Below are 72,089 nucleotides of genomic sequence, written 5' to 3' on the forward strand. Positions count from 1 at the left end.
CATATTTCTCTTGCGCCCTGCATCGTTCGTTCAGCACATCCATCTGACTCATCAGCGCAGTCCTCTGTTTCCTCATCTTTTCCACTTCCTCAGTCAACACCTTGTTCACTTCACGCGCCTGCCCCAATGACTTCTCCCGTTCCGCCAGAGCATCCTTCATGCCGGCCATTGCAAGCATGGCCGCATCAAGTTCACCAGCGAACTGATTCCTCTCCGCCTTGAGAGTCTCATAGGCTGATCCCATTTCACAGGTTTTCTGCCACCAAACACCAAGAGACAATCAGAAAGTTCAACAGTTAAAAGTCTAAGTTCTTCAGACCCCTGCCGACGCAAGCAGTCGACAGCGGTCTCGGGGACTACACCCAGTGGGTTCACTGAGAGTGACCCCACTGGCATGCAGCTCAAGCAGGCCTGCCCTATTGAGATGCATGTTATCACCTACGCCTACGAGGCAAATGTTACCCGACCTGAGTACAACTTACTCTCGGAGACTCTTACAGTAAGTGCACTCCGAGTGCCACAACTGCTAGCAGTCGGTCATATTATTTACAGACACGACCAAAGCAAAGACAATATGTATAAAGACAACTGTCGGTGCAAGCACTCGACAGAAGTCTCGGGGACTACACCCACTGGGTTCACTAAGAGTGAACCCATTGCAAACAACAACTGCTATTCAAGAACACCCAGTGGGTTACAGGAGAAAAGTAAATACTTACTAGACCACTTACTCGGATATCATCGCGCAGCTCCAAGCTCCGCTGGTACAAGGCCGCAACGGAGTCGTAGGCCCTCTTGGCTTCTCCAGCCATCAACTCTGCCTGCACCATAGCCCCCTTGGCCGCTCCCACCTGCTCCTCCGGAAGACGCTGGATGCTGAATTCAGTATTCGACGAACCTGGAATCGTCGGAGGTTCCTGAGGCATCCCAAGGTCCGCCCCAGTCGGCTCCTCACCCACCAGCACTGGTTCAGTCTGTGGCAGCGCCTCAGTCGGCAGCACGTCGGCGGCGAGAGCGGCAGCAGGAGGAGCAGCCTCGAGAACAGGCTCCACAGCTGGGTCAGCTCTCCCCTGGTCGCCCTCACCCAGACAAATCGCCCCTGACAGACCGAATGACACGAGGTCTCAGAAAAAGAAAGAAGCACCTGACTGGGACACGATAGTATAAAACATTCGACGTCCCTACAACGCACCTGGCTGGGATGAGACGACGTTGTCCGTGTCCATGGAGTCGTCTTCCTGACGCGCCGGAGAGGTGGCAGAAGTAGCGACCCTGTCGAGTGAGACCCATTCGGCCAGTAAACAGAAGTTCACTCGGATATCAGAAAGAATTGAAAACTGTGTACACTTACGTAGAGGTGACGGGGACAGCAACCGTCATTCGCGGCAGAGCCTTCCGAGGCTTAGGCCCACTCGGCTTGGCCACCTTAGAAGACTGACCCGCAGGCTCAGCGGCGGCATCCCTGGTCCTCTTAGTGCTTCGAACACTCGGGACCGCCGGAGCAGCAGGCGGAGCACTCGAAGACGCGGGAGGAGCCGAGGGGACGGCGGGCTCGTGTCGGCGCTTGGTCCGATGCTCTGGGTTCGGAGGTGGCGAGTCTTGCTCTTCGTCTTCTTCCTCCTCCTCGCTGGTTTCCTCCTCTGATTCCCCGCTGTCGGAGACGTATTCGGCGCTCTCCATGCTGCCCTCTTGGCTGCCTTCCTCCTCTTCCTCCGCCGGATTCCCGTCCGAGACGGGGGAGAACCAATTGGTCCACTCCTGCATAAATTTCAGTCGGCAATATCAGACATCACACAGAGATATAGACAAACGACAAGAATTGGGACAGTTCAGTGCACTCGGCAATGTCACTCACCTGATTCGGTGGAGGATGATCTGCGCTGTAAGGCCTCACTCGCCGAGATCCTTTGGGATTCTTGCAGGGGCCCGTGCTTTGGAGCACCCACGGGGTTACCCTCTCCTCAGTCACGGCCACCACGTTGGTCCGAGTGGAGTCCTCGGGGCCTGTGTAATGCCACATGGCATGGTCGCGAGCCTGTAGAGGCTGGATCCGTCGACCAAGAAAGACCTCCAGCAAGTCTATGCCGGTGACCCCCCTCCTGACGACGTCCACGAGTGCCTCAACCAAGGGCTAGACGTCGTTCTTCTCCGCCCTTGTGAGCGTGAGTTGCTTAGGTGGGGCAGGCCGATCCAGACTGAAGGGAGGCAGCCCTGTCGAAGCATTCGGACAGGCGATATCCTGGCAGTAGAACCACGTCGACTGCCAGTTCCTGACCGACTCACATAACTGGAGAGCAGGATAACTGCTCCAACTCTTTTTCTGGAAACCTAAACCCCCGCAGAGCTGGAGAAGATGTGTTTTATCATCCGACTGGCTAAGTCGTTTGATGGTCTAGGATCTAGCAGAAAATATGTGCTTGAACAGCCCCCAATGGGGGGGGACAGCCAATGAAACACTCACACAAGACTATAAAGGCAGAAAGGTGGGCGATGGCATTCGGAGGGAAATGGTGAAGTTGGGCACCGAAGTGATTCATGATACCCTTGAAGAAAGGATGCGGGGGTAAAGAAAAACCTCGATGGACGTGGCTGAGAAGCAAGACGCGCTCCCCCTCCCGGGGAGCCGGCTCGACCTCATTCTCCGCCGGCAGCCTCCAGGACTTATGCACGATCATTCCGTGCTCCACCAGCTGCAACAGATCCCCCTCCGTCACCGTGGAGGGGAGGAAATCACCTTGAATCCACCCCACCGGCAGCGGCCGCTGCCGCCGCTGAGCAGGCGCCGCCGCCTTGCCCTTCTTCTTCCTCGCCTCCATCTTGCTGGTCTGACCCTTGGTCATGGAGGCGACGGTGAACCCTCGGGAGGAAGGAGAAGGAAGGAGTGTAGGAGCGCTGGAGGTGGCGAGGAAGACGGAGCAGGCGAGAGCGAAAGATTCGGCGAGCATAACGAAGAAGCCTCGCCGCCCAGATTTAAATAGGGTTCCGACTGGGTCACTGGCAGGTGGCCCCGAAACCTTATCCGCCCGACCGGCCGCGGCGATATCAGTGGAGGAGTTGAAGGCGCGAGAATCGAGGCGTCAGGCGCTACTCGAGTGCGCTGGCGTCATCCCCGCTGAGCGCGCGGAACCCGAAATTTGAGATCCCGGAAAATCCGCCGCTGTCAGTTGACCAGTCGCATCAAAAGATGCCGCGGAAGCACTCGGCTTCCGACAGTCTGTTTCGCGGGCGCTTCCACTCATATCATTGGTCAAAAAAGATAAAATGGATCGAGGCAAGCAACGCCCAAGCCAAATCTAATCCAGTCGGATCCAAACTTCAAGCATCGCTTCGTCGTTCCAACCCCAATCCATTCGGGGACTAATGATGGGGTCATAGTCCTAGGGTAGGGTCATAGGCCTGCCATGCAGGTCCTACCCAAGTACTACCCCTCACAGAGGACAGGGCCCTTAGTCAGTCCTGACTGACTTAAGGAGTCCCCATCATCCAGTCGGTAATAGGTCCTCAATCATCCAGTCGGAGACTAGCATTCGGAGAATACCAAGCTAACCGACTGGATACACTCGGTACATCGTAACCTCTGTGGAGGGAAACGGCTGTACGTTTTCGGGTGCATTTATTAGTATTTAGAGCATACGTTACCTGTAACATACGCATTCAATCCCCACTACTCCACCCCTGTACCGGAACCGTTGTGGAGGGCAGCGCACTCTATATAAGCCGCCCTCCCCCACTGGTAGAGGGGTTGGAAAATCATTGTATTCCATATTCCACTCGACAACAAGCTCTGAGAGCACTGAGACGTAGGGCTGTTACCTCCACCGTAGAGGGGCCTGAACTCATACAACCTTGCCGTAGCTAGGACTCTGCCCATCTCATCCGTACCCTACACATCTACTGTCAGGCTTATACCCACGACAGTACCCAATTGTCTCTTTTGGGTAACCTATGAAATTGCACTTTTCCGCTTTGGGTTCCAGCTTTTTAGGCTGAAGCTTTTTGACATAAGCATCACATCCCCAAACTTTAAGAAACGACAACTTTGGCCTTTTTCCATACCACAGTTTGTATGGTGTCGTCTCAACGGATTTTGATGGTGCCCTATTTAAAGTGAATGCAGCTGTGTCTAATGCATAACCCCAAAACGATAACGGCAAATCGGTAAGAGACATCATAGATCGCACCATCTCTAGTAAAGTAAGATTATGACGTTCGGACACACCATTATGCTGTGGTGTTCCAGGCGGTGTCAACTGCGAAACAATTCCACATTGTCTTAAGTGAGCACCAAACTCGAAACTCAGATATTCACCCCCACGATCAGACCGTAGGAACTTGATCTTCTTGTTACGATGATTTTCAACTTCACTCTAAAATTGCTTGAACTTTTCAAATGTTTCAAACTTGTGCTTCATTAAGTAGACATAACCATATCTACTCAAATCGTCAGTGAAGGTGAGAAAATAACGATATCCGCCGCGTGCCTCTACGCTCATCGGACCGCACACATCGGTATGTATGATTTCCAACAAGTCACTGGCACGCTCCATTGTTCCGAAGAACGGAGTTTTAGTCATCTTGCCCATGAGGCATGGTTCGCACGTGTCAAGTGACTCCAAAAGTCCCGATATGGAGTTTCTTCATGCGCTTTACACCAATATGACCTAAGCGGCAGTGCCACAAAAATATGGCGCTATCATTGTTAACTCTAACTCTTTTGGTCTCAATGTTATGTATATGTGTATCACTATCAAGATTCAATATGAACAATCCTCTCAAATCTGGTGCATGACCATAAAAGATGTTACTCCTAGAAATAGAACAACCATTATTCTCTGACTTAAAAGAGTAACCGTCTCACAATAAACAAGATCCAGATATAATGTTCATGCTCAACGCAGGTACTAAATAACAATTATTCAAGTTCATAACTAATCCCGATGGTAACTGAAGTGAAACTGTGCCGACGGCGATTGCATCAACCTTGGAACCATTTCCTACGTGCATCGTCACTTCATCTTTCGCCAGCCTTCGCCTATTCCGCAGTTCCTGTTTCGAGTTGCAAATATGAGCAACAGAACCGGTATCGAATACCCAGGCACTACTACGAGAGCCGGTTAAGTACACATCAATAACATGTATATCAAATATACCTGATTTTTCTTTGGCCGCCTTCTTATCAGCCAGATACTTGGGGCAATTGCTCTTCCAGTGACCCATACCCTTGCAATAGTAGCACTCTGTTTCAGGCTTAGGTCCATCTTTGGGTTTCTTCGTCGGATTGGCAACAGGCTTGCCGCTCTTCTTTGAATTACCCTTCTTGCCTTTGCCGTTTCTCTTGAAACTAGTGGTCTTATTCACCATCAACACTTGATGCTCTTTACGGAGTTCAGACTCTGCGACTTTCAGCATCGCAAACAACTCGCTGGGTGACTTGTTCATCCCTTGCATGTTGTAGTTCAAAACAAAGCCCTTATAGCTTGGCGGCAGTGATTGAAGGATTCTGTCAGTGATAGCCTCTTGCGGGAGTTCAATCCCCAGCTCAGCTAGACGGTTTGAGTACCCAGACATTTTGAGCACATGTTCACTGACAGACGAATTCTCCTCCATCTTGCAAGCATAGAATTTATCGGCGGTCTCATACCTCTCGATCCGGGCGTTCTTCTGAAAGATGAACTTCAACTCCTGGAACATCTCATATGCTTCATGACGCTCAAAGCGATGTTGAAGTCCCGGTTCTAAGCCATACAAGACTGCACATTGAACTACTGAGTAGTCCTCCTTACGTGTTAACCAAGCGTTCTTAACATCCTGGTCAGCCGTAGCGGGTGGTTCATATCCTAGCGCAGCATTAAGGACATAATCCCTCTTCCCAGCTTGTAAGATTAACTTAAGATTACGAGCCCAGTCTACAAAGTTGCTTCCATCATCTTTCAACTTAGCTTTCTCTAGGAACGTATTAAAATTCAGGGTGACTATCACGTGATCCATGATCTACAACACAAATATATTCAAACTGGACTTAGACTATGTTCAAGATAATTAGAGTTTAACTTAATCAAATTACTTGCTAAACTCCCACTCAAAAAGTACATCTCTCTAGTCATTTGAGTGGTTCATGACCCACTTACACTAGCTCAAGTCCGATCATCACGTGAGTTGACTATAGTTTCAGTGGTAAGCATCCCTATGCTAATCATATCATCTATATGATTCATGATCGACCTTTCGGTCTCATGTGTTCTGAGGCCATGTCTGCACATGCTAGGCTCGTCAAGCTTAACCCGAGTGTTCCGCGTGTGCAACTGTTTTGCACCCGTTGTATGTGAACGTTGAGTCTATCACACCCGATCATGACGTGGTGTCTCGAAACGACAAACTGTAGCAACAGTGCACAGTCGGGGAGAACACAATTTTGTCTTGAAATTTTAGTGAGAGATCACCTCATAATGCTACCGTCATTCTAAGCAAAATAAGGTGCATAAAAGGATTAACATCACATGCAATTCATAAGTGACATGATATGGCCATCATCACGTGCTCCTTGATCTCCATCACCAAAGCACCGGCTCGATCTTCTTGTCACCGGTGCCACACCATGATCTCCATCAACGTGTCGCCATCGGGGTTGTCGTGCTACTCATGCTATTACTACTAAAGCTACATCCTAGCAAAATAGTAAACGCATCTGCAAGCACAAACGTTAGTTTAAAGACAACCCTATGGCTCCTGCCGGTTGCCGTACCATCGACGTGCAAGTTGATATTATCTATTACAACATGATCATCTCATACATCCAATATATCACATCACATCGTTGGCCATATCACATCACAAGCATACCCTGCAAAAACAAGTTAGACGTCCTCTAATTTTGTTGTTGCATGTTTTACGTGGTGACCATGGGTATCTAGTAGGATCGCATCTTACTTATGCAAACACCACAACGAAGATATATGAATTGCTATTTAACCTTATACAAGGACCTCCTCGGTCAAATCCGATTCAACTAAAGTTGGAGAAACCGACACTTGCCAGTCATCTTTGAGCAACGGGGTTACTCGTAGCGATGAAACCAGTCTCTCGTAAGCGTACGAGTAATGTCGGTCCAAGCCGCTTCAATCCAACAATACCGTGGATTCAAGAAAAGACTAAGGAGGGCAGCAAAACGGACATCACCGCCCATAAAAACTTTTGTGTTCTACTCGAGAAGACATCTACGCATGAACCTAGCTCATGATGCCACTGTTGGGGAATGTCGCATGGGAAACAAAAAATTTCCTACGCGCACGAAGACCTATCATGGTGATGTCCATCTACGACAGGGGATTTCCGATCTACGTACCCTTGTAGATCGCACAGCAGAAGCGTTAGTGAACGCGGTTGATGTAGTGGAACGTCCTCACGTCCCTCGATCCGCCCCGCGAACCGTCCCGCGATCCGTCCCACGATCTAGTGCCGAACGGACGACACCTCCGCGTTCAGCACACGTACAGCTCGACGATGATCTCGACCTTCTTGATCCAGCAAGAGAGACGGAGAGGTAGATGAGTTCTCCGGCAGCGTGACGGCGCTCCGGAGGTTGGTGGTGATTTGATCTCGGCAGGGCTCCGCCCAAGCTCCGCAGAAACGCGATCTAGAGGAAAAACCGTGGAGGTATGTGGTCGGGCGGCCGTGGAAAAGTCGTCTCAAATCAGCCCTAAAACCTCCGTATATATAGGTGGGAGAGGGGGGCCTTGCCTTGAGGCTCAAGGATCCCCAAGGGGGTCGGCCGAGCCAAGGGGGGAAGTCCTCCCCTTCCAAACCGAATCCAACTAAGTTTGGAAGGTGGAGTCCTTCTCTCCTTTCCCACCTCCTATTTTTTTTCTCTCTTTTATTTCTTATCCTTTGGCGCATAGGGCCTTCTTGGGCTGTCCCACCAGCCCACTAAGGGCTGGTGCGCCACCCCCAAGGCCTATGGGCTTTCCCGGGGTGGGTTGCCCCCCCCCCCCGGTGAACACCCGGAACCCATTCGTCATTCCCGGTACATTCCCGGTAACTCCGAAAACCTTCCGGTAATCAAATGAGGTCATCCTATATATCAATCTTCGTTTCCGGACCATTCCGGAAACCCTCGTGACGTCCGTGATCTCATCTGGGACTCCGAACAACATTCGGTAACCAACCACATAATTCAAATACGCATAAAACAACGTTGAACCTTAAGTGTGCAGACCCTGCGGGTTCGAGAACTATGCACACATGACCCGAGTGACTCCTCGGTCAATATCCAATAGCGGGACCTGGATGCCCATATTGGATCCCACATATTCTACGAAGATCTTATCATTTGAACCTCAGTGCCAAGGATTCATATAATCCCGTATGTCATTCCCTTTGTCCTTCGGTATGTTACTTGCCCGAGATTCGATCGTCAGTATCCGCATACCTATTTCAATCTCTTTTACCGGCAAGTCTCTTTACTCGTTCCGTAATACAAGATCCCGCAACTTACACTAAGTCACTTTGCTTGCAAGGCTTGTGTGTGATGTTGTATTACCGAGTGGGCCCCGAGATACCTCTCCGTCACACGGAGTGACAAATCCCAGTCTCGGTCCATACTAACTCAACGAACACTTTCGGATATACCTATAGAGCATATTTATAGTCACCCAGTTACGTTGTGACGTTTGATACACACAAAGCATTCCTCCGGTGTCAGTGAGTTATATGATCTCATGGTCATAGGAACAAATACTTGACACGCAGAAAACAGTAGCAACAAAATGACACGATCAACATGCTACGTCTATTAGTTTGGGTCTAGTCCATCACGTGATTCTCTTAATGACGTGATCCAGTTATCAAGCAACAACACCTTGTACATAATCAGAAGACCCTGACTATCTTTGATCAACTGGCTAGCCAACTAGAGGCTTGCTAGGGACATTGTTTTGTCTATGTATCCACACATGTATATAAGTCTTCATTCAATACAATTATAGCATGGATAATAAACGATTATCTTGATACAGGAATTAGAATAATAACTATATTTATTATTGCCTCTAGGGCATAATTCCAACACTATCTCCTCGTCGTACTGCCACGCCAGCTGGGTGCCGTCGGGATCATCTGTCTCTAGGGTACTTGTACCTGTTGGGAGTTTCGAAGGAATCCGTGAGCCACGGGGACTCAGCAATCTAAGACCTTGGTGCCAGAACTAGTCATGTTATTAGGTGGGGTAAGGGTGAAGTGTATAAGGGTGCAACATCCTAAGCTTGATTTAGTGGCTAACTTACGTAAAGCAATTGTGGAGGTGGTCTACACTAGCGGTCGGGATTACTTGATCACTAAGTGATCCTGAACACCTACCTACGGCATTCATAACCCCACCGTGTTCCCGATCGAAGAGAGATCTTCGAGGGGCAGTTACGCACACAGTTGGCAATTTTATTAGCTTATGTTTAAGTTCTCCAATACCGGATGTTAACAAAATATTCCAAGTTGCCAAATAATCGCGGGCACGGCTTTCCGAAAGATTAAACCCTGCAGGGGTGCTCCAACTAGTCCATCACAAATGTACACAGGCCGCAAAGGCATCCTCTATCACGAATCTCGTTATCTCGTCGGATTCCTTAGAGGAAAACCTCAACTCTGGGGGAAACCAAAGCTTCACTGGGATTCCTATACGCAAGATATACCGCTAAAGTAAGACAAGGCTAGCAGGACCTCCCGACGTGTCGACGATCCTGATAAGAGCCGCGTATCTCAGTCTCAGGACATACCAGATAAGCGAAGCGTACGGTGGCCAGAGAAATCTCCCGAGTTGCCCCGGGATGGCCCCACACGGTGCTCTAGTTTGTACCAACACTCATGAGGAGCACTGGCCCGGGTTGTTGATTAAAATCCTCAGGGTAGCTATTCCCTATGCAGTTAATTATTAAGTGATTAGCAAATTAACACCAATGTTGGGTCCTGCCGGAGAAGCCTTAGCACTACGCGATTTATCGAGGGGGTCCCCATAACAACCCCGAACGTGTTAGGAGCGATCATTATGGAATCAAACACCGGTAACCGGTAACTAAGGCGGCAATAACGGAACAAAGCACCCGGCAAAAGGCTAGGCCTCCCGTCATTTACCAAGTATATAGGTGCATTAATTAAATAACAGAATTTAAGATAATGATATCAAGCTCATGTTATCACATGAGTCAAAGCACCTGCAACTAGCAATGCTAACATTAGTAGCTGAGCAAAGCCTACTTAGCCAGTCAAGTTTTGCTAGGAAGGGGAACGATGTTTGGGCTCATGGCATGTGAAGAGGCAATTTAATTTCAGTGGTAGGCAGCGAGCAATATGACATGGAAATGAAACTAGCATAACAAGTCTAGAGATGGAATCAAAGTCATATCATCTTGCCTGTGAAATCCTCAGCTTGGAATGGTTCTGGTTCGTCCTGCACATACTCTCCTGACTCCACGTATTCGTTCTCCGATCCCGGTGCTACCCAACATAATAATAACAACCAATGAACAGCAGCACCACAAGATGCAACAATCACATGATGCATGAGATGATAAATGAGCATGCACCGCTATTTCTGTCACTAGCACAAGCAAAAGAAACTACTACAAGTTTCTGGACAGAACTGTACACTAAGATATTTTGACATGCATGAGGATGGCATGAACAGATGCGGCTCATGAAAATGATGCAAAACCATATAAAGAACATTGCAAACGGAGCTACGGTTCAACGGGAATCAACGAAACAAGATATGAAGCTCTACGTGGAAGAACCAACACCACACACTCAATTGGCACAAATCTGGTATTCCCAGGTTGCCAAGACATATAACAACCCAACATGAATGGATTGGAGCAAGGAAGAACACCACAACATCAACTAAGCACACACATTGATCAAAATGACTATACTACATAATCTGCATCTTAGCTCTTTGTGAGCTACATGCAACATAGCTACAACCCTCTAACTATGACAAATAATATATGTGGTTGTATCCAACTAAGAACACCACAAGCACCATCAAGAATCACAGCAAAAGGAATTAAACTCTAGAAGATACAAGGCCACAAACTTTCCCAAAACCATCACATCTCAGGGACTTAGTGAAAATTCCTGCACCTGAATTTCTGTCTTTGTTCTGAAGCTTTTTGACAGCAATCAAAACACAACCTACTGGACTCCAAATGAGATGAAATTTGACAGGGAGCTTAAAAAACATATCAGGTCCAAAATACTAGCACTGAACTAAGGCTAGTTCTCAATAAAATGACCAGCACATCCTCATCTATAGGAGAAGAAAATGTTTCCAGAATTCCCAGACTTAGTGAAATTCCAGATTTCACTAAGCTGGACTTTTTCAGCCACATGCCCACTTTGTCTAGGCATAGTTTGCACACAAATAACACCAAGTGATAAATGACACCATTATGGTGTTGAGAAAAACTCCTACTACTATCACACAAAAACTCATGCCCTTGGGCTCCACCTATTCCATGGAAACCAAGATCAAACTTGCAACAAATCTGAATATGTCCACTCCATAAAGTATCCCAATGGCAAAACTAACTTCACCACTGTATTCCTTGGGAGTTTATACCCTAAAAACATATATAAAATGTGGGCATCTACTTGGATCAAATGACCACAATTTAAGGGAGAGGGAACTACTCCAAATCATGCCTAGGGAATGGGCATCATTTCATGTAGTTCCTACTAAAACAACAACTACAAAGGTTGAGCTCATGTGCACAATGACAAAGTGACATGGGGGTTTGAACCTCATGTTTGTGTCATGCACATCAACTTCACAAACCCTACTACTAAGCTTCCCACACAAACAATATACCATGCCCTCTCACATATGGACATGTGGAGGTGCATGGCTTTGCTTGCCAAGGTGGATTGCTTCTCACACACACATCTACTCCACATCACCCACAAGCACATCTTGCTCAAGATCAAATCACATACCTACACATGCTAATCATAGCTTGCATCACATGGCCACCATACACACATCATAACCCCCATAAGATGCACTTACATATGAAACTCTAGTCATCACACACACTTCTCAAGCACTTGAACCAAAGTATAACATGAAGGTAAAATCTACTAAACAAGTAAACTTGGAAATAACACATACATGCACTCCACTATGCTTGCAAGCACAAGATTGTACTAGCACATGCGTCTACTTATGCATCATCTCATGGTGCCAATCACTCACAAGGTGCACACACAACATGATACTTGCACACACATGCACATCACCATGTGCACACATACACACACACACACACATGCACATCACCATATATGTGCACAACACACCACCTTCACACCACACATATATAACACACCTCTAATGCATTGCAGGAAGGAAAAATAATTGCACTCCTTTTAATGCCCATTATTTAGGCACAATAAGTAGCAAAGAATAGCAAAGAAAACAAAAATAAGAAAGAAAGAAGAAAATAGCAAAAGGGGCTGGAAGGGGATCGAACCCTGTACCCCATAGTGCACCACACTACCTCCTACCACTCTGCTGCTGGCATTGTTTTGACAGAGAGAGGGGAACAGAGCAGAGTAACATGTCCCTGTCTGCTGTTGTGCATGAAAAAGATCAGAAGTAAAAGATGCGCCGAGGGGGGATCGAACCCACGCCCTCTCATCAGGCATTCAGCAAGCACTACCACTACGCTACGGGCAAGGTTACTGACATAGAGGAGGATCTAAACAAGGTGACCTTCTTTGACGCCCTGCTCGACTTTGCACAGCGAGCCGACGACAGAGAGGTCGCCGGAGCAAGCCTGCTACTGCTGCTGTGCTACAACAGGGTGCACTAGGGCTACGAGGAAGGCATATCTCCTGCTGCCGATTCCTGCGCGCACCACACAACATACACACACTGCACCCCAAGCACACACATCACATCACGAGCACCTGCTGTTGCTCTGCTCGTCAGAGAGCCCGCGACAGGGAGATCGCCGGCGCTCTGTGCTGCAGCAACTGCTACTGCGCTACAAAGGAGGAAAGTCACTGCTGCCGATCTACTGCTACGCTACAAACACACACAACACGACATCGCCCATCTACTGCACCACACGCACAACCTGCTGCCGACCTACTGTCAAAGAAAGCACGGCGCAGCACCATGGCGAATCTAAGGCGGAGCAGAGGGGAGAAGGAAGGGGAGGTGCGGCCTCACCTTGGGAAGGAAGGGGAGCTCCGATCTGAAGGAGGAGGCCGGCCGGAGAGGAAGAGTTGCTGCAACCCTGAGGCGGAACCGAGGAAGAAGCCGAAGATCACCGGGACCTTGCTGTTGACGAGGTCGAGCTCGTTAGTGTAGTCGTCCTCCGGAGCTCCTAGCGCCGGGAATGGAGCACGGGCACCCTGCCCGAGCCCCCGGACATGGTCGCCGGCAAAGTTCGACGGAGAGGCGGGGGTAGACGCGGCGGAGCTCTCTATCTCTCTCTGCTACTGGATCTCTACAGAGACTTACCAGGACAGGAGGAAGAAGAGATGGAGGGGGAGAGGAGAGGTGGCGGCGGCAGGAGAGAAAAGGGAGGAACCCTAGGACGAGGGGGGGCACGGACGCCTAGGTAATAAGGGGGGATCTCGACGTGCACGCTCACGACGTCGGCGTGCTCTCTCTCTGGAGCCTGACGGAAAGGGGGCGCTGGGAGGGAACGGCGTCAGAAAGAAGGAGGTGTCGCGCTGGGCCCTGTGCGCGTGAGGGAAGGAGAGGGAGATGGGCCCTGACCGATGGGAAAGGCCCATGCTACGCGAGGAGGAGAGAAATAATTCCCTGGGGTTTTATTTTATTTTTAACCAACACCAGGAAAACAAAATAAGGCACAAGCTAGACTATAGATGCTAAAAATATAACAAACACACCCCTGGTCATAAGGAATTATGACCTAATAGAATAAAAATTAAAAAGGGATTTTAGGAGAAAGTAAATATTTACAAAACAGAATATGTTGAGCTGTTTTGTGAATATCTGCACCCTCACAACATAGTTACAAAACAGCAAAATCACATCTCCATATCCACCACAAAATATGCTAAATCAAGGACATTTTTTAAAACAAGGATGGGACAAGTGAATATAGAGCTTAAGATAAAAGAGAGGGGGAAGTCTTATAATCCTAGAGCCACCACATAGCTTCCTACTACCATTGCACCACTCCACAAGTCCACTTATCACACATCCCATCATCACATCACAACTCATGGAACACAAGAACAACAATACAAAGGCAAGGATGAATGGGATGGAATGGATGCATGCATGCAAAAGGAAACAAAACAAGGGAAGCATCACATGGAATATCACATGCACATAATCTCATGTCAATGACAAGTTGGACCCACATAAAGAAGGTTCCAAATAGGGAAGGTTTACATATGGGGCACTACAAACTCTCCCACACTACAAAGAAGATCTCGCCCTCGAGATCTAAGACTGAAAGAACTCGGGAAATTCGGAACGGAGGTGATCCTCGCGTTCCCACGTAGCCTCTTTATCGGAATGGTGAGACCACTGCACTTTGAGAAATTTGACAGTCTTGTTACGGGTCTTGCGCTCAGTATCCTCGAGAACCGCAACTGGATGCCCACGATAAGAAAGGTCAGGCTGAAGGTCGATATCTTGAAGATGCACAGTGCGCTCGGGGGTCTTGAAACACCTCTGAAGCTGAGAAACATGGAACACATCATGGACATTTGCAAAGGTTGACGGAAGCTCGAGCTAGTACGCAAGGTCGCCCCTCTTGCCAACCACTCTGAATGGACCAACGAAACGAGGCGCAAGCTTGCCTTTGATGCCAAAGCGCTGCATACCCTTCATAGGAGACACCTTGAGATAGACAAAGTCATCAAGCTCATAGGACATGTCACCGTGCTTGCTATCGTAATAGCCCTTCTGGCGGGACTGAGCTGCTCTGAGGTTGTCGCGAATGATCCGACACATCTCCTCAGCTTCTTCGATCATATCATTGCCAAGGATCTGACGCTCGCCTATCTGGGACCAGTTGAGCGGAGTACGGCACTTCCTGCCGTAGAGAATTTCAAACGGAGCCTTGCCAGAACTAGCTTGATAACTGTTGTTATACGAGAACTCCGCGAAAGGCAGACAATCTTCCCACTTCATGCCAAAAGAGATAACACAGGCTCTCAGCATATCCTCAAGAACTTGATTCACTCTCTCCACTTGACCACTAGTCTGAGGGTGGAACGCTGTGCTGAAGCGGATCTTCGTGCCCATAGCAGACTGAAAGGAGTCCCAGAACTTGGAAGTGAAGATACTTCCGCGATCTGAAGAGATCATCATCGGCGCGCTGTGCAAAGAGACAATCCTGGAGGTGTACAACTCTGCCAACTGAGCTGCTGAAATGGACTCCTTGACTGGAAGGAAATGAGCCACTTTACTCAATTTGTCGATGACGACGAAGATAGCATCATTGCCCTTATTGGACTTCGGAAACCCAGTGACGAAGTCCATCTCAATGTGATCAAACTTCCACTCAGGAATCGGCAAATGCTGCAAGAGGCCTGCTGGTCTTTGATGTTCTGCTTTCACCCTTCGACATACATCACACTCGTTTACGAACTGTGCAATTTGAAGTTTCATACGAGTCCACCAGAAAGTCTGCTTCAAGTCATGGTACATTTTGGAACTTCCAGGATGAACAGAGAGCAGAGAGTTATGAGCTTCTTCCATGATTACCTTCCTGAGATCACCTTTCGGGACGACAAGGCGATCCTCGAAAAACAATGTGTCCCTGGCATCAACAGTGAAATATTTATACTTGGGGAGACTCTTTCCCACGCCAATCTTGACCTTTTTCACCATAGCGTCAAGTAGCTGAGCTGCTCTGACCTGATCTTCCAAGGTAGGAGAGATCTGAAGGTTCGCAAGAAAACCCTGAGGTACTAGCTGAAGATTAAGCTTCCTGAAAGACTCAAAAAGACCCGGCTGGAGAGGTTGCAGAATCAGACTGTTGCAATATGCCTTCCTGCTCAATGCATCCGCCACAACATTTGCCTTGCCTGGCGTGTACTCAACACTCGGATTAAAATCCTGGAGCATTTCCACCCAACGTGTTTGCCGAAGATTCAAGTTAGGCTGAGTGAAGATATACTTGAGACTCTTGTGATCGGTGAAAACTTCAACCTTACGTTCCAACAAGAGATGTCTCCAAGTCATCAAGGCGTGCACAACAGCTGCCAGCTCGAGATCGTGCACACGATAGTTCTTCTCCGCAGGCTTCAACTGCCTGGAGGTATAAGCAACCACCTTCCTATATTGCACCGAGACCCTGGAGAGAAGCGTCGCAAAAGACCTGGACACACCCCGGACACACCCACCGGCGGTCGTTACTCCTGGCGGGATCTAGACTGGCCCCACATATCAATACTAGTCTTTTCTGCTCACTTTGTACTCACTCATGCGCACCCGGGATCAACTTCCCGGTCGGTCACCCATCCTAGAACTACTCCAAGCCGAGAACGCTTAACTAGTGAGTTCTGTTGGAATGGGCTCCCGGAAAAGAAGGAATTCCTTATTGATATGAGTAGTCTATTATCCCTAATAAGACAGGCTATCACACGGGCGGAGCCTTGCAGGAGTAGATCCTTCACCACCACTGGAGCGCCGTCACGCTGCCGGAGAACTTATCTACTTCTCCGTCTTGCTTGCTGGATCAAGAAGGCCGAGATCATCGTCGAGTTGTACGTGTGCTGAACGCGGAGGTGCCATCCGTTCAACACTAGATCGGAGCGGATCATGGGACGGATCGCGGGACGGTTCGTGGGACGGTTCGCGGGGCGGATCGAGGGACGTGAGGACGTTCCACTATATCAACCGCGTTTCTTAACGCTTCATGTTGTGCGATCTACAAGGGTACGTAGATCCAAATCTCCTCTCGTAGATGGACATCACCATGATAGGTCTTCGTGCGCATAGGAAATTTTTTGTTTCCCATGCGATGTTCCCTAACAAGAGGATCATTTTGATTTGTGCCTGACTAGTGGTCTGAGGATGAGTCAAAATAAGATTCCGAAGGATACCAACTGTGAAGTTTAGTAGATTGAGTTCTCAATTTTAAAAAATATTTTATGCTCTAAACCCATCTCCCACTTCTTGCACGCAAACACCATTTGGAGACATTCGAGTCACGGACAGCGAGAGCTCTTGCACCTTTATGTTCTTACTTTGCTATTTTCAATACTAAATATAGACTCTTGCTTGTTATTTCCTTGACTTGAATTGAATATCTTACTCGCTTTACTTTGAAGTTCTTATATGTGTGTTAGCATGTCACCACAGAAATAATTTGTGTTATCATTTACCTACTCGAGGACGAGCAGGAATTAAGATTGGGGATGTTGATATGTCCCAAACGTATATATAATTTCTGCTTGTTCCATGATCTTTTGGGTGACATTGTTATATGTTTTGCTACACTTTTATATATTTTTACACATATTTGGACTAACCTACTAACACAGTGCACCCAGTGCCATTTTCTGTGTGCTGATGTCTTTTTTGCACAGACTTTTACCCAAATTTCCAGAGTCCCAAAAATCCCAAGAAAAATATATAAAAAATCAGCGTGACGGAAGCTTCCCGAGCACCGAAGATGGGCTACAGGGGAACCAGGGGCTGCCCAGGCGGCCTCCGTGCGCGGCCTGGCCCCTCACCGCGCCCACAAGTCGCCTAGGTGGGCCCCACCTCCTCCGACACCCTCCTTTGGCCTATATTTACCCCTCCGATTGGAAATCCTTCAATCATATCCTTAATCGTGAATTTCCCCATCGTTCTGCCGCCGCAGCGCTTCCGAGATCGGGAGCGTCAGGAGACCTCTTCACGGCACCCTGTCGGAGGGAGGATTGACCTCCGGGAGCTTCTTCACCGCCATGGACGCTTCCCGGACATGCCGTGAGTAGTCCTCCTTGGACCATGAGTCCATGACCAGTAGTTATTTGATGTCTTCTCTCCAATCTTGTGCTTCAATGATTAGCCCTTGTGAGATGCCCTACATGATCAAGGCATCTATGTAATTTTCCTGCTATTGCTATGCTCGGTTTTCTAGGATCCGATGGATTATGAGATTATGTTCAGATTGTGATGAGTTATATATTTGATTATCCTTTTATATTATGTTCTTTAGTGATTCATGCATGTTCTCCGTTGCTTTTTATTGCTTCGGCCGAGTAGTAGATTGTAACTCCAATAGGGAGCGTTATGCATGATTGTGGGTTCATGCCCCCTGATGTCTAGCTTGAGTGACCGAAACATGAGACTAGAGGATGTGTTGTGCCACGAGGGAGAAAACAATGGTGCTTGTGACCGCGGTTGCAAGTATTTTTTACCTTACGCAAAATTCGTTAATGCAGTTATCCGTTACTTTGAGTTTACACTTTGGGTGGGGCTCGCAACTTAATACCAGCGAGATGTTCTGGGTAGATATCTCAAGGTGGATGATTAGTAAGTAGATGCTGATGAATAAACGGTCTACTTGTCTTGGCATACTGCCCATTACTATTGAGCCTCTAACTTTCAAGTAGCATAATTAGCATTGCGGTGCGTTCATAATTCTGTCAATTGCCCAACTGTAATTTGTTTACCCTGGCATAGTTGTTTATCGTCTTCTGGGAGAGAGACATCACTAGTGAACATCATGTGACTCAGGTCCATATTATCACCATTGCCTACACCTCCACCATTTACTACTTTTATTTACTTTTCTGTTGCAATCACTATCACTATTCCCACTTGTGTTATGATCCTTTGCAAACTACAAGGCCGGAGAGATTGACAACCTCTCTGTACTCGTTGGGAGCAAAGTTATTTGTTCTGTGTGCAGGTCCACGTCTTCTGCTAGCGCCAGAGCAGTGCACACCTACTTGTTGATCCTCGGAGTCCTCCTGGTTCGATAAACCTTACAATCCCCATGTAAGGGAAATCTGCTGCTGACTACATCGCCACCTTCCACTTGGGGTAACCAACAAGGGGCGAGAAGTATATTCATCAACTCGTCATCATGTGCATACTTGTCAACATCCTTAGGATCGACAAAACCTTCTGGTTGTATCACATACAACCTTTCCTCAAGGAAACCGTGGAGGAAACAATGTTTTGGCATCCTATCTGCAAGATTTCATAAATATTGCAGCAATTGCTAACATAATTCCAACAGACTTTTAGCATCGCTACGAGTGAGAAAGTCTCATCATAGTCAACTCTTTGAACTTGTCGGAAACAACTTTGCCACAGGTCGAGCTTTCTTAATGGTGAAATTTGCCATCATCGTTCGTCTTCCTTTTAAAGATCCACTTCTACTTAATAGTCTTACGACCATCAAGTAGTTCTTCCAAAGTCTACACTTTGTTTATATACATGGATCCTATCTCGGATTTCATGGCCTTCGGCCATTCGTCGGAATCCAGGCCAACCATCGCTTCTCCATAGTTCATAGGTTCATTGTTGTCCAGCAACATGACCTCCAAGACAAGATTACTGTACCACTCTGGAGCAGTACGCGTCCTTGTCGACCTACGAGGTTTGGTAGTAACTTGATCAAGCTTTATGATCAACATCATTGGCTTCCACTTCAACTGGTGTAGGAGCCATAGGAACAATTTCCTGTGTCGTGCTAGTTGTTGGTTGAAGCCACGGTTCAATAACCTCATCAAGTTTCCACCATCCTCCCACTCAATTCTTTCGAGAGAAACCTTTTCTCGAGAAAGGACCCATTTCTAGAAACAAACACTTTGCTTCCGGATCTGAGATAGAAGGTATACCTAACTGTTTTGGGTATCCTATCAAGATGCATTTATCCGCTTTGGGTTCGAGCTTATCAGGCTGAATTTTTTTTCACATAAGCGTCGCAGCCCCAAACTTTAAGAAACGACGGCTTAGGTTTCTCCAAACCATAGTTCATATGGTGTCATCTCAACGGAATTATGTGGTGCCCTATTTAAAGTGAATGCGGTTGTCTCTAATGCCTAAACTAAAAACGATAGTGGTAGTTCGATAAGAGACATCATAGTATGCACCATATCCAATAGGGCGTGGGTATGACGTTCGGACACACCATCACACTATGGTGTTCCAGTTGGCATGAGTTGTGAAACTACTTTCACAGTGTCTTAAATGTTTACCAAACTTTCAACTCAGATATATATTTACCTCCACGATAACATCGTAGACATATTATCCTCTTGTCACAACGATCTTCAACTTCACTCTAAAATTACTTGAACTTTTCAATATTTCAGACTTGTGATTCATCAAGCAAATATACCTGTATATACTCAAATCATCAGTGAAGTAAGAACATAACGGTATCCACTTCGTGCCTCAACACTCATTGGACTGCACGCATCAAAATGTATATTTCCAACAAGTCAGTTACTCATTCCATCTCATTGAAAACGAGGCCTTCAGTCATCTTGCCACGTGGCATGATTTCCATGTCTAAAGTGATTCAAAATCAAGTGAGTCCAAATGATCCATCCGCATGGAGTTTCTTCATGCGTTTACACCAATAGGCATGGTTTGCATGTCTCAAACGATTCAAAAACGAGTGAGTCCAAAGATCCATCAGTATGGAGCTTCTTCATGCGTTTTACACCAATATGACTCAAGCGGCAGTGCCAAAAGTAAGTGGTACTATCATTACTACTTTGTATCTTTTGGCATCAAATATTATGAACATGTGTAATACTACGATCAAGATTCAATAAACCATTAATATTAGGTGCATGCCAATTGAAGGTATTATTCAAGTAAACAGAATAACAACTATTCTCTTTAAATTAATAACCTTATTGCAATAAACAAAATCCAATCATGTTCATGCTCAATGCAAACACCAAACAACATTTAGGGTTCAGCACTAATCTCGAAAGTAGAGGGAGCGTGCGATGGTGATCACATCAACCTTGGAAACACTTCCAACACACATCGTCGCCTAGCCCTTGCTAGTATCCGTTTAATTCGTAGCTATAATTTCAAGTCACTAACACTTTGCAACTGAACCGGTATCTAATACCCCGGTGCTACTAGGAGTACTAGTAAGGTACACATTAATATGATGTATGTCCAATATACTTTTGTCAACTTTGCCAGCCTTCTCATCTACCAAGTATCTAGGGTAGTTCCGCTTTAGTGACCGTTCCCCTCATAACAGAAGCACTTAGTCTCGGGTTTGGGTTAAACCTTGGGTTTCTTTACTAGAGCGGCAACTCGTTTGCCATTCATGAAGTATCCCTTCTTTCCCTTGCCCTTCTTGAAACTAGTGGTTTCACTAACCATCAATAATGGATTCTCCTACTTGATTTCTACTTTTGCGGTGTCAAACAACGTGAATAACTCGGGGATCATCATCTATATCCATGACATGTTATAGTTCATCACGAAGCTCAGTAGCTTGGTGGCGGTGACTTTGGAGAACTATGTCGATCACTATATTATCTAGAAGATCAACTCCCACTTGATTCAAGCGATTGTAGTACTCAGATAATCTGAGCACATGCTCAATGATTGAGCTTTTCTCCCTTACTTCGCAGGCCAAGAATCTTGTCGGAGGTCTCACACCTCTTAACACGGGCACGAGCATGAAATCCCAATTTCTGCTCTTGGAACATCTCATATGTTCCATGACGTTCAAAACGTCTTCGGCGCCTCAATTCTAAGCCGTTAAGCATTACACACTGAACTATCATGTAGTCATCAAAACGTGTATGTCAGATGTTTGCAACATCCACAAACGACGCTCGGGGTTGAGTGATACGTCTCCAACATATTTATAATGTTTGATTGTTCCATGCTATTATATTATCTATTTTGGATGTTTTATATGCATTAATATATTGTTTTATATTATTTTTGGGACTAACCTATTAATCTAGAGACTAGTGTCAGTTTATGTTTTTTCCACGTTTTTGAATATGGCAAATAAGGAATATTAAACGGAGTCCAAACGGAACAAAATATCGGGAAAGAATTTTCTTGGACCAAAAGACACCGAGGAGACTTGGAGTAGGGGGCAAGGCACTTGCCGAGAGGCCACAAGCCTGCAGGGCGCGCGCCCTGGCTTGTGGTCCCCCTGAAAGTCTCCTAACCCTATTTCTTGGCCTATAAATTTCCAAATATTCCCGTATCGCGAGAAAGAGCCATGAAAATACTTTTACGCCGCCGGGAGCCTCTGTTCCGGAGAGATCCAATCTGGGAGCCTTTTCCGTAATCTGCCAGAGAGGGAATTGATCACGGAGGGCATCTACATTAACTCCATTGCCCCTCCGATGATGTGTGATTAGTTCACCACACACCTACGGGTCCATAGCTAGTAGCTAGATGGCTTATTCTCTCTCTTTGATCTTCAATACCATGTTCTTCATTATCTTCATGGAGATCTATCTGATGTAATACTCTTTTGCGGTGTGATTGTCAAGATCCGATGAATTGTGAGTTTATGTTCAGATTATCTATGAATATTATTTGAGTCTCTTATAAATTCTTATATGCATGATTTCATATCTTTGCAAGTCTCCTCGGATTATTGGTTTGGTTTGGCCAACTAGATTGGTAAATCTTGCAATGGGAGAAGTGCTTAGTTTTGGGTTCAATCTTGCGGTGTCCTCACCCGATGACAGTAGGGGTAGCGAGGCACGTACTATATTGTTTCCATCAAGGGTAAAAAGATGGGGTTTTCATCATATTGCTTGAGTTTATCCCTCTACATCATGTCATCTTACTTAATGTGTTACTCTGCTCTTCATGAACTTAATACTCTAGATGTAGGCAGGAGTCGGTCGATGTGTGGAGTAATAGTAGTAGATGCAGAATCATTTTGGTCTACTTGATACGGACGTGATGCATATATGCATAATAATTGCCATAGATATCTTCATAATTATTTGCTTTTCTATCAATTGCTCGACAGTAATTTGTTCATCCACCGTATTATTTTCCTTTATGAGAGAAGCCTCTAGTGAAACCTATGGCCCCAGGGTCTATTTTCCATATTACATTTTCAGATCTATAAACCGAAAATACCAAAAATACTTTGCTACAATTTATTTACTTTTGTTTCCACAATCTTTCATATCTATCTCTATCAGATCTCATCCTTGCAAATAACTCTGAAGGGATTGACAACCCCTTTATAGCGTTGGGTGCAAGAGTTTGATTTTTTATGTAGGTACTACTATTGGGGCCTTGCTTGTTCCTCCTACTGGATTGATACCTTGGTTCTCAACAAACCGAGGGAAATACTTATCTACTTCGCTGCATCACCCTTTCCTCTTCAAGGGAAAACCAACGCAAGCTCAAGAGATAGCATTCAGCACACCGAGCGGTGCATTAAGGACATAAGCCTTCTACGCAACAATGAGGACAATCCTGAGTTTACGGACCCAGACCGCATAATTGCTACTATCATATTTCAACTAAGTTTTCTCTAGGAACATATCAAAAACAGTATGTTCATGATAATTTGCAAAGACATTTTTGACTATGTTCATGATAATAAGTTCAATTAATCATATTACTTAAGAACTCCCACTCAAATTGACATTCCTCTAGTCATTCGAGTGGTACATGATCCAAATTCACTAACTCAAGTCTGATCATCACGTGAGTAGAGTTTAGCTTCAATGGTGAACATCTCCATGTTGATCATATCCACTATATGACTCATGCTCGACCTTTCGGTCTCTTGTGTTCCAAGGCCATGCTTGTACATGCTAGGCTCGTCAAGTTTAACCCGAGTGTTTCGAGTGTGCAACTGTTTTGCACCCGTTGTATGTGAACGTAGAGACTATCACACCCGATCATCATGTGGTGTCTCGAAACGACGAACTGCCGCAACGGTGCACAGTGGGGGAGAACACAATTTTATCTTGAAATTTTAGTGAGGGATCGCCTTATAATGCTACCGTCGTCCTAAGAAAAACAAGGTGCATAAAAGGATTAACATCACATGCAAATCATAAGTGACATGATATGGCCATGAACTTTGTGCTTATTGATCTCCGTCACCAAAGCACTGTCCTGATCTCCATCGTCACAGGGGCCACACCATGATCTCCATCATTGTGCTGACATCGAGGTTGTCGCGCTAACTATGTTGTTACTACTAAAGCTACTACTAGCGATAAGCAAAGCATCACCAAGCGCAAAAAAAAGACAACCCTATGGCTCATGCGGGTTGCCATAGCATCGTCGTGCAAGTCGATATTTAACTATTACAACATGATCATCTCATACATCCAATATATCATATATCATGTCTTTGGCCATACCATATCACATGCATACCGTGCAAAAACAAGTTAGACGTCCTCTAATTTGTTGTTGCAAATTTTACGTGGCTACTATGGGTATCTAGTATGATTGCATCTTACTTCCGCAAAGACACAATGGTGATATGCAAGTTGCTATTTAACCTTCTCCAAGGACCGCCTCGGTCAAATCTGATTCATCTATAGTTGAAGAAACATATATCCGCGAGTCATCTTTATGCAACAAGTTTCATGTTAGTCGATGAAACCAGTCTCTCGTAAGCGTACGAGTAATGTTGGTATGGGCCGCTTCAATCCAACAATACTGCCGAATCAAGAAAAGACTAAGGAGGGCAACAAATTGAACATCAACACCCACAAACTCCTTTGTGTTCTATTCGAGATGTCATCTTTGCATAGACCTAGATCATGATGCCACTGTTGGGGAACGTCGCATGGGAAACACACAAAAATCAACGCACACGCAAGACCTATCCATGGTGATGAACATCTACGAGAGGGGAGAGTGTATCTACATACCCTTGTAGATCGCTAAGAGAAGCATATATAACGCGGTTAATGTAGTGGAATATCTTCACGATCCAAATCACAGCCTGTCCCGCGATCTCATCACAATCCATCCCTATCTAGTGCCGAACGGACGACACCCCGCGTTCAGCACACGTACGGCTCGATGACGATCACCGCCCTCTTGATCCAGCAAGAGGGGCGGAGAGGTAGATGAGTTCTCAAGCACGACGGCGTGGTGGTGGTGGTGGTGAACTAATCCACCAGGGCTTCGCCAAGCTATGTCGAACTATTCTAGACGAAGGAGACGATCTATGGAGGAGAGGGCAACATGTGGCTTTTTCGGGTGAAGTCTGCCCTCAACCCTCCACTATATATAGGAGAAATAGGAGGGAGGGCTTCCTTGCCTCCTCCTCCAAGAGGATAGGTTCGGCCGAGCCAAGGGAGGAGAGTCCTCCTCCAATACGGTTTGGTGGAGGACTCCCTTCCTACTTGGTTTCCTCCCTCCACTTTTCCTTTTCTTTCCCTTTTGCACCATTGGCCGAAATAGCCTTATTGGGTTGTCCGCACCAGCCCACTAAGGGTTGGTGCACCACCTTTAGGACTATTAGGTTCTCTCCCGGGTGGGTGGCCCCTCCGGTAAAACCCCGGAACCCATTCGTCACTCCCGGTACTTTACCAGTAATGCCCAAAAACTTTCCGGAAGCCAAATGCAACTTAACTATATATCAATCGTTACCTTCGGACCATTCCGGAGCTCCTCGTGACACCCGGGATCTCATCCGAGACTCAGAACAACTTTCGGTCACCAACATACATAACTCAATAATACTGAAACGTCATTGAACCTTAAGTGTGTAGACCCTACGGGTTCGAGAACTATGCAGACATGACCCGAGACACTCTCCGGTCAAAAACCGATAGTGGGACCTGGATGCCCATATTGGATCCTACATATTCTACGAAGATCTTTATCAATTGAACCTCTATGTCAAGGATTCAGTTAATCTCGTATGTTGTTCCATTTGTCCTTCGGTATGATACTTGCCCGAGATTCGGTCGTCCGTATCTCTATACTTAGTTCAATCTCGTTACTGGCAAGTCTCTTTACTCGTTCCGTAATACAAGATCCCATGACTAACTCTTTAGTCACATTGCTTGCAAGGCTTGTTGTGATGTTGCATTACCGAGTGGGCCCCGAAATACCTCTCCGTCAAACGGAGTGACAAATCCCAGTATTGATCCACGTCAATCCAACAGACACCTCGGAGTTACCTGTAGAGCACCTTTATAGTCACCCAGTTACGTTGGGATGTTTGATACACACAAGGTATTCCTCTGGTTTCCGGGAGTTGCATGATCTCATGGTCATAGGAACAGATACATTGACATGCAGAAAACAGTAGCAATAAACTGACACGATTAGATGCTACATTAGTTTGGGTCTTGTCCATCACATCATTCTCCTAATGATGTGATCCCGTTATCAAGTGACAACACTTGTCTATGTCCAGGAAACCTTAACCATCTTTGATCAACGAGCTAGTAAACTAGAGGTTCACTAGGGACAGTGTGTTGTCTATGTATCCACACATGTATTTGAGTTTCCAATCAATACAATTCTAGCATGGATAATAAACGATTATCATGAACAAGGAAATATAATAATAACCAATTTATTATTGCCTCTAGTGCATGTTTCCAACATGACAACCACCTTCAACTTGGACCAAAGAGTAAGCACCATCACCACCACCACCATCTTCACGAACTTGGACCGGAGGATCTTCAAGTTGGACCGAAAAACGAGCACCACCATCATCTTCAACTTGGATCGAGGGACGAGTACCACCACCACCATCACCATACACAATTTCACCACCATGGTTTGTAGAAGCATCAACCTCACTTGCACCACCATGGTTGAAACTAAACTTGGGCATACCGCTGGCCGGGCCGGGCTTGAGAAAGCCTGAACTAAAAATTCTAAGCCCGAGCCCGGCCCGACCCGGCCAAAAAATGAATATTCAATCCTGAGGTCGCCCCGAATGGACTAAAAAGTCAATTTCGGGCCGGCCCAGGTCGAGCTTCCGTGTAAAATGACATTTTTTCCAAGCCCAAGCCTGGCCCAAAATACACACCGAGCCTTTTCAAGCCCGAGTGAAAGGATCGATATGGCTGACTAGAAGGGGGGTTGAATAGGCAACGACCAATATTTAGCTTTTTCTTAACAAATTAAGTTTAGCAACAAATAGGTTGTCTAGATATGCAACTAGGAGTACAACCTATATGATGCTAACAACACCAAAGATACAAGAAAAAAAAGGATGGAACACAAGTAAGGCTTGCATAAAGTAAAGGTAAGAGATAACCACAAGAGGAACCGCTTGAGACGAGGATGTGTTATCGAAGCTCCTTATCTTTGAGGGGAAGTATGTCTTTGTTGGAGTGGTGTGGAGGCACAATGCCTAATCATAGACAATTCATCTCAGTGAACTGTATGCCATATATCGCACACACCCTCATCTGGCTGGCCGTTTCTATTGTTCTGTACAATCGCAAATAGTTCATATCGATTAAATGTTTGCCACGCATCGCACACGCAGCCCTGATCTGAATCGTGTTTCATGTCTGCGTCATCGCAAAAAAATCATATCATTTTTGATGGTTTTCTTACAGCACCGTTTGCGATTAATGCATCACATACAATTTCGTCGAAGGGTCTCTAATTGTAGTGTAGCAGTTCAACCATCCTTCCATAGTGACTGCAGGCTCCCAACGACACCATGAAGCTTCACCATAATGGATTGTGGCTCCGAGGTAACCTCTTCCGTCTAGGGTGCTCAAACACCCAAGAGCAACAAGATCCACAAGGGATTAGTGGGGGAAATCAAATTTCTCTTGGTGGAAGTGTAGATCGAGGCCTTCTCCTCCAAACCCTAGAGCATGAACAAGATTTGATGGCTAGGTGGGAGATTGGCGAAAATGAGCTTAGGAGTAACAATGGAGCTTTGGGGGGAAAGAGGTGAGTCAACTTGGGGAAGAAGACTCACTTATATAGTGAGAAGAAGAATCCAACCGTTAAGTCATTCTTCGTGTGCATAAGCAGTACTACCGCTGGGTGTGAGCGGTACTTCCGCTAGCATGGACGTTCTTCCCACACAGTGCAACTGACGAGGTCAGGGAGGCACTAATGTCGCCGAAGCAGTACTACCGCTCGCACGAGTGGTACTTCCGCTTAGTGCTCCAACAGCGGGAAAAATGGCGATAGTGAAGTGGGGTAGCATGATAGTACTGCCTGGCACGGTACTACCGCCCTCTACATCCGCTCCACTTCTGCCCAGAACAACCAGCTATCCAAGAGCAAAATATAAGCAGTAGTCCAGCGGTATTTTACCATGGTAGTACCGCCAGAGCGGTACTACTGCTCTGTTGGAGCAGTACTTCCGCTTTGTCTATGAGTACAGGAAGCAGGTAGGGTCGTAGAGCCACCGGAGCGGTACTACCGTGCCCAACTACCGCCCTACTTCCATTGGATTACCCAAGGAGAAAATTATGAGCAAAAGTGGGTGAGCACAGAATTGCGGCAGTACCGCTGGAGCGGTACTACCGCTGTATGTCGCGGTATTACCGCTTAGCGCACTCTAAAATGCTCAAGCGAGGAAGGATAGAAGCTCCAGGTGCTGGAAAAAAGGCGGGGTGCAAAGTAACCGTGTATATGACGATTCTACCCAAACCTTTCTGAAGCGGCCCCCTCTTGATAGTACGGATTTCCTATGACTCAAGTCCACCAACACTAATTGATAGAAAATACCCGTGTTCTCTCTTTAAACACCGAGGAGGGAATAAACAGTCTTGTGCTACCTAATAATCACTGAAATCTAAATGCACGCAGTTAGTCCGCAAAGGGCATTGTCATCAATCACCAAAACCACATAGGTACGATTATGTTCTAACACCGAGCCCGGCCCAAACACAAATCCCGACCCGAGATTTTGGGTCGGGTTCGGGCTGCCCATGTCCAGGTCTAGCCAAAACCAACACCACCCCAAACGCTCCTCCTCCACCACCGTTGCCGAACCCACCTCCTTCACCACCTTCAAACCTAACACCACCACCCATGGCACCCATGCGTAACCCTCCACCACCCATGGCATCAATGTCGCACCCAACACCACCACCCATGCCGAACCCTCCACCATCGGCCATAAGATTTTGAAGCTCCATTTTCCTTCGGTAGATGATGCCAGTGCATCCATGCCCTCCGGATTCATCATCATGAACCAGTCCTCCTCAGCGGTCCTCTCATCCTTCATCTTTTGCTCTTCTAGGATGAGCTTGTGCTCCTCAAAGACACACTCTTTTCTCACTTCTCCTCTTTGTGCTTCTATTTATTCTCGGCCATGGCCACTTTTGCATCCCAATGCTTGGCTAGCATAAATTCCTTCATCTTCGCCATCTCACCTATTTGATCCCTCAAAGTGATTGCCTTGGACGTCCTCTTGACTCATGCTTTCTCCTTCTTGTTTACATCCAGTTTTCCCTTGTTTCTTCCTCCTCTTGGTGCATCATAACTATCATCATCATCATACTCATCCTCCACTTCGATGCCTCACTTTGGAGGGTATTCCTTGTCCCACACCCTCCACTTCTCACTATCGCAGAGTCATTTCCAACAATGATGAAGATTCAATGACCAAACTTTCGAGGTTTGCTTGTAGTACTCATTGGCGATGCGATCCTACACACAAACATTGAGACAACTATGAGCTCATTATTTTCATATGAACACGGCTAGGGACATGAAGATGCAGAAATGCTCACATAATCAATGCACGTCACTAGCATCTTCATCTTCATTCACCTCCATGTCGACCTCAATGTATGACGCATCAAAATCAGCAAGGGGACACTCAAATTCATCGAGCTCTCCGCCAACATCTCCATATATGTGTAGAGCACATTTTGTCTACAAAAACAACGACCAAAGCTCAAGCAAGTGTTCTGCAATGCCAAAACATAGTTGACTAGAGCAAACCAAGCAAAAGAAGAAATCCATTATGTCTCGGCCGTTTCATCGAACACGTTATAGACGAGACCGGAGGCTTCGACGTTAATGTGGATGTCAGGGCTGGCCGTAGGCGGAGGAGGAGCCTGACCCCTTGACATAATCGCCTTCTTCCTCGGGGCCTTCGCCCGTGCATCGACGAGGCTAGTGGAGGAGGTCTTCTTCCTCGCACCCTTCACACATCGAACTCGAGGGGGGCCGACATTCGGCGGTGCCGCGCAACCTACGTCGCCTTGAACGAGATGGCTCCCTTATCGTTTTCTCTTGATGGCGTCAGCGGCAGAAGGAGTTGTGGTCATCGGAGGACCGGGCGGACAGTGTGACGGTGATGAAGGAGGCATCGACACATGGTATGGCGCACCCAAGGCGGCGAGTACTCCATCCGACTGAATTCGGGCGTCGCTAGGCCGAACAGTGAGGTCGGGGAAAGGGTTAGCGGCGAGGACAAGGCGGGAGGCGGGAACTAAAGCCGACGAAAGTGGTTTCGTGCCAAGGGAAAGGGGATCCAGCAAAATCATACGAAATGCCGCACATATGAAAGAATTGGGCTCGCAGATTCGGAATCCCATAAAAAATTACGGAACGACCGGATATAAGGCATCTATTCGGGCCGCGTTTGCTGAATTTATTCCATAAACCAACGGTTATTATAGTGGGCGAACATGTTTGCGGGATCTGCAAGAGATGCTCTTATTCGTGAAAAGGGATTCAGAAGCAAAGCCCAAGTGGTACGAAGCTGAACGACATACGCTTGATGAGCTGTGTCTGCTTTGCACAATCCTACTCAGCTTACCAGGTCTGAATTTTTCTTAGACGAAACTAGGCAGTTGACTAAAAGGCTCGTCATCGCATTATCACATCAGCGCGGCCCGTCAGCATCATACAGTGGCTTAAAGACAATGTTAGAAACAACGACGCGACGGGACCCGAGAAGGTCCCGGAAGCATGCCGAAGCCAGCCATGTTTTTTGTCTGGAACTGGAAGCAAGCGATGACATGGATTCAGCCAAGCTTGATCAGTACTCTTTCTGTAAACTAATATAAAAATATTTAGATTACTAAAATAATGTTTTAAATGCTTTTATATTAGTTTACGAAGGGAGTACCTATCAAGTTCGGGAGGTGGATAACACAACAGCGTAGGGCGATGGAGCGCACTACTACTAGTAGTCTACCAGCGCTGCATTTTGGTTGAGAAGGTGCCGCAAGCAAACTGCAAAGCTATGTCGACAAGAAAGCTTTGGTATGGTACAACAAACACCACTTCTGTGAATGATCAAACACCAAGCAACCAGCTTACCAGCAAGCACCAGTTCCTGCAAAACGTTTATTGAACTGGATTGGTCAAGAGACTGCACAGTTCACCTAATGAAAGATCATTCCCTCGTCAACTATCCAAAGACAGAAGATAAAATTGCACACCATCCGATCCATATTAATTGTCGCTGACTTGTTATCTGTTCATGCAGGTTAAGTGTCAAAGAATATAAGCACCGACAATTTCAAGAGAGGTTGCACCTTGTTTCACAGGGCGACCTCTGGCGATATGGAGCATGCCGTGGTGTGCGGAATCACCACCCAATCATGGAAGAAGACATTATGTCTCCATCTTAAACCATATTTAATCATGTGAGTAGAAACCAAACAACAAGGTTTCATGTCAGCCAGACTGGTTGAGAACAAGACGATCACCATCCAAGAATGACAAGAAGTCCATTATTTTGGTCCAACTGATCCTGAGTACAGGTACTAGAAAGCTATAGGCCTGTTTCTTTAAAAAGTCCTAGGACTTTTTTTAGTCTCAACTAAAAAGTATCTAGTCCGTATCCGTTTTTTTCCAGGGACTAAACAGGGACTAGGGGTCATTAAATGTCTTGCAAAAAGAACATATTACCCCTGACCATATACATTACAGGTATTTACTATTCACTGCATGAACTCGTACTATTGACTGCAGATGGCCTCATACACAAAAAAAGATCGCACAGCAAAGACTATTAAAAAAAGATCGCACAGCACAAAAAAAGATCGGACAGCAGATGGCCTCATACACAAAACCAGGTCTGATACATCCATTTCTGAACAAACACTAGTCTGTGCATTCTAAACATGTTGTAACAGGAAGTTTTGTTGGCTAGTGTTATCATAACCCAATCATGCCCAGACTGTATTGCTACTCTTCTAGGTCCTCTGTTACAGTAAGAGTCCAAGTAATACATACCAACCATACAGGCCATCTGCAGCATTCTTCTCTTCTTTTGATGCATCAACAACATCAGTGCCTCATCATCACTGCTGCTCTCATCAGCACTGCTGCCATCATCGGTACTGCTACCATCATCCTGAAACATGCAAACATTAGTACAACTTTATTTACCATGCACCACCTTTTCACCCAACAAACATTATGAAACACACAAAATGCAATGATCATTTAACAAGGTCACACACTACAGGTCCATTACATAGGCATATTCGAAAAAGAACACTAGTACACTAGTACAACTTCTTCATCATGCACCACCTCTTCAACCAAGTCAATCTAGCCTCAGTACTTGAAATGTTCTGAAATATGACTCTGCTTGCCTCATTTGCAAAAAGTTGAGTTGCCATGAAGTACTCAACACTTGTTTCATCTGCACCACATTCAACTGCCAACAATTGACAATGAGTAATGGATTCTTTAGTGTTGTTTGATTTTTTCTCTTTTGCCTTGTCCTTTGCTTCCTGCCTTTTGTTTGCATATTCAGCGATCATGTCAGAAGTGTTCTCACTCTTCATAGTATTGATCAGCCCTGTCATTAGTTTCACCATTGGGCTCTTGTATTTCTTGCCTGGGCTTGATGCTGACTGTTCAGCACCGATGCTTCCCCTCTTCCTGCTGGTGGTGCCCATTGGACTCTGCTCATGTGCATCATCGGCACCAACATCTTCTTCTTCCTCTTCATATATGGGAACATAAGCTGATGATCCATCAACTGCCATACCTTGGAATAGCTCTATAAGCATATCCAAATAATCAGGATTGCCCTCCTTGAATTTTCTGACATCTGGTCTCTCCTGTGTGAGCAATGCAAGTGTAATTAGGACAAGACTAAATATACCAGTGTGAGCAATGCAAGTGTAATTTGCAAAATAATATACCTTAATTTTTTTGTTCCACCAATCAGTTGATCCTGTTATAGCTCCGTCTCCAGTTCGGCCACAACCTGTTTGTTGCCCCAACCACACCCAAGCACTATAATAGTTTTTCAGTTTATTTAAACAATTTTTGAATTGCTTGGTACTATGGAGGAGTCCAGTCCGATGATAAAATTTTGTCTTCATATTCTTGTAGGCTCTAGTTGTCCAAGTACCATTCACACAATGCCCATCCCTAGCTTCTTCACAGGCAATGTTACAAAAAACCATAACATTCTCGTCTGTCCAATCAGCCTTCGCAATTGTTTTCTAAACAAAAAGAAGATGAATTTGCACAATTCTTTTCCTTGTAGACAGAAAACTAAATATGCATATACGAGAAATTTATACCTCTCCCACAACGCCGTCGTTGTCTCCATCTTCAAAGCCTTCGCTGTCGTCCGCATCTTCTATAGGCACAGCAGATGACGATGCACGTTGCCGGCTTGCAACTTGAGAGGTGGAAAAGCCACGTCCTGTAACGCCTCGAAGGCCTCCTCCTCCCTGGGAAACAGACCGGGCTCGGCCTACACCGCGCCCAGTGCCATGGGACACGGCCTTCCCACGCCCTCTGACGGCTCCGTCAACGGGAGCTGCGCTTGGGGCGACGAACGGGCGCCTGTGAGCGCCACCGAGGCTCAAAGACCGGGTCAGGCCTCCTCCTCCCTGGGAAACAGACCGCCCGCGACCACGCCCAGTCGGAGAAGAACCATGAACAGCCGTCTCGTGAAGGAGAAGCTGCTGGTACGAGCCCAACTCGGGGAAGTCCTCGATGTTGCTGTTGAGATCCAAAAATCCAATTCCTCTTCCCAGATTCCCGCCGGCCGATGAACCCTGAGATGCAGGTTGACGCGACGGGAACTGGGAGATCCACTGCGCCTCGTCGTCTTCATCGGTGGCCATGGGGGCGCGGCTACTCAGGGCACTGGCGGCGGCAGCTGCTCAGGGCACTGGCGGCTGGTAAGGGGAGAAGCGGCGGGGAAGGGAAGGGGAGGAGCGAGCGGATGGGAGGAAGCGCGTGGATAAGATGCGGTGCGGGGGTACGGTGGGAAAAGGTCCCTAAAAGTCCCTCCCGGAGGGACTTCTTCAATTAGTCCCAAATGACCATTTTTAGTGCCTAAAAGTCCCTCCTGTTTCTTTCCCATGGGACTTTTTTTAGTCCCTACACCAAAAAGTCCCTGAAAAGGAACACCCCCATAGCATCACCAAACTCGCAAGTGAGACCTTCTCAGTCAAGTGATGGGCAAAAGAAAAAATAAGCATACTTTAATCTGTTTGCTACAAGATATTGCTATTCTATATCACATCATTTAAAAGATGAACTCGAGGTTTACTCTGAAAACAAAAACGAGAATAATGCTTGGCATTCACTGGCAATAGCAAGATATGAAGACTCCTTGCCACAAGATAATCGACAGAGTAACAAATGCTGATTCGAAATGCGCTGAAATACCGACTAGTAAAACTCCTTCGGTGCAGTGACGGAGAGACACAATGTTTGTTTTGATTGCATAATGCACGTTCTTCATAGTACGAAAAGAGACTCGGAGGCGCAATGTTCCGACTGCGTACTGCATATTCAGCAGTCAGATGTCTTCACATTACAACATCAGACTGGACTAAAAATTCACAGATCAGAGTTCAAAGATGTCTTGAAACAAACAGAAGGGCCTGACTCTAAGTCTTGAATTCTATCAGTAGGTTACGTTACATACATAGTACAGATTTGGATGATCAGTTACATACATAGTACAGATTTGGATGATCAGGCAGATACGAATCATTCATTATTCTTTGCTTAAGCAAATGAAAAGGGGACAGAACGCTTTGATTGCTCAAACTATAATCACCATCAATCAAATGCGTCCCTACTTGCACAGAAAAATCAAATATAAGCATGACCAGGGTTCAGAACACATTGCTAGCAATAGAACGAAGGGTGGATTACTGGATTGCTCATAATCTGGGCCTTGTTCCTCACCTTCAGTCTGAAGAATTATTCTACAGAATTATAAAATATGTATTGATCTGAGAGGCTCTGCGACAGATATTCCGGTGAAATCTTGATCATTGCCACGACAAGGTGAAGACAATTCTTGCTCACAGATACAAACGGAAGTAATTAAAGAGGGGAACCAGCGGCTACCGAAAGAACAATAACAGCACAGACACGCGAACAACCTACAGGCAACTGAGGCCAACGCCGCACACGAACTCTAGATAGATAGATGTAAACGAATTTTATCGCGCAGCATAAACGAAACGAACGTCATCCGTCGGGGCGAGCTCAGGCCTCGGAGGTCTCCTCCTTGACGGCGGGAGGCGCCTCCGACGGCGGCTCGGCCTTGGCGGCAGCGGACCGGGACTTGACGAAGTCGAGGAGGCGGCGGCTGACCTCCTTGGAGTAGAGCTGCAGCGCCTCGATGCCCTCCTCGACGGATGCGGCGGCCCCGCCGGCGACGGCGGCGGCGTCGAAGGCCTCGGCCTCGATGGCGCGGGCCGCGGGCTCGGCGTCGGCGGCCGGCACGGCGCCGTAGCGCTTGCAGAGGAGGGTGTCGCCGGCCAGCGTGTCCACCAGGCGCCGCACCACGGCGTCCCGCGTCCTCTGCGTCGGCGGCCAGATGCTGAAGGAGAACGGCGCGGCCTCGTCGCCCGCGGCTGCGCCTGCGGCGGCGGCGGCCTCGGGGAGCTCGTCGGGGCCCATGGCGCGCGCGGCGGAGGGGTCGGGTCGGGTCGGGTCGGACTCAAAACCCTAGGTGGTATGGGGGGGTGGGTAGGCCGGCCGTTCGATCCGTTCGCGGTGGGGATTTAAAAGCGGTGGCGACGGGGGATGGGGATGGGGGTGGGGAACGGTGGCGCGTCGTTGTAATTGGGGGTTTGTTCGGGGGGTTGCTTGCCGTGGCTTCAAGGAAGGAAGAGGCCTCTCGCGGCCGCGTGCCGCGGAAAGGGGGAGGGTGGATCGTTTCTCTTCCGGAGGAGAATGTGTGGCGTCGGTTGGCGTGGGCGGTGGCCCTTTTAATGGTGGATTTGTTGCTGGCCCGTTGTTGCTTCCTCCCTTTCTTTTTTCTCGTTTCGGGTTTGAATTTTGCAACGTTCGAATCGGGCAGGGAATGGCAGGAGATCTTGGGTGCATCGGGATAAGATCGTGAGGTGATGGGATGTAATTGGGGCGCATTTAAAGCCGGGAGGATACGCTATTTTTGAATTGCGATTCGGTTCAATTTAACGAACACCGGTGCCGCTATGGGCCTATCCTCCTGCAATTGCCGTACACTGTGTCTGTCTAGGTAGTTGGGCCTTGGCCTCCACACCCTCCGCTTTGCCGTTGACGCGGCCCCGTCGGCCTGCAGATCAGTCTGTCACTTTGTCTATTTGTAGTCACGTCCTCTGGAATATCCTATTCATCGCTCATCGCGTCAAGCTACCGGCGCTAAGCAGAGACAAACGACCGAGGAGCCGGCACAGTTTCGCTTAGCCAGCCGGTTTTGGGGACCTTCTACAAAGGTTTCCTGAATCTTTTTTTTTTAACCTTTTATTTGATTTTTCTGTTTCTGATTCTTTTTCTGCTTTCTTTTTTCTTTTCTATTTTGGTTTTCTGTTTCTTCTTTTTCCTTTTTCTCAAGGCTATTTTATCTTCTTAAAATTAACTTCATGTTTGAAGATTGTTCTTAAAATTTCAAAAATGTTCTTGCTCTTAAAAAATCTAAATTTTACACAATTGTTGTTTTTCATAAACTATTCATAACTTCAAAAAATGTTTGGGATTTTGAACAAATGTTCTTGTTTTTGAAAAAAAACATTTTTTTTGTTTTCATTTTTTTATTTCATTTTCTTTTCTTTTTTACTTTTCCTACTCCTTTTGTTTGACATTTTCAAACTTTTGTTCTGAATTCCAGGAAATGTTCTCGTGTTCAAAATTTTGTTCATAGTTTTCATTTAAATTTTTCTGCTCTAAAAAATAATCAGGAATTATAAAAGGTGTTCTTGCTTTCAAAATGTGTTCATATTTTCTAAAATGTTTGTGTTTTTTTATCGTATTAAAAAAATTGCACGATTTTTCAAAAATGCCCGTGTTTTGAAAACAATTCAGGGATTTCAGAAAATATTCTTGTTTTCAACAAAACAAATCATGATTTCATAAAAATATTTGTGTTATGAAAATTATTCTCCTTTTCAAAATTTGTTCATGAATTCCATCTATGTTGCCTCAATATAGTCGGTCCCAAACCCGGTAAAGAAGGACGGTTGTAATAGGCTTGGTGAGCCAACAACAAAACTGAGTCACTCTTATGGAGATGAATGCTGGAAATATGTCCTAGAGACAATAATAAAAGAGCTATTATTATATTTCCTTGTTCAAGATAATCGTTTATTATCTATGTTAAAATTGTATTGAATGGAAACTCACATACATGCGTACATACATAGACAACACACTGTCCCTAGTAAGCCTCTAGTTGACTAGCTCGTTGATCAAAGATGATTAAGGTTTTCTAGCCATAGACAAGTGTTGTCACTTGATAATGGGATCACACTATTAGGAGAATGATGTGATGGACAAGACCCAAACTATGAACGTAGCATGTGATCGTGTCATTTTATTGCTACTGTTTTTCTGCATGTCAAGTATATGTACCTATGACCATGAGATCATGTAACTCACTGACACCGGAAGAATACCTTGTGTGTATCAAACGTCGCAACGTAACTGGGTGACTATAAAGGTGCTCTACAGGTATCTCCAGAGGTGTCCCTTGAGTTAGTATGGATCAAGATTGGGATTTGTCACTCTCTATGACGGAGAGGTATCTCGGGGCCCACACGGTACTACAACATCACAACAAGCCTTGCAAGCATTGTGACTAAAGAGTTAGCCACGAGATTTTGTATTATGGAACGAGTAAAGAGACTTGCGAGTAACGAGATTCAAATAGGTATAGAGATACCGACGATCGAATCTCGGGCAAGTAACTTATCGAAGGACAAAGGGAATGTTATACGGCATTAACTGAATCCTTGTCATAGAGGTTCCACCGATTAAGATCTTCGTAGAATATGTAGGATCCAATATGGACATCCAGGTCCCGCTATTGAATATTGACCGGAGAGTGTCTCGGTCATGTATACATAGTTCTCGAACCCGCAGGGTCTTCACACTTAAGGTTCAGTGACGTTTCGGCATAGTAGAATTATGGATGTTGGTAATCGAATGTTGTTCGAAGTCCCGGATGATATCTCGGACGTCATAGGGACTCCCGGAATGGTCCGGAGACGAAGATTGATATATATGACGTATCCATTTGGCTTCCGGAAGGATTTCGGGCATTAATGATAAAGTACCGGGAGTGACAAGCTGGTTCCAGGGTTCCACCGGGAGTGTCCACTCACCCGGAGGGGGGCCAAACAGGCCCAAGGGTGGTGCACCAGCCCATGGTGGGCTGGGCGGCCAGCCCAAGAGGGCCTATTTGGCCAAAGTGGAGAAAGAGAGAGAGGTGGGCCAAACCGACTAGGAAGGGGAGTCCTCCTCCACCAAACTGATTTGGAGGAGGACTCGTCCCTCCTCCTTGTGCCGGCCGAACCCTAGGGAAAGTCCCTAGGGCGCCACCCCTTCCTCCCCTCCTATATATACTGGAGGGTAGAGAGGCTTTTTGCACCACAAGCCATGGCACAGCCCATCTCCCTCAACTACTTCGTGACACCCCGTAGGTCATTCAGGTAGTGCATTGCGAAGCCATGCCGGAATAGCTCCACCATCATCACCGCATGTCGTCGTGTTGTCAGAGAATTCAGCTACCTCTTCGTCTCTCTTGCTGGATCAAGAAGGCGGAGATCGTCATTGAGCATTTGAGTTGTACGTGTGCTGAACGCGGAGGTGTCTCATACGTCTCCAACGTATCTATAATTTTTTATGGTTCCATGCTATTATCTTGTCAAACTTTGGATGTTTTGTATGCCTTTTATATCTTTTTTGGGACTAACTTATTAACTCAGTGCCAAGTGCCAGTTCGTGTTTTTTCCGTGTTTTTGACCCTTTTCAAAGGAGAATATTAAACGGAGTCCAAACGGAATAAAACCCCCGAAAATATTTTTTCGGAACAGAAGATACGCATGGAGCGTGAGAACCAAGGCAGAGGCCACCAGGGGAGGCCACAAGCCCCCTAGGCGCGGCCAGGGGGCCCGCGCCTAGCACGCTTGTGGGCCCCGTGTGGCTCGTCTGCCCTACTTCTTCCGCCTATAAATCCCCGAAAAATCCAAAACCACGGGAGAGATCCACGAAAATACTTTTCCGCCGCCGCAAGCTTGTGTCTCCGCAAGATCCCATCTGGGGCACGTTCTGGTGCCCGGCCGGAGGGGGGATTCGGATAAGGAGGGCTTCTTCATCAACACCATTGCCTCTCCGATGATGCGTGAGTAGTTCACCATAGACCTTCGGGTCCATAGCTAGTAGCTAGATGGCTTCTTCTCTCTCTTGGATCTTCAATACAAAATTCCATGATCTTCATGGAGATCTATCCGATGTAATCTTCTTTTGCGGTGTGTTTGTCGAGATCCGATGAATTGTGGATTTATGATCAGATTATCTATGAATTTTATTTGAGTTTCTTCTAATCTCTTATATGCATGATTTCATATCCTTGTAATTCTCTTCGAGTTGTGGGTTTTGTTTGGCCAACTTGATCTATGATTCTTGCAATGGGAGAAGTGCTTGGTTTTGGGTTCATACCGTGCGGTGACTGATACGTCTCCATCGTATCTACTTTTCCAAACTCTTTTGCCCTTGTTTTGGACTCTAATTTGCATGATTTGAATGGAACAAACCTGGACTGACGCTGTTTTCAGCAGAATTGCCTTGGTGTTGTTTTTGTGCAGAAATGAAAGTTCTCAGAACGTCCCGAAAATTTATGGAGAATATTTCTGGAAAATATGAAAAATACCTGCACAAAGATCCACCAGAGGGGATGGGCCAGTGGGCCACAAGCCCTGTAGCGCCACCCCCCTAGTGGCGGCTAGCAAGCTTGTGGGGGCCATGTGGCTCTTCCGCCCCCAATCTCAGCTTTATAAATTTACTTTCGTCCGAGAAAAAATAAAAAGAGAAGATTTCGTCGCCTTTGCGATATGGAGGCGCCGCCACATCCTGTTCTTCATCTGGAGGGCAGATCTGGAGTCCGTTTTGGGCTCCGGAGAGGGGAAATCGTTGCCATCGTCATCATCAACCTTCTTCCCTCTCCAATTCCATGAAGCTCTTCATAGTTCGTGAGTAATCTATTCGTAGGATCGCTGGGCGGTGATGAGTAGGATGAGATCTATCATGTAATCGAGTTAGTTTTGATGGGGATTGATCCCTAGTATCCACTATGTTCTGAGATTGATGTTGCTACTACTTTGCCATGCTTAATGCTTGTCACTAGGGCCCGAGTGCCATGATTTCAGATCTGAAATTATTATGTTGTCACCAATATATGTGTGTTTTAGATCCGATCTTGCAAGTTGTAGTTACCTACTATGTGTTATGACCCGGCAACCCAGAGTGACAATAACCGGAACCACTCCCGGTGATGACCATAGTTTGAGGAGTTCATGTGTTCACCAAGTGCTAATGCGTTGGTTCGGTTCTTTATTAAAAGGAGAACCTTAATATCCCGTAGTTTCCTTTTGGACCCCGCTGCCACGGGAGGGATGGACAATAGATGTCATGCAAGTTCTTTTCCCTAAGCACATATGACGACACACGGAATGCATGCCTACATCACATTGACGAACGGGAACTAGCCACATATCTCTCCGTGTTATAACTGTTGCATGATGAATATCATCCAAACAAATCACCGACCCATTGCCTACGAGTTTGTCCCACTGCTATTGTTACTTGTCTTGCTCTGCTGCTAGTGTTGTTACTTGTCTTGCTCTACTGCTACTATTGTTACTTGTCTTGCTCTGCTGCTACTGTTGTTACTATTGTTGCTACTTGCTACTGTTGTCACTACTGTTGTTCCTTGCCACTGCTATTACTCGTTCACTGCTGCTACCTGCTACAATTCTGGTTCGCTCGTTGTTGACGGGAACAGACAATTTCCGTCAACGGGCAACTTCTGGCGCCATTGATACAATCGTTAGGAATAGCCTGCCGTCAACAGATCGTTTGTGACACCATTGTTATCATACTACTTTGCTGCTGACACTTTGCTTGCAGATACTAATCTTTCAGGTGTGGTTGAATCTGACTCATTCAGCTGCTAATACTCGAGAGTATTCTCTCACCTCCTGACTGGCGTATCAACAAATTTGGGTCGAATACTCTACCCTCGAAAACTGCTGCGAACCCACACGCTGGTGGGCCATCAACAACATTCTTCTAGTTTCGTTGCCGGGGAGTGCTAGCAGCATTCTTCTGGTGCCGTTGCAGGGGAAGATCTGTTGTCACAGAGTCAGCATTTTTCTGGCGCCGTTGCCGGGGAGGTATTGCTATATTCTCTGAGTCACTTGGGATTTATATCTGCTGATCACTATGAAGAATCTGAAGGATCCAAAAACCAAAGTCTTGCCCTCAACTACGAGGGGAGGTAAGGAACTACCATATAGCTCTACACTTGATTCACCTTCAGTTATGAGTAAGTTTGCGACATCACCTCCTACTAGAAATCTTGATATGTCGCCTGTGCTTGATGATGCTTATGATGCTATTGCTAGAGATACTATGCATGATACTGCTTTGCCTGATACTCCTAGAGATGCTATAGCTGATACTGCTTTGCATGATACTGCTAGAGATGCTATGCCTGATACTGTTTTGCCTGATACTGCTAGAGATGCTTTGCCTGATACTGCTTTGCCTGATACTGCTAGAGATGCTATGCTTGATACTGCTAGAGATACTACTTTGCATGATGTTCCACTAGAGGTATTCCTTGATGCTCATATTGCTAGAGTTACTGCCAATGCTCGTGATACTTCTGAAACTGCCGATACTATTGAGATAGAACCTGCTTTTGCTCCTGCTAGATATGAATTGCCTGATATACCTGAGGTTACGTTATGGAGGGAGAGATAGCTGAGGATTTTCTTGCGTGTAAGGATGCCTACGACGCTGAGAAATTACTTCTCAAGTGGAAAGAAAAATCTCTGAAAGCTAGGATGAAATACGACCCGAAGTTTGCCACTTCACCTATCTTTATCACCGATAAGGATTATGAATTCTCTGTTGACCCTGAGATAATCTCTCTAGTCAAATCTGATCCTTTCCACGGTTATGAGTCTGAGACGGTCGTAGCCCATCTTACCAAACTACACGATATAGCCACCCTTTTCACTAGTGAGGAGAAGATCCGCCACTATTATATCCTGGTTCACCTCTCTTGCTCCTGGATGTGTGAGTAGTCCCCGGGATATGGTCTATTACTTCTGTGAGAAATATTTCCCTGCCCATAAGAAGCAAGCTACTTTGCAGGAAATATACAACTTTGCTCAACTCCAAGAAGAGAGTCTCCCACAAGCTTGGGGGAGGCTCGTCCAGCTACAGAATGCTTTGCCTGATCACCCTCTTAAGAAGAATGAGATACTTTATATCTTCTATAACAGACTTACCGATGCCTCTAGAGACCATCTAGATAGTTGTGTCGGTTATGTTTTTAGGGAACGAACTGTAGAACAAGCTGAGACCCTACTGAATAACATCTTGATCAACGATAATGCTTGGACTATTCCCGAACCACCTCCTAAGCCAACTCCGAAGAAAAGAGGTATTCTATTCCTCGGTCCCGAAGATATGCAAGAAGCCAAGAAATCTATGCAAGAGAAAGGCATTAGATCTGAAGATGTCAAAAATCTACCACCTATCGAAGAGATCCATGGTCTCGATAACCCGATACAAGTAGTAGAAGTGAATTCTCTGCGTAGGTTTGATGAGAGTGATATTCCTTTTGACAAACCTCCTAGCCTATGCTTTGATGAATTTGAAAACTTTGTTGCGAAACAACAGAGTTTCAATGATTATGTTAGTAGACATTTGGAACAAAGTACTCTTATGCTTAGCCATTTAAGTGCTTGTGTAGACAGAAATGTCAATGATCTAAAGCTTCTGAGTAAACATGCCTCTATGATTACTACTCAGGTAGAACAAGTACTTAAAGCTCAGAATGACTTGCTCAATGAATTAAATGACAACTCTGTCAGAGTCATTACAAGAGGAGGCAAACTAACTCAGGAACCTTTGTATCCTGAAGGTCATCCTAAGAGAATTGATCAAGATTCTCAAGGAATCAATGCTGATACACCCAGTCATCCTAAGGAGAAGAAGAAGGATGATAGAAACCTACATGTCAGTTCACCAAATACGGTCACACGTGAAGAACCTAATGTTATTTCTGCATCTGATGCAGAAACACAATCTGGTGATGAACATGCACCTGGTGACAATATGGACAGTGATGTTCATAATAATGCTCAACCTAGCAATGATGAGGATGTGGAGATTGAACCTACGGTTAATCCTGATAACCCACAACCTAAGAGATATGATAAGAATGACTTCACTGCTAGGAAGCATGGTAAAGAAAGGGAGCCATGGGTTCGGAGACCTATGCCCTTTCCTCCTAAGCCATCCAAGAAAAAGGATGATGAGGATTTTGAGCGCTTCATTGAGATGATAAGACCCATCTTTTTGCAGATGCGGTTAACTGATATGCTCAAAATTTCACCGTATGCCAAGTACATGAAAGATATCGTGACTAATAAACGGAAGATACCAGATCTTGAGATCTCCACCATGCTTGCCAATTACACTTTCAAAGGTGGAACTCCTAAGAAACTTGGTGATCCCGGAGTGCCCACTATACCTTGCTCCATTAAAGGAAACTACGTAAGAACTGCCTTATGTGACCTTGGAACCGGCGTTAGTGTTATGCCGCTCTCTCTTTATCGTAGACTTGAATTGGATAAGTTGACACCCGCTGAAATTTCTGTGCAAATGGCCGACAAATCAACTGCTTTCCCTATCGGCATTTGCGAGGATGTGCCTGTTGTGGTTGCTAACACCACTATCTTAACAGACTTTGTTATCTTGGAAATTCCCGAGTATGATGCCATGGCTGTCATCCTCGGAAGACCCTTTTTAAACACTGCAGGGGCTATTATAGATTGCAACAAAGGCAATGTCACTTTCCATGTCAACGGTAATGAGCACACGGTGCACTTTCCGAAGAAACGATATCAAGTACATTGCACTAATGCTATCAAAAAGACTTCATCGATTCTTATTGGGAGCTTTGAATGCCCTATTCCTCGTGTCAAGATGAAGTATGATTTTCTTGTTGGGGAGATACATATCCCCATTGAGGTGACTTAGTGGCTATTTGAAAATTCTCCGTTCTCTCTTGCGATTCGAGAAGTTTTTGTCTTGAGGACTTGATCAACCCCATTGACGGATTTCTTTCGATGACCATGAAATGGATGAATCAAAGAGTCACCTACCTCTGTTTTGAGCCTTCATTTTCTGTTGCTTAGAAGAAAAATGATAGATTTAGTTTAGTTTTTCCTATTTTCTGTTTTAGCGTCCCGGAGAAAAATACCCCGAAAATAAAAGTTCTCCGATGGTCCTGAAAATTTAGTATGTTTTTTCTAGAATATTTGAAAAACACTGGGCCTGAGAGCTGGCTTGGGCCCCTGACCAGTGGGCCACAAGCCCTGCAGCTGCCGCCCCCTGGTGGCGGCTAGCAAGCTTGTGGGGCCCACAGGGACCCCCTCCACTCATTTCAGCCCCATCCTCTTCTTCCACCTCCAGAAAGAATTGTTTCGCAGCTCAAACCCGTGTTCTTGCTCATTTGGCTGTGATTTTTGATCTCCTTGCTCAAAGCACCATTCTCCGAACCGTTTTGGAGACATTACTCCTTGGTAAGTGACTCCTCCATTGGTCCAATTAGCTTTTACTCTAGTGCTTTATCCTTCGCGTATTCTTGCTACCTTGGTGACCCTGTTCTTGAGCTAGAAATGTTGATTTTAGCTGGTCCCAAGTAGTTTTAGCGCGTGATACGGTCTCTAGGCACTAGTAGGAGTAGTTGCTACGAGTTGGGTTAATCCTTATTCACTTTTCTTTCGAAGTCTCTAAAAATTTCAGAATTTTTCAGAGCTAGAAAAAGGAAAAGATGAGGAGGTACTTGAGAGGCTCTTCAAGTCGTAACCCCAAGGAGGATGAGAAGAACCACCCCAAGTACGTAGTCCCTCGAGTCACAGAAGTTCGAGCATGCTAATGGCCAAGTGATGAATTTGTGCGCACCGGTGGGCTTCATGAAGACTTTTATTACTTGGTGGAGAACGCAGGTCTTACTGCGTTCGTTGAAGATAAGTGCTCACAATACCTCCTCCTCACCAATATTTTCGTTCAAAGCTTCAAGTTTTATCCGAGGAAGAATCCTCCCATGGTTGAGTTCATGATATACGATGTCCCCCAGTGCATGAAGCTACAGGATTTTTGCAATGTATGCAATTTACCTTATGTTTGGGATATCCGTGACCCTCGTCCACGGGACTTGGAGGATTTCATTGGTAATATTGCTGTTGGAGAGGAGAGAGGAGTGTCTCGTTCTAGAATTGCTAGCATACATTTTCCTGTGCTTCGGTACTTCTCATTATTTGTGGGAAAATGTTTGATTGGCCGTGGGGAGGCTGGATCACTTAGTTCTCCAGACCTTGCGGTTTTGCGCGAAGGCCTTTATAACGATAAGACTTATAGCCTAGGTGCTATAGTAGCCCAACGATTGAACACCAACCGTTCCAAAGGTGTCGTCTATGGAGGTATCTATGCTACCCGTCTTGCCAGACACTTTGAGATACCCATTAGACTGGGAGAGGAAGGAGAGATGCTTCTCCCTGAGAAATATCTGGATTATGACAGCATGGTTCGCCATGATTTTCTGGATAGAGATGATAGTAGACGGATGATTTATAATCTGGTATTTAGTCAGGGTACTCGAGAGACTATTACTTTGCCTGCTCCTTCTTTGTTCGATCTTCATGCAGGCAGGTACACTATTATGCCCTCGGACATCTACGCATATTGGGGCTTGGCCCAACCACAGGTGCCCGTGCCCGAGCCGCCAGTCGAGTACGAGACGCCAGTTTATCAGTGGGAGCCAGAGGAGCTCACACAGCAGTGGCATCCACAGTCTGCTCCGGAGTATCCTGGAGCTGGTTATTTCCCACCATGGGAGTAGACCAAGCTAGTCCAAAAGCCTAAGCTTGGGGGAGCATGCTTATGCTTTCACTTTGTTAGCCGGTGTTTACACTTTGCCATTGTATTATCCATGCTAGTTTATTTTCGTTTTCTTGTTTTGTGTCCTTTTGAGGAAACCCAAAAAGATTTTTATTTCTTCTTTTGCTTGTTGGGAGCTTTCCCGTGTAAATAGTTTTCTTTTTCTTTGGGTCAAGGTAGAAGATATTGATTACAATGTTTAGTGGTTATTGCATGTCTACCTATTTAGCTTTCAAAGAGCCATATTACTTTGTCTTCTCCTTTGTGTTTGCCTGCAGATTGAGCTTAGTCCATTGCACGAGCACGCTTATTATTGATCACATCGTTCGATCGTGCAAATGAAAGGCAATAATGATGATATATGATGAAGTGACTGAGACTGGAAAAGCTGGTATGAACTCTATCTATTTTGTTTTTGTAAATATGACTAGCTTGTCATGCCTGATTCAGCTTTGTTGTGAGAGAACCATGTTTGCAATGACAACTTAGAGATCATAGTTTCTGATGCCATGCTTAACTAGCTGAGAGCTTATAATGGTTTGTCTTGAATGTCAACATAGATTTTGAGATGACTATGATGTAGCATGATAGGATGGTATTCTCCTTTGAATGGTTCAAGTGGCTTGACTTGGCGCATGTTCATGCATGTAGTTGAAACAAAATCAACATAGCCTCTATGATGTTCGTGTTCATGGCGATTTATATCTTGTTCATGCTTGCATTCAATGTTAGTCAAACTCATTGCATCTTGATGACTGTTGTCGCTCTCTAGTTGGTAGCTTCCCAGTCTTTTGCTAGCCTTCACTTGTACTAAGCGCAATACTGCTTGTGCATCCACTTCCATAAACCCAAAAGTTTTTCCATGACAGTCCACCATACCTACCTATTTGCGGTATCTACCCGCCGTTCCAAGTAAATTTGCATGTGCCACTCTCTAAATCTTTAAGAAATAATCTGTTTTGCATGCCTGAACCGCTCATGTGGTGACAGGGGGCTATTGGTATCTTCCATGGTAGGAGTGTTATCCTCGACATGTGTTTATTCACTGTCATTCACGAGAAAGGGGCCGGAAATTGGAATGCCCAGTTCCACGCTTAAATTGAAATCATAACTGTAAAACAAGACTCCCCCCGGATTGATATTAGTATGGACGGTACCCGAGGATTCGGCTAGCCGTGGAGTGTGATTGATTGGTGGTGGGGGAGTTAAAACTTTACTTTTCTGTTTGGGAACCGCCTATAGCATGAGTAGCATGGAAGATATTGAGAACTCTTGGTCATTGCATTGACAATGAAAGCATGCCACCCAAAATTATTATCTCTCTTTTCAAAGCTTGAGCTCTGGCAGCTCTGCAAATCAATGGTTCCCTCTGCGAAGGGCCTGTCTATTTATTTTCCTATTGAGTCATCCTCTTCTTTTATAAGCACCAATTAGGGAGCACCTCTCTCATTTTTATGCTTTGCTTTTGATTGATATTGAGTATGACTATGACTGAATCTTCGTTGCTATGAACGACAATGTTTAGTCAGCCCTTGATCTTTGAAAGTGCTCTCATTAATGTTTTGCGGTCTCAGAAAGAGCTAGCGAGATACCACCTATTCATATTGCTTCATGCTTGTTTTGATTGAAGTATTGGTATTTGAAACTCATTATTATTTGCTCGTTAGCTGATTATGCCATTGATATTAGTTTACCGTGAGACCTTTGAGTCACTTGCTTATGTGGTTAACTTGTGATCTTGCTGAAATTCTGGTTATGAGTTAGACATAGTTGCAACAATAAGATCAAACAGAGTTTGTCAAAGTTTTTCTTTCTCTCTTAGTTTGTCAACTGAGTTGCTTGAGGACAAGCAAGGTTTTAAGCTTGGGGGAGTTGATACGTCTCCATCGTATCTACTTTTCCAAACTCTTTTGCCCTAGTTTTGGACTCTAATTTGCATGATTTGAATGGAACTAACCTGGACTGACGCTGTTTTCAGCAGAATTGCCTTGGTGTTGTTTTTGTGCAGAAATGGAAGTTCTCAGAATGTCCTAAAAATTTACGGACAATATTTCTGGAAAATATGAAAAATACCTGCGCAAAGATCCACCGGAGGGGATGGTCCAGTGGGTCACAAGCCCTGTAGCCGTCACCCCCTGGTGGCGGCTAGCAAGCTTGTGGGGCCCACGTGGCTCTACCGCCCCCAATCTTAGCTCTATAAATTCACTTTCGTCCCAGAAAAAATAAAAAGAGAAGATTTCGTCGCGTTTGCGATGCGTAGGCGCCGCCACATCCTGTTCTTCATCTGGAGGGCAGATCTGGAGTCCGTTTTGGGCTCCGGAGAGGGGAAATCGTCGCCATCGTCATCATCAACCTTCTTCCCTCTCCAATTTCATGAAGCTCTTCATCGTTCGTGAGTAATCTATTCATAGGCTCGCTGGGCGGTGATGAGTAGGATGAGATCTATCATGTAATCGAGTTAGTTTTGACGGGGATTGATCCCTAGTATCCACTATGTTCTGAGATTGATGTTGCTACTACTTTGCCATGCTTAATGCTTGTCACTAGGGCCCGAGTGCCATGATTTCAGATCTGAAATTATTATGTTGTCACCAATATATGTGTGTTTTAGATCCGATCTTGCAAGTTGTAGTTACCTACTATGTGTTATGACCCGGCAACCCCGGAGTGACAATAACCGGAACCACTCCCGGTGATGACCATAGTTTGAGGAGTTCATGTGTTCACCAAGTGCTAATGCGTTGGTTCGGTTCTTTATTAAAAGGAGAACCTTAATATCCCGTAGTTTCCTTTTGGACCCCGCTGCCATGGGAGGGATGGACAATAGATGTCATGCAAGTTCTTTTCCCTAAGCACATATGACGACACACGGAATGCATGCCTACATCACATTGACGAACGGGAACTAGCCACATATCTCTCCGTGTTATAACTGTTGCATGATGAATATCATCCAAACAAATCACCGACCCATTGCCTACGAGTTTGTCCCACTGCTGCTGTTACTTGTCTTGCTCTGCTGCTAGTGCTGTTACTTGTCTTGCTCTACTGCTACTGTTGTTACTTGTCTTGCTCTGCTGCTACTGTTGTTACTACTGTTGCTTGCTACTGTTGCTACTTGCTACTGCTGTCACTATTGTTGTTCCTTGCCACTGCAATTACTCGTTCACTGCTGCTACCTCCTACAATTCTTGTTCGCTCGTCGTTGACGGGAACAGACAATTTCGGTCAACGGGCAACTTCTGGCGCCATTGATACAATCGTTAGGAATAGTCTGCCGTGAACAGATCGTTTCTGACACCATTGTTATCATACTACTTTGCTGCTGACACTTTGCTTGCAGATACTAATCTTTCAGGTGTGGTTGAATCTGACTCATTCAGCTGCTAATACTCGAGAGTATTCTCTCACCTCCTAACTGGCGTATCAACAAATTTGGGTCGAATACTCTACCCTCGAAAACTGTTGCGAACCCACGCGCTGGTGGGCCATCAACAACATTCTTCTAGTTTCGTTGCCGGGGAGTGCTAGCAGCATTCTTCTGGTGCCGTTGTAGGTGAAGGTCTGTTGTCACAGAGTCAGTGACCTCACCCAGTGACAGAAGGGGTAGCGAGGCACGCATCATGTTTTTGCCATCAAGGGTAAAAAGATGGGGTTTATATCTATTTCATGAATTTAGCCCTCTACATCATGTCATCTTGCTTAAGGCGTTACTCTGTTCGTCATGAACTCAATACACTAGATGCATGCTGGATAGCGGTCGATGTGTGGAGTAATAGTAGTAGATGCAGAAAGTATCGGTCTACTTGTCTCGGACGTGATGCCTATATGTATGATCATTGCCTTAGATATCGTCATGACTTTGTGCGGTTCTATCAATTGCTCGATAGTAATTCGTTCACCGACCGTAATATTTGCTATCTTGAGAGAAGTCCCTAGTGAACACTATGGCCCCCGGGTCTACTTCACATCTTATTTTCAGCCTTACACTTTTACTTTGTTACACTTTCCGCCTTCAGATCTCACCTTGCAACCAATCGCAAAGGAATTGACAACCCCTTTGTAGCATTGGGTGCAAGTTTGCTGTTTTTCCGCAGGTACATCGGTGCTTCATCTTGATACTCCTACTGGGTTGATACCTTGCTTCTCAAAACTGAGGGGAATACTTACTGCTACTGTGCTGCATCACCCTTTCCTCTTCAAGAGAAAAAACTAATGCAAGCTCAATAGGTAGCAAGAAGAATTTCTGGCGCCGTTGCCGGGGAGCATCAAGTGAAGCTTATCCAAGTAAGTGTCGCAAACTCATCTCTTGCATTTACTTTTTTGCCTCGCGTTTTCCTCTCGCCCACTTCTTAAAAACAAAAATTTACAAAAATATTTGCCTTTTCCGTTCGCCCTTTTCTTTCGCTTGCTTTATGTTCGCTTGTGTGCTTGTCTGCTTGCTGAAGTCGCCATGACTGAAAACACCAAACTTTGTGACTTCTCGAATACTAATAATAATGATTTTATTAGTACTCCGACTGCTCCCGCCACTAGTGCGGAATCATATGAAATCAATGCTGCTTTGCTGAATCTTGTTATGAAAGAGCAATTCTCCGGCCTTCCTAGTGAAGATGCCGCATCCCATCTTAATACCTTCATTGAGCTTTGAGATATGCAAAATAAGAAAGATGTGGATAATGATGTGATTAAATTGAAGCTATTTCCGTTCTCATTGCGAGATCGAGCAAAAATTTGGTTTTCATCTTTGCCCAAAAATAGTATTGATTCTTGGAACAAGTGCAAAGATGCTTATATATCCAAGTATTTTCCGCCGGCTAAGATTATCTCTCTCCGTAATGATATCATGAATTTTAAGCAACTTGATCATGAACATGTTGCACAATCTTGGGAGAGAATAAAATTGATGATTAGAAATTGTCCCGCTCATGGCTTGAGTCTTTGGATGATTATACAAATCTTCTACGCTGGTCTGAATTTTGCTTCTAGAAATATCTTGGACTCCGTCTCCGGTGGAACCTTCATGGAAATCACATTAGGAGAAGCCACAAAACTCCTAGACAATATCATGACAAACTATTCTCAGTGGCACACTAAAAGGTCACCTACTAGTAAAAAGGTACACGCTATAGAAGAAATTAACTCGTTGAGTGCTAAGATGGATGAGTTAATGAAATTGTTTGCTAGTAAAGGTGCTCCTTTAGATCCAAATGATATGCCCTTGTCTTCCTTGATTGAGAATAGCAATGAGAGCTTGGACGTTAATTTTGTTGGTAGGAATAATTTTGGCAACAACAATGCTTTTAGAGGAAACTATATTCCTAGGCCTTTTCCTAGTAATCCCTCTAATAACTTTGGCAACTCCTACAACAATGCTCATGGAAATTACAATAAATACCCTCTGATCTAGAGAGTAATATCAAAGAGTTTATCAACTCGCAAAAGACTTTCAATGCGTCCATAGAAGAAAAACTACTCAAAATTGATGATTTGGCTAGGTGCGATGATAGAATGTCAATTGATATTGATGCTTTGAAAGTTAGATGTGCTCCTCCCAAGATCAATATGGATGAAACTTTGGAATCTATGCGTGTTTCCATGAATGAGAGTAAAGAAAGAACCGCCCAAATTCGTGCTAGACATGAATGGCTTAAAAAGGCGTGTTCTCGTGATGAGAATCACGAAAATCTTAAAGTGCTTGGTGTGACTCCCATTGAATCCTTGTTTTCTAGTGTCAAACCTAATGATGATGGGGCTGGATATTAATCCACCTTGGTTGAAAAACGCCCCAATGATTCGGAGTCTATCTATCTTGATGCTAAAAGCATTGAAAGTGGAGTAGAGGATATCAAAACTTTGAGTAGTAATGAAACTACTACTTTGGATTTCAAGGAATTCAATTATGATAGTTGCTCTTTGATTGAATGTATTTCCTTGATGCAATCCATGCTAAACTCTCCACGCGCTTATAGCCAAAACAAGGCCTTTACCGATCATATCGTCGATGCTATGATAAAATCTCTTGAAGAGAAACTTGAATTGGAAGTTTATATTCCTAGAAAACTTCATGATGAGTGGGAACCTACTATCAAAATCAAGATCAAAAACTATGAATGCAATGCTTTGTGTGATTTGGATGCTAGTGTTTCCGTGATTCCAAAGTTTTTATGTGATGTTCTAGGCTTTAATGAGATTGATGAGTGCTCTCTTAATTTGCATCTTGCGGATTCTACTGTTAAGAAACCCATGGGAAGGATCAATGATGTTCTTATTATTGCAAATAGGAACTATGTACCCGTGGATTTCATTGTACTTGATATTGATTGCAATCCTACATGTCCTATCATTCTTGGTAGACCTTTCCTAAGGACTATTGGTGCCGTCATCGATATGAAGGAAGGGAATATTAGATTTCAATTTCCTTTAAAGAAGGGCATGGAACATTTTCCTAGAAAGAAAATAATATTGCCTTATGAATCCATGATGAGGGCTACTTATGGTTTGAGCACCAAAGACGACGATACGTGATTCTATCACCTTATGCCTAGCTAAGGGCGTTAAACAATATCGCTTGTTGGGAGGCAACCTAATGAATTTATCTTTTCTTTTTTGCTTTCTGTTTTTTTGTGTCCACACCATCATAATTCTGTTATGATTGTGGCTTATGTGTTTCTTTTTGTGTTTGAGCCAAGTAAAACCTTTATGACTAGTTTGGTGATGGTTGTTTGATCCTGCTGGAAAAAGACAGAAACTTTTCGCTCACGAAATTATTTTTCATTTTTATACAGAAAGAGATTTTGAGTTGATTCTTTTTTCTTCTGGTTGATATGCAATTGCCCAAACTGTCGTAATTTTTCAGAATTTTTTAAATACCATAAGTATACGAAGTATACAGATTGCTACAGACTCGTCTGTTTTTGACAGATTCTGTTTTTATTGTGTTGGTTGCTTATTTTGATGAAATTATGGATAGTGTCGGGGGGTATTAGCCATGGAGAAGTGAGAATACAGTAATCTAACACCAATATAAATAGAAATCAAGTTTTCTACAATACCTAAAGAGATGGTAGTTTGTTTTCTTGTGCTAATGATATCACGAGTTTCTGTTTAAGTTTTTTGTTGTGAAGTTTTCAAGTTTTTGGGTGATGTTCTCATGGACAAAGGGATAAAGAGTGAAAATATCTCAAGCTTGGGGATGCCCAAGGAATCCCAAGCCAAATTCAAGGACACCAAAAATCCTAAGCTTGGGGATACCCCGGGAAGGCATCCCCTCTTTCGTCTTCAATCCATCGGTAACATTACTTGGAGCTATATTTTTGTTCACCACATGATATGTGTTTTTCTTGGAGTGTCTTGTATTGTAAAAGTCTTCTTTTTGTTGTGTCACAATCATCCTTGCTGCACACCTTTTGATAGAGACATGCACTCATCGTGAATTTGCTAGAATACTCTTTGAGCTTCGCTTATATCTTTTGAGCTAGATAACTTTGCTCTAAGTGCTTCACTTAGATCTTTTAGAGCACGGCCGTGTCATATTTTGGAGAAATAAGAACTCTCGATCTTCACTTATATCTTTTTGAGAGTGATCTCTTTGAGTAACTTGGTAGTTGGCTTGTGCTATGAAAGTAGTCCCAAAGATGATAGGCACCCAAAAAGGATACAATAAAACTTCCATCTTCATGTGCATTGATTAGAAAGAGAAGTTTGATTCCTCTCAAATAGTTTTGAGACATGGATTTCGTAATATTAAGAGTTATGTTAGTAGGGTGTTGTGGATCTAGAAATACTTGTGTTGAAGTTAGTGATTCCCGTAACATGCATGTATGGTGAACCGCTATGTTAGGAAGTCGGAGCATAATTGATTTATTGATTGTCATCCTTTGTGTTGCGGTCGGGATCGCGCGATGGTTAACACCTACCAACCCTTCCCCTAGGAGTATGCATTTAGCACTTTGTTTTGATTACTAATAAAAACTTTCACAATAAGTATGTGAGTTCTTCATGACTAATGTGAGTCCATGGTATAGATGCATTTTCACCTTTCACCATTGCTAGCCTCTCTAGTGCCGCGCAACTTTCGTCGGTGCACAAACCCACCATATGCCTTCCTCAAAACAGCCACCATACCTACCTACTATGGCATTTTCATAGCCATTCCGAGATATATTGCCATGCAACTCTTTCACGCCCAAGATGCGACCCTATCCTCAATTTGGCACGGGGGCCTTGTCAGGGATAGAAGTGCATCTCGTCGTGTCGCAAGAATGGATATCGTTACAAGTACATGTACTGAAAAGAAGAGATATATAATAGAATTGGCTTACACTTGCCACAAGCTACATCAGAGTCACATCAGTACAGTACATAATCATCATGAAGAAGAGCAGGGTCCGACTACGGACGAAAACAAACGAGAAAAGAAGAACGACGTCCATCCTTGCTATCCCACGCTGCCGGCATGGAACCCATCCTAGATCGATGATGAAGAAGAAGAAGAAGCAACTCCAAATGAAAAATCAACGCGCTCGCGTACAGTAACCTTTACCTATACCTGCAACTGGTGTTGTGGTGATCTGTGAGCCACAAGGGACTCATCAATCTCATTTCCAAAGGTATCAAGACTAGCAAAGATTAATGGGTGAGGTATGGTTAAGTGGTGAGGTAGCAGCACCGGCTAAGCATATATTTGGTGGCTAAACTTAGGAGTACAAGAAATAAGAGGGGGGGAGATCTACGCATAGCGGACGTGAACTACGGTTGATCAAATGAATGATCCTGAACACCTACCTACGTCAGACATAACCCCACCGTGTCCTCGATCGGAGAAGGAACTCATGAAAGAGACAGTCACGGTTACGCACACAATTGGCATATTTTAATTAAGTTAACTTCAAGTTATCTAGAACCAGTGTTAAACAAAGTTTCCATGTTGCCACATAACCGCGGGCACGGCTTTCCGAAAAGATTTAACCCTGCAGGGGTGCTCCAACTAGTCCACCACAAATTACCACAAGCCGCATAGAAATCCTCGATCACGAAGCTCGCAATCTCGTCGGACTCCTTAGTGGAAAACCTCAACTCTCAGATTACCCAAAGCATCACCAGAATCCCGATGCACAAGATATCTCGTCAAAGGTAAAACTAATCCAGCAAGGCCGCCTGACGTGTCGACGATCCCGATAGGAGCCGCGTATCTCGTTCTTAGGACACGACGGATGGAACTAGCTACGAGTGCCAAACCTCGAGTTTCCTCGCGGTGGCCCCGCAGGCAGACTGTTTGGGACCAACACCATCAGCACTGGCCCCTCCTGTTTATGTAAAATTACTCCTCGGGTTCATGACGCCCTATGCATCTCAGTATTAACAAAATTATTATGTTGGGCAAATGTAGAACCAAAGTTGGGCCTTGCTAGACCAGCTTTAATCTAAAACGAATTATCAAGGGGGTCCCCATAACAACCCCGGTCATGTTAGGAGCGCTCATTTATGGAACATAACACCGGTAGCCGAAACTGAGGGGGCAAAGGTGGAACAAAACACCAGGCTAGAAAGGCCGAGCCTTCCACCTTTTACCAAGTATATAGGTGCATTAAAATAAATAGCAATAATATATGGTGATATGACAAGGAACCCATGTTATCACATGGAAGCAACTGCACCTGCAACTAGCAACGCTAACAACATGGTTAAGCAAGCAGTAACATAGCCAATCAGTGGTTTGCTAGGTCGAACTGGTAGAAGGTTTCATGGCATTGTTGAGAGGCTGATATTTAACATGTGGTAGGCAACGAGACATAATCGATAGAAACGATAAAACTAGCATGGCAATGATAGTAATGGTATCTGGGGAAATGGTCATCTTGCCTGAGATCCCGCTTGGAAGAAGAACAACTCCATGAAGTCGGTGAACCAACGTGGTCGAACGGGTCCTCACATTCCGACACGCTTGCGGAACTCTATCGAGACGGAGCAAACCGGAAACAAACATCAACACAGATATTCACCACACGATGCATGATGTCAGCTATGCTTCCCCGGCAAGTCAGAAACGAAGCCATGACAACGTTCCTATCCCGATAACTCGACGAGATATCGGTGCCAACAAATAGGGAGCGTGTGCGGGAATGCTAAATAAAGATGGGGTGATCCCGCTACCGGGTTCCCATGTGTCGAGGGCACGACGAAAAGAAAGACAACGTGCAACGCGCAAACATATGATACATCTCATACATCATATGCATTCGGAACGCGACACGTTCCAACGTATACCTTCGAAGCGTGCATATCAGAGCGGTTCGGCGAAGGAGAACAAAGATCGTCGTGGAAGTCGCGAACTCGTCGATGGTAGTCGTACTCTTGGCGTCGGTATCTTCGCATCAGTAGTCGAAACTAGGCTTCGGTAGACGGGTCTTCGGCGACGGTATCCAGCGAAAATAGCAACATCTAGCAGCCTACGCGATAAGTGATGTCAACTGTTCTTCCCCTTGCAACGGCACCAGAAGAATGCTGCTAGCACTCTTCGGCAATTGAAACTAGAAGAATGTTGTTGATGGCCCACCAGCACGTGGGATCGTAGCAGTTTTCTAGGGTAGAGTATTCAACCCAAATTTGTTGATTCGCCAGACAAGAGGTGAGAGAATACTCCCGAGTATTAGCAGCTGAATTTATCAGATTCAACCACACCTTAAAGATTAGTATCTGCAAGCAAAGTAGTAACAACAAAGTAGTATGATAACAACGGTGTCAGAAATGATCTGTTGACGACACACTATTCCTAACTGTCGTATCAATGGCGCCAAGTTGCCTCGTTGACGGAAGTTGTCAGTTCCCGTCAACGACCAGCGAACCAAAATTCTAGCAGGTAGCAGCAGTGTAACGAGCAATAGCAGTGGCAAGGAAAAGCGGTAGTGACAGCAGTAGCAAGTAGCAACAGTAGCAAGCGATAGTAGTAGCAACAGTGGCAACATAGCAAGACAAGTAACAGGAGTAGCAACAGTAGTAACAGCAGCAGAGCAAAACAAGTAACAACAGCAGTAGGACAAACTCGTAGGCAATGGGTCGGTGATTTGTTTGGATGATATTCATCATGCAACAGTTATAACATGGTTCTCTCACAACAAAGCTGAATCTGGGTCGACAAGCTAGTCATATTTACAAAAACAAAATAGATAGAGTTCATACTAGCTTTTCAGTCTCAGTCACTTCATCATATATCATCATTGTTGCCTTTCATTTGCATGATCGATAGATGTGAACGATAATAAGAGTGCTCGCGCATTGGACTAAGATGAATCTGCAGGCAAACACAAAGGAGAAGACAAAGTAATATGGCTCTTTGAAAGCTAAACACTTAAGTATGCAAGAACCACTAAACATTGTAACCAATATCTTCTACCTTCACACAAAGAAAAAAAAAACTATTTACACGGGAAAGCTCCCAACAAGCAAAAGAAGAAACAAAAATCTTTCTGGGTTTTCTTAAAAGGACACAAAACAAGAAAAAAAAGAAAACGAAAATAAACTAGCATGGATAATACAGTGGCAAAGTGTAAACACCGGCTAACAAAGTGAAAGCATAAGCATGAATGTAAAGTCGGTGAGAACACGTACTCCCCCAAGCTTAGGCTTTTGGCCTAGCTTGGTCTACTCCCAAGGTGGGAAATAACCAGCTCCAGGATACTCCGGAGCAGACTGTGGATGCCACTGCTGTGTGAGCTCCTCTGGCTCCCACTGATAAACTGGCGTCTGGTACTCGACTGGCGGCTCGGGCACGGGCGCGTGTGGTTGGGCCAAGCCCCAATATGCATAGATGTTCGAGGGAATAATAGTGTACCTGCCTGCATGAAGATCGAACAAAGAAGGAGGAGGCAAAGTAATAGTCTCTCGAGTACCCTGACTAAATACCAGGTTATAAATCATCCGTCTACTAGCATCTCTATCCAGAAAATCATGGCGAACCATGCTGTCATAATCCAGATATTTCTCAGGGAGAAGCATCTCTCCTTCCTCTCCCAGTCTAATGGGTATCTCAAAGTGTCTGGCAAGACGGGTAGCATAGATACCTCCATAGACAACACCTTTAGTACGTACCAGGTTCAATCGTTGAGCTACTATCGCGCCCAAGCTATAAGTCTTATCGTTATAAAGGCCTTCCCGCAGAACAGCAAGGTCTGGAGAACTAAGTGATCCAGCCTCCCCACGGCCAATCAAACATTTTCCCACAAATAATGAGAAGTACCGAAGCACGGGAAAATGTGTGCTAGCAACTCTAGCACAAGACACTCCTCTCTCCTCTCCAACAGCAATAGAACCAATGAAATCCTCCAAGTCCCGTGGATGAGGGTCACGGATATCCCCAACATAAGGTAATTTGCATATATTGCAAAAATCCTGCAGCGTCATGCACCGGGGGACATCGTATATCATGAACTCAACCATGGGAGGATTCTTCCTCGGATAAAAGTTGAAGCTTTGATAAAAAATATTGGTGAGGAGGAGGTATTGTGAGCACTTATCTTCAACGAACGCAGTAAGACCTGCGTTCTCCACCAAGTAATAAAAGTCTTCATAAAGTCCGGCGGCGCGCAAAAATTCATCACTTGGCCACTCGCACGCTCGAACTTCTGTGACTCGAGGGACTACGTACTTGGGGTGGTTCTTCTCATCCTCCTTGAGGTTACGACTTGAAGAGCCTCCTCATCTTTTCCTTTTTCTAGCTCTGAAAAATTCTGAAATTTTTAGAGACTTCGAAAGAAAAGTGAATAAGGATTAACGCAACTTATAGCAACTACTCCTACTAGTGCCTAGAGACCGTATCACGCGCTAAAACTACTTGGGACCAGCTAAAATCAACATTTCTAGCTCAAAAACAGGGTCACCAAGGTAGCAAGAGTACGCGAAGGATAAAGCACTAGAGCAAAAACTAATTGGACCAATGGAGGAGTCACTTACCAAGGAGTAATTTCCCCAAAACGGTTTGAAGAATGGTGCTTTGAGCAAGGAGATCGAAAATCACAGCCAAATGAGCAAGAACACGGGTTTGAGCTGCGAAACAATTTTTTCTGGAGGTGGAAGAAGAGGGTGGGAGCAGGAATGAGTGCAGGGGGTCCCTATGGCCCCCACAAGCTTGCACTCCGCCACCACGGGGGTAGGTGGCGGTGGCAGGGCTTGTGGCCCACTGGTCTGGCCCCCAGGCCAGCTCTCAGGCCCAGTAATTTTCAAAAATTCCAAAAAAAATCATACTAAATTTTCAGGACCATCGGAGAACTTTTATTTTCGAGGTATTTTTCTCCGGAACACTAAAACAGAAAACAGGAAAAACTAAACTAATTCTATCATTTTTCTTCTAAGCAAAAGAAAATGAAAGCTTTAAAACAGAGGTATGTGACTCTTTGATTCATCCGTTTCATGGTCATCGAAAGAAATCCGTCAATGGGATTGATCAAGTCCTTATGACAAAACCTTCTCGAATCGCAAGAGAGAACGGAGAATTTTTGAATAGCCACTAAATTACCTCAATGGGGATATGTATCTCCCCAACAAGCAAATCATACTTCATCTTGACACGAGGAATAGGGCATTCAAAGCTCCCTATAAGAATCGAGATAGTCTTTTCGATAGCATTGATGCAATGTACTTGATATCGTTTCTTCGAAAAGTGCACTTTGTGCTCATTACCGTTGACATGGAAAGTGACATTGCCTTTGTTGCAATCTATAACAGCCCCTGCAGTGTTTAAAAAGGGTCTTCCGAGGATGACAGCCATGGCATCGTCCTCAGGAATATCCAAGATAACAAAGTATGTTAAGATAGTGGTGTTAGCAACCACAACAGGCACATCCTCGCAAATGCCGATAGGGAAAGTAGTTGATTTGTCGACCATTTGCACAGAAATTTCAGTGGGTGTCAACTTGTCCAATTCAAGTTTACGATAAAGAGAAAGCGGCATAACACTAACACCGGCTCCAAGGTGGCATAAGGCAGTTCTTACGTAGTTTCGTTTAATAGAGCAAGGTATAATGGGCACTCCGGGATCACCAAGTTTCTTAGGAGTTCCACCTTTAAAAATGTACTTGGCAAGCATGGTGGAGATCTCAAGATCTGGTATCTTCCGTTTATTAGTCACGATATCTTTCATGTACTTGGCATACGGTGAAATTTTGAGCATATCAGTTAACCGCATCTGCAAAAAGATGGGTCTTATCATCTCAATGAAGCGCTCAAAATCCTCATCATCCTTTTTCTTGGATGGCTTAGGAGGAAAGGGCATAGGTCTCTGAACCCATGGCTCCCTTTCTTTACCATGCTTCCTAGCAGTGAAGTCATTCTTATCGTATTTCTTAGGTTGTGGGTTATCAGGATTAACCGTAGGTTCAATCTCCACATCCTCATCATTGCTAGGTTGAGCATTATTATGAACATCACTGTCCATATTGTCACCAGATTTATGTTCATCACCAGATTGTGTTTCTGCATGAGATGCAGAAATATCATTAGGTTCTTCAGGTGTGACAGTATTTGGTGAACTGGCATGCAGGCTTCTATCATCCTTCTTCTTCTCCTTAGGATGACTGGGTGTATCAGCATTGATTCCTTGAGAATCTTGATCAATTCTCTTAGGATGACCTTCAGGATACAAAGTTTCCTTAGTCATTTTGCCTCCTCTAGTAATGACTCTGACAGAGCTGTCATTTAATTCATTGAGCAGGTCATTCTGAGCTTTAAGTACTTGTTCTACCTGAGTAGTAATCATAGAGGCATGTTTACTCAGAAGCTTCAGATCATTGACATTTCTGTCTACACAAGCACTTAAATGGCTAAGCATACGAGTACTTTGTTCCAAATGTCTGCTAACATAATCATTGAAACTCTGTTGTTTGGCAACAAAGTTGTCAAATTCATCAAAGCATAGGCTAGCAGGTTTATCAAAAGGAATATCACTCTCATCAAACCTGCGTAGAGAATTCACTTCTACTACGTGTATCGGGTTATCCAGACCATGGATCTCTTCGATAGGTGGTAGATTTTTGACATCTTCAGATCTAATACCTTTCTCTTGCATAGATTTCTTGGCTTCTTGCATATCTTCGGGACTGAGGAATAGAATACCTCTTTTCTTAGGAGTTGGCTTAGGAGGTGGTTCGGGAATAGTCCAAGCATTATCATTGATCAAGATGTTATTCGGTAGGGTCTCAGCTTGTTCTACAGTTCGTTCCCTAAAAACACAACCGGCACAACTATCTAGGTGGTCTCTAGAGGCATCGGTAAGTACGTTATAGAGTATATCAAGTTTCTCGTTCTTCTTAAGAGGGTGATCAAGCAAATCATTCTGTAGCTGGACGAGCCTCCCCCAAGCTTGTGGAAGACTCTCTTCTTGGAATTGAGCAAAGTTGTATATTTCCTGCAAGGCAGCTTGCTTCTTATGGGCAGGGAAATATTTCTCACAGAAGTAATAGACCATATCTTGGGGACTACTCACACATCCAGGAGAAAGAGAGGTGAACCAGGCTTTAGCATCATCCTTTAGAGAGAAAGGAAATAGCTTAAGGATATAGTAGTGACGGATCTTCTCCTCATTAGTGAAAAGGGTGGCTATATCGTGTAGTTTGGCAAGATGGGCTATGACCGTCTCAGACTCATAACCGTGAAAAGGATCAGATTCGGCTAGAGAGATTATCTCAGGATCGATAGAGAATTCATAATCCTTATCGGTGATAAAGATATGTGAAGTGGCAAACTTCGGGTCATATTTCATCTTAGCTTTCAGAGATTTTTCCTTCCACTTGAGAAGTAATTTCTCAGCGTCATAGGCATCCTTACACGCAAGAAAATCCTCAGCTATCTCTCCCTACATAACGTAACCCTCAGGTATATCAGGCAATTCATATCTAGGAGAGCTAGATCTAGCAGGAGCAAAAGCAGGTTCTATCTCAATAGTATCGGCAGTATCAGAAGCATCACGAGCATTGGCAGTAACTCTAGCAATATGAGCATCAAGGAACACCCTAGTGGAACATCAGGCAAAGTAGTATCTCTAGCAGTATCAAGCATAGCATCATCAGGAAAAATAGCATCTCTAACATCATCAGGCAAAGCAGTATCAAGCATAGCATCTCTAGCAGTATCAAGCATAGCATCTCTAGCAGTATCAAGCATAGTATCAAGCATAGCATCTCTAGAAGTAGTATCACAAGCATCATCAAGCACAGGCGACATATCAAGATTTCTAGCAGGAGGTGATGTCACAAACTTACTCATAACTGAAGGTGAATCAAGTGGACAGCTAGATGGCAGTTCCTTACCTCCCCTCGTAGTTGAGGGCAAGACTTTGGTCTTCGGATCCTTCAGATTCTTCATAGTGATCAGCAGATATAAATCCCAAGTGACTCAGAGAATATAGCAATACCTCCCCGGCAATGGCGCCAGAAAAATGCTTGATGTCAACTGTTCTTCCCATTGCAACGGCACCGGAAGAATGCTGCTAGCACTCTCCGGCAATCGAAACTAGAAGAATGTTGTTGACGGCCCACCAGCGCGTGGGATCGTAGCAGTTTTTGAGGGTAGAGTATTCAACCCAAATTTGTTGATTCGCCAGACAGGAGGTGAGATAATACTCCCGAGTATTAGCAGCTGAATTTATCAGATTCAACCACACCTGAAAGATTAGTATCTGCACACAAAGTAGTAACAGCAAAGTAGTATGATAACAACGGTGTCAGAAACGATTTGTTGACGACAGACTATTCCTAAGTGTCGTATCAATGGCGCCAAGTTGCCTCGTTGACGGAAGTTGTCAGTTCCCGTCAACGACCAGCGAACCAAAATTGTAGCAGGTAGCAGCAGTGTAACGAGCAATAGCAGCGGCAAGGAAAAGTGGTAGTGACAGCAGTAACAAGTAGCAACAGTAGCAAGCGACAATAGTAGCAACAGTAGCAGCAGAGCAAGACAAGTAACAGCAGTAGCAACAGTAGTAACAATAGTAGAGCAAAACAAGTAACAACAGCAGTAGGACAAACTCGTAGGCAATGGGTTGGTGATTTGTTTGGATGATATTCATCATGCAACAGTTATAACACGGGGAGATATGTGGCTAGCTCCCGTTCGTCAAGTTGATGTAGGCATGCATTCCGTGTGTCGTCATACGTGCTTAGGGAAAAGAACTTGTATGACATCTATTGTCCATCCCTCCCGTGGCAGCGGGGTCCAAAAGGAAACTACGGGATATTAAGGTTCTCCTTTTAATAAAGAACCGGACCAACACATTAGCACTTGGTGAACACATGAACTCCTCAAATTATGGTCATCACTGGGAGTGGTTCTGGTTATTGTCACTCCAGGGTTGCCGGATCATAACACATAGTAGGTAACTACAACTTGCAAGATCAGATCTAAAACACACATATATTTGTGACAACATAATAATTTCAGATCTGAAATCATGGCACCCGGGCCCTAGTGATAAGCATTAAGCATGGCAAAGTAGTAGCAACATCAATCTCAGAACATAGTGGATACTAGGGATCAATCCCCATCAAAATTAACTCGATTACATGATAGATCTCATCCTACTCATCACCGCCCAGCGAGCCTACGAATAGATTACTCACGAACGACGAAGAGCTTCATGGAATTGGAGAGGGAAGAAGGTTGATGATGACGATGGCGACGATTTCCCCTCTCCGAAGCCCAAGACGGACTCCAGATCTGCCCTCCAGATGAAGAACAGGTGGTGGCGGCGCCTCCGTATCGCAAAAACAACGAAAACTTCTCTTTTTTATTTTATTTTTGGGATGAAGGGGAACTTATAGACCTGAGGTTGGGGGCGGCAGAGCCGTGTGGACCCCACAAGCCTGCCCACCGCCACCAGGGGATGGTGGCGGAGCCAGGGCTTGTGGCCCACTAGCCCACCCCCTCAGGTGGAACTTTGCGCAGATATTTTTCATATTTTCCATAATTGCTCCCCGTAAATTTTCAGGACGTTTGGAGAACTTTGATTTCTGCAAAAAAATAACACGAAGGCAATTCTGCTGAAAACAACGTCCGTCCAGGTTAGTTCCATTCAAATCATGCAAATTAGAGTCCAAAACAAGGGCAAAAGAGTTTGGAAAAGTAGATACGATGGAGACGTATCAATAAGCAACAGCAACTAGCAAGATCAGCCAGCAGCAAGCAGCTAGCAACAGCAACTACTAGCAACAACAACTAGCAACTAGCCTAGCATCTAACAGCAAAAGCATCAGCTAGCAAGCAACAAAGCAGGCAAACAGCAAAATCAAGGCAAACTAGCACTATCTAGCAGGAGCTAGCAGCAGCCGGCAGCAGCACAACTAGCAGCTACTAACGGCAGCCAGCAACAGCAACTAACAGCAACTAGCTATAGCAGCTAGCTACCTGCAGCGCCAGGCAGCAACAGCATTAGGCAACGCAGGCAAGCATAGCAGGCAGCAGGAGCATCTAGCAAGTCAATGCAAGTACCAACATGAGCAACAACAGCGGCTATGCAACAGCAGCATCAGCATGCACACAACAACTCAGGCAGGCACGCATCGGGCTTGGCATGGGGCACGCGGGAACAACGGCCATGGCGGAGGCTGATCCAGGGGCGGCGGTCGGCGGAGGACCCCGGGAACGAGACGACGGCGAACATTCGGCGAGGCGGCGCGGAGAACGACGAGCTCGGCGGGGCGGCGCACAAGCGAGCAACAGCAGTAGTTGAGTGCGAGGGCGAGGGGAGGTCGTGACACGGGGCCTGGAGGCGGCGACCGGGGCGCGCACGGGAGGCGTCCACGGCGGGGAGGCGTCCACGGCGGGGCGGCATCGGCGGAGGGCCATGGCTAGGGCGACGCGGGGAGGGGCGCTGGCGGGGCCTGCCGGCGACACCACGGGACGAGCACCTGCTGGGAAGACCTCGGGGTCCCTTTGTAGCAGGCGGTCGGGCACCAGCATGGCCAACAAGGGGCTAGGGCTCCGGCGAGAGGAGGCGAGGCCGAGGGGGCACAACGCAGGGGACCGGCTGCGGGGAGGGAGCGCTGGACGACGGCTTGCAACGAGGGGGAGGAGAGGGAATCGAGCAGAGGGGGGAAGAACGAGAGGAGGCTGCGGCAGGGGAGGACGAGGGGAGACCGATGGGACGAGGGGCTCCCGTGTCGCTAGGTTAGCCAGGGGCCGGCTGGGCCTTGGGCGAGCTCGGGCAAGAGATAGGCTGGGCTCCCTCTCCCTCTTTTGTTTTTTTAAAACAGAAAACACTAACAAAAAAAGAATTTAACAAAATAAAATAAAAAATACTTTTGACTCCTTGAAAAATATACCCAACTATAAAAATAGATTGGGCATTTTTTTACGAAATAAAATGAAACCTTTTTTTAAAGAATAAAATAAAACCCTTTTTTATAAATAAAATGTAACTCTATTTTGAAATAAAACAAAAGAATAAATAAAGGAAAACTAGAGGGGTTGCCTCCACCTTTAATAAAATGATTTTTAAAGGAATACGAATTTTTTCAAAGGGGTTAAAACTGAAACTCTAACGCAGCCACAAAACAAAATAAGAGAGGAGAGAAGGGGAGTTCCTATAGCACCAAAGATTGCGAGAGCACTTGAAGCGCACACACTCAAAACACCACACGCAACAGATGATGCAAGATGCCATGCATGATGCAAACTAAATGATGACGCAACAAATAAAACTAATCACACAACGGAAACGGAAATAAAGGGGAATCTTCTGGGGCGTCGGCATCGGGCTGTCACAACTCTCCTACACTACAAGAGGATCTCGCCCCGAGATCCAAGAATGAAAGGGGGGAGAGGAGGAGAAAGAACAAGAGGTAAAAACTTGGTCGCTTCTTTGACAAACGAGTGACACCAACAATCCTTAAAAGTTGCAAAGAGATGAGGAATGATATGAGAAACAAGCAAGAATTCACGGAAAATTTCGGCAGCACTTCGGTAGGAAAATGGGACAAAAAATTCGATAAGAAGGAAGAATTAGACAAGATACATAACAAACAACTAAATAGAACAAGGGAACACCATGATCTTGATAGAACAACATAATATACCCAAAAGAGCAACACCACAATGCCTCCGGAACAAGAGAATAGGAACTAGCTCATACGGAAGAAGAGAATGAAGAAAAGAATGACAACTATTATCACAATAGAATTGAAGAGCCTCCGGACAAAGAATTGACGTAGTAGTTGGAAAACCAATAACGAAGAACAAGATAGTAGTGGGCTTATGAAAATAATCTCAACATTTATGAGGTGACAACCAACCATTAAAAGAAACAAGGATAGTTGAAAGCAAAGATATCGAAACTTCTTACACCAAGAGGATACATTGAGAACTTGGATTAATGACAAGCACCACGATAGCAACAATCCATAGGAAAAGATTTAGGTGAAATCCAAACCAAGAAAGCTCAATGAAGAAATCATGGGTTGCAAATATCTCATGACCATAGAATTGGTGGGTTTAATTATCTCATTCTAGAAAGGAAATCTCTTCGAGGCTCCTACACTAACAAGAGTGCTATAATACCACCTCAAGGATGAAGGAAGAACAAACGCACTGGAATGCAAGAGAAAGAAAACTTGAGGTACTCCAACAGGAATCTTGAAGAACACTCCGAGAAAAAGGAATTGATACCGTGAGTCACTCCGGAAGAAGAAATCAGATTACTATGAACAAGAATAAGAATTATGTTATGCTCATCCTTCATCAAATTAAATTGATGACAAGCAACGGATCTAGCATACAACTTATTCTTCTGAAAAGATTGAGGAGAGATATGAGAACAAACTAGAAGAATTGTTGCAAGAAACACCGGTGAGAATTGAAATGAACGAGGCAATCATGCATGAATGGAGATACATGAGAATGAAGGGATCATGAGCCACCTGAGAGAAGAAAAACTTAAACAAGGCACCGGAATAATTGAGAGACGAACGAAGAGACAACAATTGAGAAGAATTGCGGATGAAAGCTGAAAGCTGAGAACGAAGAATCTTCTAAAATGATGGCCTTCGGAGGATCGAGAATGAAAACAACTCAGAAATGCACCGGATAGCAAGAAAGGGATTACTCATGATTGACAACAAATGAGAGGATACACGAAGCTGAGATGACAGTCTTCACAAGAATGGAACAAGACTTGAGAGAAACACTCTTTCGAATTGCAAGCTGAGAATGATGACGAGAAACAACACCACGAATAACTGAGACACTCTGGAATAAGAAAGAATGAAAGGTTGAGCCAGATATGAGAACTAATTCAAATAGATCTTGAAGAAGGAATATGACTGATGAAGATCATACTTACATAATAGTTGAAATTATTAGAGATCTCCAAGAAAAGATTAAAAGCGTCAGGAAAGATCCTGGGAAAGAACCTGTGGGTTATGGGCCCACTCAAAGAAACCACCGTTGAAAAGATTACTTGGAAAGAGAGATATTGCCCCGGTATGTAGAGAACTAGATGAGGTTGAGAACCTCGAAATAATGAAAGATCTGCAACAAGAAACTCTGAGATATCTTCAACACACCGGATAGAAAAGACATGAATGAATAACATGATAGGCTGAATTAAATTCACCGAAAAAGATAACACGATTGAAGGAATGATGCACTAGAACTCCTGAGAATCTTCACAATGAATCACCGGGTAAGAGAGAAAAGAACAGACGACGGAAGCACAATGAAAAGAAAACTCTTGGATGAAAACTGAATCACTGAAGAAAAGGGTGGGAGGGCGGGGAAAAACAAAGACAACTTAGGACAGATGAGATGAACTCCGGAAAGAATTTAGAGAATGACCTGCAAAAAATAGAGAGGATTGAATTCAGTTGCAGAGAAGCACACCAGTTGGAAAAGAATTGATACGATGACTCTAGTTGAAAAGGAATTGACATGAAAATTTGATTAAGCAAAAGGATTTGCATTCACATAAAAATATGAAAACACTACTTAGGAAAGATCTGGAAACACCACTTGACATCGAAGCAACTTGAATTACCATATTCCAACAAAACAAAGAGTGAGGCTTATGAAGCAAGCCAGAACAAACTCATGAGAGAGATTTCCGTTCGATATTTTCATGGATGGGATCGCTCGGGCTCGAACCTTACAGTAGCCATCAACTGCAAGGCAGTGCACCCGACATACGAAGCATCCCCGAGTCGTAGCAAGCCACAAGGACTCTTTAAGACACAACGAGAACCGCTATAAGCCGACCGTCAACAAACGAATCCACTAGATGTCGAACCCCAAGTTTGTTGACATCAACGAACCCCAACCTATCAGCCCTGGCCCCTCCTGTTGATGTAAAATTACTCCTCGGGTTCATGACGCCCTATGCATCTTAGTATTAACAAAATTATTATGTTGGGAAAATGTAGAACCAAAGTTGGGCCTTGCGAGACCAGCTTTAATCTAAAACGAATTATCAAGGGGGTCCCCGTAACAACCCCGATCGTGTTAGTTGCGCTCACTTATGGAACATAACACTGGTAGCCGAAATTGAGGGGGCAAAGGTGGAACAAAACACCAGGCTAGAAAGGCCGAGCCTTCCACCTTTTACCAAGTATATAGGTGCATTAAAATAAATAGCAATAATATATGGTGATATGACAAGGAACCCATGTTATCACATGGAAGCAACTGCACCTGCAACTAGCAACGCTAACAACATGGTTAAGCAAGCAGTAACATAGCCAATCAGTGGTTTGCTAGGTCGAACTGGTAGAAGGTTTCATGGCATTGTTGAGAGGCTGATATTTAACATGTGGTAGGCAACGAGACATAATCGATAGAAGCGATAAAACTAGCATGGCAATGATAGTAATGGTATCTGAGGAAATGGTCATCTTGCTTGAGATCCCGCTTGGAAGAAGAACAACTCCATGAAGTCGGTGAACCAACGTAGTCGAACGGGTCCCCACATTCCGACACGTCTGCGGAACTCTTTCGAGACGGAGCAAACCAGAAACAAACATCAACACAGATATTCACCACACGATGCATGATGTCAGCTATGCTTCCCCGACAACGGCTGTTGGAATTATGCCCTAGAGGCAATAATAAATATAGTTATTATTATAATTCCTGTATCAAGATAATCGTTTATTATCCATGCTATAATTGTATTGAATGAAGACTCATTTACATGTGTGGATACATAGACAAAACACTGTCCCTAGCAAGCCTCTAGTTGGCTAGCTAGTTGATCAAAGATAGTCAGTGTCTTCTGATTATGAACAAGGTGTTGTTGCTTGATAACTGGATCACGTCATTAGGAGAATCACATGATGGACTAGACCCAAACTAATAGACGTAGCATGTTGATCGTGTCATTTTGTTGCTACTGTTTTCTGCGTGTCAAGTATTTGTTCCTATGACCATGAGATCATATAACTCACTAACACCGGAGGAATGCTTTGTGTGTATCAAACGTCGCAACGTAACTGGGTGACTATAAAGATGCTCTACAGGTATCTCCGAAGGTGTTCGTTGAGTTAGTATGGATCAATACTTGGATTTGTCACTCCGTGTGACGGAGAGGTATCTCGGGGCCCACTCGGTAATACAACATCACACACAAGCCTTGCAAGCAATGTGACTTAGTGTAAGTTGCGGGATCTTGTATTACGGAACGAGTAAAGAGACTTGTCGGTAAACGAGATTGAAATAGGTATGCGGATACTGACGATCGAATCTCGGGTAAGTAACATGCCGAAGGACAAAGGGAATGACATACGGGATTATATGAATCCTTGGCACTGAGGTTCAAACGATAAGTTCTTCGTAGAATATGTAGGATCCAGTATGGGCATCCAGGTCCCACTATTGGATATTGACTGAGGAGTCTCTCGGGTCATGTCTACATAGTTCTCGAACCCGCAGGGTCTGCACACTTAAGGTTCGACGTTGTTTTATGCGTATTTGAGTTATATGGTTGGTTACCGAATGTTGTTCGGAGTCCCGGATGAGATCATGGACGTCACGAGGGTTTCCAGAATGGTCCGGAAACAAAGATTGATATATAGGATGACCTCATTTGATTACCGGAAGGTTCTCGGAGTTACCGGGAATGTACCGGGAATGACGAATGGGTTCCGGGAGTTCACCGGGGGGGCCCACCCACCCCGGGGAAGCCCATAGGTGTTGGGGGTGCCGCACCAGCCCTTAGTGGGCTGGTGGGACAGCCCAAAGGAGGCCTATGCGCATTGGGAATAAAATCAAAGAGGAAAGGAAAAAAAAGAGGAGGTGGGAAAGGGAAAAAGGACTCCACCTTCCAAACCAAGTAGGACTCGGTTTGGGAGGGGAATCCTTCCCCCCTTGGCTCGGCCGACCCCTTGGGGGTTCTTGGACCCCAAGGCAAGGCTCCCCCCTCCCTCTCGTATATATAGTGGGGTTTTAGGGCTGATTTGAGACAACTTCGCCACGGCAGCCCGACCACATATCTCCACAGTTTTACCTCTAGATCGCGTTTCTGCGGAGCTCGGGCGGAGCCCTGCTGAGACAAGATCATCACCAACCTCCGGAGCGCCGTCATGCTGCCGGAGAACTCTTCTACCTCTCCGTCTCTATTGCTGGATCAAGAAGGCCGAGATCATCGTCGAGCTGTACGTGTGCTGAACGCGGAGGTGCCGTCCGTTCGGCACTAGATCGTGGGACTGATCGCGGGATAGTTCGCGGGGCGGATCGAGGGACGTGAGGACGTTCCACTACATCAACCGCGTTCACTAACGCTTCTGTTGTACAGTCTACAAGGGTACGTAGATCACACATCCCCTCTCGTAGATGGACATCACCATGATAGGTCTTCGTGCGCGTAGGAAATTTTGTGTTTCCTATGCGACGTTCCCCAACAGTGGCATCATGAGCTAGGTTCATGCGTAGATGTCTTCTCGAGTAGAACACAAAAGTTTTTGTCGGCGGTGATGTGCATTTTGCTGCCCTCCTTAGTCTTTTCTTGATTCCGCGGTATTGTTGGATCGAAGCGGCTCGGACCGACATTACTCGTACGCTTACGAGAGACTGGTTTCATCGCTACGAGTAACTCCGTTGCTCAAAGATGACTGGCGGGTGTCAGTTTCTCCAACTTTAGTTGAATCGGATTTGACCGAGGAGGTCCTTGGATGAGGTTAAATAGCAACTCATATATCTCCGTTGTGGTGTTTGCGTAAGTAAGATGCGATCCTACTATATACCCATGGTCACCACGTAAAACATGCAACAACAAAATTTGAGGACGTCTAACTTGTTTTTGCAGGGTATGCTTGTGATGTGATATGGCCAACGATGTGATGTGATATATTGGATGTATGAGATGATCATGTTGTAATAGAAAATATCGACTTGCACGTCGATCGTACGGCAACCGGCAGGAGCCATAGGGTTGTATTTATAACTAACGTTTGTGCTTGCAGATGCGTTTACTATTTTGCTAGGATGTAGCTTTAGTAGTAATAGCATGAGTAGCACGACAACCCCGATGGCGACACGTTGATGGAGATCATGGTGTGGCGCCGGTGACAAGAAGATCGTACCGGTGCTTTGGTGATGGAGATCAAGAAGCACGTGATGATGGCCATATCATGTCACTTATGAATTGCATGTGATGTTAATCCTTTTATGCACCTTATTTTGCTTAGAACGACGGTAGCATTATGAGGTGATCTCTCACTAAAATTTCAAGACGAAATTGTGTTCTCCCCGACTGTGCACCGTTGCTACAGTTCGTCGTTTCGAGACACCACGTGAT

At 45.2% G+C, this 72,089-nt stretch overlaps 2 protein-coding genes across 2 annotated transcripts; both read right to left on the bottom strand.

Annotated features, from left to right (window-relative positions):
• Positions 1-31,872: 31,872 nt before the first annotated feature.
• LOC123449363 lies at positions 31,873-34,863 on the bottom strand. Its single transcript, XM_045126566.1, has 2 exons — positions 33,046-34,863; positions 31,873-32,961 (listed from the first exon to the last, which is right to left on the bottom strand). Exons 1-2 carry the CDS (start codon positions 33,310-33,312, stop codon positions 32,398-32,400), a joined length of 831 nt encoding a protein of 276 aa, XP_044982501.1. The 5' UTR covers positions 33,313-34,863; the 3' UTR covers positions 31,873-32,397.
• Positions 34,864-35,131: 268 nt separating this feature from the next.
• On the bottom strand, positions 35,132-35,860 carry LOC123449364 (MFP1 attachment factor 1-like). The gene has a single exon (XM_045126567.1). It carries the CDS (start codon positions 35,783-35,785, stop codon positions 35,369-35,371), a length of 417 nt encoding a protein of 138 aa, XP_044982502.1. The 5' UTR covers positions 35,786-35,860; the 3' UTR covers positions 35,132-35,368.
• Between the last annotated feature and the right edge of the window lie 36,229 nt (positions 35,861-72,089).

Source organism: Hordeum vulgare, chromosome 4H (genome assembly GCF_904849725.1).
Source record: "Hordeum vulgare subsp. vulgare chromosome 4H, MorexV3_pseudomolecules_assembly, whole genome shotgun sequence".
Lineage (NCBI taxonomy): Eukaryota > Viridiplantae > Streptophyta > Magnoliopsida > Poales > Poaceae > Hordeum > Hordeum vulgare.

Excerpts from the sequence above, each read along its gene's own strand:
- LOC123449364 (XM_045126567.1), bottom strand. The coding sequence starts at position 35,785 with ATGGGCCCCGACGAGCTCCCCGAGGCCGCCGCCGCCGCAGGCGCAGCC.
- LOC123449363 (XM_045126566.1), bottom strand. The coding sequence starts at position 33,312 with ATGGTTTTTTGTAACATTGCCTGTGAAGAAGCTAGGGATGGGCATTGT. Across the intron at positions 32,962-33,045 it reads GGTGGAACAAAAAAATTAAG|GAGAGACCAGATGTCAGAAA; the intron begins GTATATTATTTT and ends TTGCTCACACAG.